The sequence below is a fragment of the Ambystoma mexicanum genome, chromosome 12 (assembly GCF_040938575.1).
Source record: "Ambystoma mexicanum isolate Mex_15411 chromosome 12, UKY_AmexF1_1, whole genome shotgun sequence".
NCBI lineage: Eukaryota > Metazoa > Chordata > Amphibia > Caudata > Ambystomatidae > Ambystoma > Ambystoma mexicanum.
The window spans coordinates 338,981,878-339,053,966 of record NC_090936.1 but is presented as its reverse complement, the minus strand read 5'-3'; positions in this window follow the sequence as shown (position 1 = coordinate 339,053,966).

The following is a 72,089-nucleotide window of genomic DNA, read 5'->3' as shown; positions in this document are numbered from 1 at the left end:
CGGAAGGGTCTCAGGATTGGAATGGGAAGGAGTTGGATATCCCATCTGAGTTGGATATCCCATCTCATGTTATAGGAAGGGTCTCAGGTTTGGTATTAGAAGCATTGAGATATCACATCTCATGCTATAGGAAGGGTCTCAGGATTGGAATGGGGAGGACTTGGATGTCACATCTCATGCTATAGGGAGGGTCTCAAGTTTGATATTAGAAGCATTGAGATAACAAATCTTATGATATCGGAAGGGTCTCAGGATTGGAATGGGAAGGAGTTGGATATCACATCTCATGATAAAGGAAGGGTCTAAGGTTTGGAAGGGGAAGGATTTGGATATCACATCTCATGTTATAGGACGGGTCTCAGGTTTGGTATTAGAAGCATTGAGATATCAAGTCTCATGGTATAGGAAGGGTCTCAGAATTGGAATGGGAAGAAATTGGATATCACATCTCAAGCTATAGGAAGGGTCTCAGGATTGGAATGGGAAGGAGTTTGATATCACATCTCATGCCATAGTATGGGTCTCAGATTTGGTCGAAGCATTGGGATATCACATCTCATGCTATCGGAATGGTATAAGTATTGGATTTGGAAGGAGTTGGATATCCCATCTCATGCTATAGGAAAGGTCTCAGGTTGGAATGGGATGGAGTTGGATATCACATTTCATGTTATAGGAAGGGTCTCATGTTTGGAATGGGAAGGAGTTGGATATCACATTTCATGTTAGAGGAAGGATCTCAGGTTTGTTATTAGAGGCCTTGAGATATCACATTTCATGTTATAGGAAGGGTCTCAGGTTTGGAATGGGAAGGAATTGGATATCACATCTCATGTTATAGGAAGGATCTCAGGTTTGGTATTAGAACCATTGAGATATCACATCTCATGCTATAGGAAGGGTCTCAGGATTGGAATGCGAAGGATTTGGATATCACATCTCATGCTAAAGGAAGGGTCTCAGGTTTGGTAGAAGCGTTGAGATATCACATCTCTGCTATCGGAAGGGTCTCAGGATTGGATTGGGAAGGAGTTGGATATCCCTTCCCATGCTATAAAAGGGTCTCAGGATTTGAATGGCAAGGAGTTGGATATCACATATCATGCCATAGGAAGGGTCTCAGGTTTGGTATAAGCATTGAGATATCACATCTCTGCTATCGGAAGGGTCTCCGGATTGGATTGGGAAGGAGTTGGATATCCCTTCTCATGCTATGGGAAGTGTCTCAGGTTGGAATGGGAAGGAGTTGGATATCACATCTCATGTTATAGGAAGGGTCTCAGGATTGGAATGGGAAGGATTTGGATATCACATCTCTTGCTATAGGAAGGGTCTCAGGATTGGAATGGGTAGGAGTTGGATATTACATTCTTGCTATAGGAAGGGTCTCATGTTTGGAATGGAAGGAGTTGGATATCACATATGCTATAGGAAGTGTCTCAGGTTTGGAACGGGAAGGAGTTGGATATCACATCTCATGTTAGAGGAAGGATCTCAGGTTTGGTATTAGAGGCCTTGAGATATCACATCTCATGCTATAGGAAGGGTCTCAGGTTTGGTATAAGCATTGAGATATCACATCTCATGCTATAGGAAGGGTCCCAGGATTGGAATGGGAAGGAGTTGTATATGACATCTCATGCCATAAGAAGGGTCTCAGGTTTGGTATAAGCATTGAGATATCACATCACATGCTATAGGAAGGGTCTCAGGATTGGAATGGGAAGGACTTGGATATCACAGCTCATGCTATAGGCAGGGTCTCAGGTTTGGAAAGGGAAGGAGATGGATATCACATTTCATGTTAGAGGTAGGATCTCAGGTTTGGTATTAGAGGCATTGAGATATCACATCTCATGCTATCAGAAGGGTCTCAGGATTGGAATGGGAAGGAGTTGTATATCACATCTCATGCTAAAGGGAGGGTCTCAGGTTTGGAAGGGGAAGGATTTGAATATCACATCACATGTTATAGGAAGGATCTCAGGTTTGGTATTAGAGGCATTGAGATATCACATCTCATGCTATCGGAAGGGTCTCAGGATTAGAATAGGAAGGAGTTGGATATCACATCTCATGCTATAGGAAGGGTCTCAGGTTTGGAACGGGAAGGAGTTGGATATCACATCTCGTGTTATAGGAAGAGTCTCAGGTTTGGTATAAGCATTGAGATATCACATCTCTGCAATTGGAAGTGTCTCAGGATTGGGATGGGAAGGATTTGGATATCACATCTCATGCTATAGGAAGGGTCTCAGGTTTGGAACGGGAAGGAGTTGGATATCACATCTCATGTTATAGGAAGAGTCTCAGGTTTGGTATAAGCATTGAGATATCAAATCTCTGCAATCGGAAGTGTCTCAGGATTGGAACGGGAAGGAGTTGGATATCCCATCTCATGTTATAGGACTGGTCTCAGGTTTGGTATTAGAAGCATTGAGATATCACATCGCATGCTGTAGGAAGGGTGTCAGGTTTGGAATGGGAAGGAATTGGATATCAAATCTCATGTCATACGAAGGATCTCAGGTTTGGTATTAGAAGCATTGAGATATCACATCTCATGCTATAGGAATGGTCTCAGGATTGGAATGGGAAGGAGTTGGATATTACATTCTTGCTATGGGAAGGGTCTCATGTTTGGAATTGGAAGGAGTTGGATATCACATATGCTATAGGAAGGGTCTCAGGTTTGGAATGGGAAGGAGTTGGATATCACATCTCATGTTATAGGAAGGGTCTCAGGTTGGTATACGCATTGAGATATCACATCTCTGCTATCGGAAGGGTCTCAGGGTTGGAATGGGAAGGAGTTGGATATCCCATCTCATGTTATAGGAAGGGTCTCAGGTTTGGTATTAGAAGCATTGAGATATCACATCTCATGCTATAGGAAGGGTCTCAGGATTGGAATGGGTAGGACTTGGATGTCACATCTCATGCTATAGGGAGGGTCTCAAGTTTGATATTAGAAGCATTGAGATAACAAATCTCATGATATCGGAAGGGTCTCAGGATTGGAACGGGAAGGAGTTGGATATCACATCTCATGATAAAGGAAGGGTCTAAGGTTTGGAAGGGGAAGGATTTGGATATCACATCTCATGTTATAGGACGGGTCTCAGGTTTGGTATTAGAAGCATTGAGATATCAAGTCTCATGGTATAGGAAGGGTTTCAGAATTGGAATGGGAAGGAGTTGGATATCACATCTCAAGCTATAGGAAGGGTCTCAGGATTGGAATGGGAAGGCGTTTGATATCACATCTTATGCCATAGTATGGGTCTCAGGTTTGGTAGAAGCATTGGGATATCACTTCTCATGCTATGGGAAGGGTATCAGTATTGGATTTGGAAGGAGTTGGATATCCCATCTCATGCTATAGGAAGGGTCTCAGGTTGGAATGGGAAGGAGTTGGATATCACATTTCATGTTATAGGAAGGGTCTCAGGATTGGAATGGGAAGGACTTGGATATCATATCTCATGCTATAGGAAGGCTCTCAGGTTTGGAAGGGGAAGGAGTTGGATATCACATTTCATGTTAGAGGAAGGATCTCAGGTTTGGTATTAGAGGCCTTGAGATATCACATCTCATGCTATAGGAAGGGTCTCAGGTTTGGAACGGGAAGGAGTTAGATATCACATCTCATGTTATAGGAAGAGTCTCAGGTTTGGTATAAGCATTGAGATATCACATCTCATGCTATAGGAAGGGTCTCAGGATTGGAATGGGAAGGAGTTGGATATCACATCTCATATTATAGGAAAGATCTCAGGTTTGGTATTAGAAGCATTGAGACATCACATCTCATGTTATAGGAAGGGTCTTAGGATTGGAATGGGAAGAAGTTGGATATCACATCTCATGCTATAGGAAGGGTCTCAGGTTTGGTATAAGCATTGAGATATCACATCACATGCTATAGGAAGGGTCTCAGGATTGGAATGGGAAGGAGTTGTATATGACATCTCATGCCATAGGAAGGGTCTCAGGTTTGGTATAAGCATTGAGATATCACATCACATGCTATAGGAAGGGTCTCAGGATTGGAATGGGAAGCACTTGGATATCACATCTCATGCTATAGGCAGGGTCTCAGGTTTGGAAAGGGAAGGAGTTGGATATCACATTTCATGTTAGAGGTAGGATATCAGGTTTGGTATTAGAGGCATTGAGATATCACATCTCATGCTATCAGAAGGGTCTCAGGATTGGAATGGGAAGGAGTTGGATATCACATCTCATGCTAAAGGGAGGGTCTCAGGTTTGGAAGGGGAAGGATTTGGATATCACATCTCATGTTATAGGAAGGATCTCAGGTTTGGTATAAGAGGCATTGAGATATCACATTTCATGCTATCATAAGGGTCTCAGGATTGGAATGGGAAGGAGTTGGATATCACATCTCATGCTAAAGGGAGGGTCTCAGGTTTGGAAGGGGAAGAATTTGGATATCACATTGCATGTTATAGGAAGGATCTCAGGTTTGGTATTAGAAGCATTGAGATATCACATCTCATGCTATCGGAAGGGTCTCAGGATTGGAATGGGAAGGAGTTGGATATCACATCTCATTCTATAGGAAGGGTCTCAGGTTTGGAACTGGAAGGAGTTGGATATCACATCTCATGTTATAGGAAGAGTCTCAGGTTTGGTATAAGCATTGAGATATCACATCTCTGCAATCGGAAATGTCTCAGGATTGGGATGGGAAGGAGTTGGATATCACATCTCATGCTATAGGAAGGGTCTCAGGTTTGGAACGGGAAGGAGTTGGATATTGTTAAGACGGATTTCTGAACTCTGTTCTGGTGGCGCAGAAGTTCAGATGGCCAACCTAATTTCTTGGAACAGGGTAACCTCTGGACAAGCCAGACCAATCAAGGTAGCGATCGCGGCGGTCAAGACTAGGTCTCAAGAGAGGTGAGGGTGACTGAAAGCCCGCAATGAGCACACAAAGCAAGGACACTTACAAACTACTCCAAACAGGTGCTATATTAAAAATATATACACATTTATTCCAAGGCCTTTAAAACAATGACCGTAGCGAGAAATCACAATACAACTCTAGTAAACCAACACATACCATACCAATACAATATATATACAAATACAAACAAGTCTCAAGCGTTAGATGCACGAAATGTGTAGTCCACCTAAAAGGGAAGGAAAACAGGCAGTGCGAAATAATGCTTAGACCCAGTCCGCCTTCAGAGGCACCTAACTAAAAGGAAGTCCGAGCCCTACGAAGAGTGGAGCCTTGTGCTCAAAAGTACCTGCACACGCTGGTGTCAACAGGCAAAAGGGGAGTCTCTTCGAGGGAGATCAGGCAGTTCAGTTTAGTGCACAAACGAAGAAGAACAGTGTTCCGCGACTCAAGCGCAGCCTCCACTGTGGGCAGAAGCAGAGCGCGAGTACGGAAAGGCGTGCTGTTTTGACACAGCGGGGAAAAGCTATGGGCTCCTGCAGGAGGGCGACCAGTTCCTAGCTATGCTACTCACCGGTCCACGATGCAAGCAGACCCAGGCTTCTCCGCGTCAGTTTCAGTCGCTGGCAGGTTCAGAAGAGCAGGGGACGTCTCGTCGTCGTGTTTAGTCTGCAGCAGCAGAGTTGAGTAAAAGACGTCCCAAACGAAGGAACCCGCACAGTTTGTTACCACAGCAGGGCAACGGAGCGGCGGTGTGTATCTGAGCCAAATGTACACTACTCACTTCAGACCTGGGAACGCCAAGTGTACGAATCATGTGAGAGTGACAAGGACTCCATATACTACACAACCTGGCGGCGGTTACAGAGCAAGACTCCTGTGTAGGCTGGTCAGTCTGCTGGATGGCCCAGAGACGCTTCCGAAGGCTTATTAGCAGGAGATGGTGAAGATGCCGAGAATAGCTGTCCCCGCTATTCCAAGGGTCGAAGTACCAGTACAGGCCTTCTGGTTCGATCAAAGGTGAAAAGGGTTTTCACAAGGCGACAGCAGTGCAGAGGAGCAGTCCTTCAGCGGGTCACCAGCGATTCCTCGGTTCAGCCTCTTGGTTGCAGGATACTTGGCTCCTGTATTCCTTCGTTCGTGAGAACTCAGGAGATCGACATGGTAGTGGTGTTTCCAGCCCCCTCTTATCCACGGTTCCCTTCGCGCCAAAACGGAGGGGACCCAATGGGAGATCCGCTCATCAACACTCACACCATTCGTGGACCTATCACGGACCACGGTGGTCCCAGGCATTCACACCACCCTAGACTCTCTGGCACCCAGGATGTGTATTGGGACCAGACATCCCAGCCCACATCCTGGAGGCACACAAAGACATGTAGAAGCCTGCGAAAGCATCTGTGTTTCGCGGGAAAGCACATGCCCAAATAAGGAAGGCCCCAGGTCGGCTCGACCTGGGGAAGGTGAAGGGAGCAAGACGGTCAGCGGACAGGACAAAGGAGCCTCGTGGTCTGGCCATTTTGGGATCTAGGCCACCATTTTGGGTTAAGCGCGAGAAACGCGCTTAGAACGCCAAAAGGAGCTCAAAACACAAGAAACGATCGCTGCCACCATTCCCGTCCGTGAATCACTTGCACCGATCAGTTACAATCCTGAAAGAGTATCTAGGGCATGTAGAAGGCTAGAGACCCAAGAGAGCAGTAACTTAGCTTACAGTGCCCTCTTGTGTCATGTTGCACGAAAGCCGCAACATGATACAAGAAACTACGGAAACCAGCGTTTCCTGGTACTGACTGTCTTAAGGGCATGACAGTTTCCCCGTAAGAAAGGAGCGAAAGCCCAGAGGAGTGCGGCAGAAGGCTGCACTTCTCGGGCAAAGTCGAGAACAAGGTGAAAAACAACAGCAAAAAGTTTAGGGGTTGCCACATGGAAGGAAAATTACCTACAATTACGAAATCTTTCCTAACACTCGCCCCTCCCAGACTATGGACAGGGGGAACTAATCCACCCCTGGATGAGTCTCTTGTTCAGGTCGGTTAAACATTCTGCACAACCCATCAGCATTGCTATGTTGGACACCTGGCCTATGCTCAATAGTGAAGTTGAAGCCTTGTAGACTTATGGACCACCTAAGCAACTTTGGATTCTCCCCCTTCATGTTTATTATCCACTTTAAGGGCTTATGGTCAGTTTGCACAGTGAAGTGAGTCCCATAGAGGTAGGGCCTCAGCTTCCTTAGGGCCCACACAACAGAGAAACATTCTTTCTCTACCGTGGACCATCTGAGCTCTCTGTCCTTAAACTGGCGACTAATAAAACCAATAGTGTGTTCCTTACCCTTCTCATCTACTTGCGATAGTACAGCTCCTATCCCAGTGTCAGAGGCGTCCGTCTGCACGATAAAAGGTCTTTGATAATCAGGGGCCCTGAGGACAGGGGCCTGGCACAAGGAGTCTTTTAAGCCATTGAAGGCCTTCTCACACTCGTCGGTCCAAGTTACCTTCTTGGGTTTCTTCAGAGTTGTGAGGGCAGTCAGAGGGGCAGCTATGGTGCCATAGTCTGCCACAAAATTGCGGTAATACCCCGTGAGTCCTAAGAAGGCTCTCACTTGGGTTTGTGTAGTGGGGGTAGGCCAGTCTTGTACTGCTTGTACTTTACTGGGTAGAGGCTGTATCCTCCCTCCACCTACTTCATGTCCAAGGTAAAACACTGAGCCTTGTCCAATCTGGCGTTTACTAGCCTTTATGGTCAAGTGTGCTTTCTGAAGAGCCTGGAGCACAATCCCGAGGTGTTTCACATGGTCTTCCCAGGTGGCACTGAAAACTGCTATATCGTCCAGATATGCAAGACAGAATTCGTCCAACCCATTCAAAACATGATGCACAAGCCTCTGGAAAGTGGCAGGTGCATTCTTCAACCCGAACGGCATTACCCGGAATTGGTAAAGGCCGTCTGGAGTAGAAAACGCTGTCTTCTCCTTGGCATGTTCTGCTAAAGCTATTTGCCAATAGCCAGCAGTGAGGTCAAACGTGCTGAGGTACTTGGATGCACCCAAAGTATCCACCAGCTCATCTGTTCGAGGCAAGGGGTGTGCATCTGTCTTGGTGACAGCATTCAGAGCCCTGTAATCCACGCAGAACCTCAATTCAGAAGTGCCTGCCTTTGGAACGAAAACCACAGGGCTGGACCAAGGACTACTAGAGGGTTCAATCACCCCAAGGTCTAACATCTTGTTGACCTCGGTCTTAATATAAGACCGTACTTTGTCTGACATCCTGTATCCCCTACTTTTGGTAGGTACACTGTCTCCTGTGTCTATGTTATGTTTGCACCAAGGTGTCAAACCAGGCGACTGTGAAAACAGGGGGGAAAACTGCCTAAGCAAACTTTTCACCTCAGCCTGCTGATCAGAAGTCAGGTGAGGGGCCACTCGGACACCCTCAAAGGAGCTATCTGAAGGACCGCTTTGGACCAGGTCGGGGAGAGGTTCAGACTCCTCTTCCTCAACATCTGAAGCCAGTAACAGTGCTGCGATTTCGACTCTTGGGACGAAAGCCTTCAGCCTATTCACGTGAAACACTTTTGGAGCCTGTCCAGGCCTTCCAAGGTCCACTAAATAGTTAACCTCACCCAGGGGCTCCACCACTGTGTAAGGGCCTGACCATTTGTCCTGTAAAGCTCAAGGCCTTATGGGATTCATGATCAGGACTTGCTGACCAGGTGTAAAGTTGATGAGGGAAGCTTTCTGGTCGTACCAATGTTTCACCAGCGCTTGTACTGCCTTCAATTTATCACTAGCCAAGCCCATCAGAAGTACCATCCGTTTTCTGAGCCCTAGCACATAATCAACTACGTTGGTAGTAACAGGGGGAGTGGGCATCTCCCATCCCTCTTTGACTATGGCTAAGGGTCCCCGTACAGGATGACCAAACAGAAGTTTGAAGGGGCTGAAGCCAACACCCTCCTGTGGTACCTCTCGGTAGGCAAACAGTAAGCACGGTAAAAGAAGATCCCATTGTCTTCTCTGAAGCTTCTCCAGCAGAGCCCCAATCATGCTTTTTAACATTCTGTTGAAACGTTCCACCAGACCATTGGTCTGGGGGTGGTATGCAGAAGAGAACTTGTAGGTGACCCCACATTCTTTCCACATAGCCTGCATATACTTCGACATAAAGTTGCTGCCACGATCTGACACAACTTCTTTAGGGAAGCCAACCCTAGTAAATATGCCAAGTAAAGCTTTTGCAACTGACTTGGCAGTTACAGTTTTCAATGGGATGGCCTCAGGATATCTGGTTGCATGGTCGACCAGCACCAGGATAAACCTATTGCCCGAGGATGTTTGCGGGTCAAGGGGACCAACAATGTCGATCCCTACCCTTTCAAATGGTACCCCCACAACTGGGAGCGGTACCAAAGGAGCTTGGATTGTCGAGCCAACCTTACCAGATAACTGGCAGGAGGCACAACTCCTGCAGTGACTTTCTACTTGCACCCCCATCTTGGGCCAGTAGAAGTGCATGGATAACCTTTGCTTGGTCCTCTTAATACCAAGGTGACCAGCAAGGAGCACTTCATGCGCCAACTGCAGGAGGAAGGGCCTAACAGCAAGGGGAACCACCAACCTCCTATGGTCTCCTTCTGTAGACTCTGTGGGCTCACTATACAGGAGTCCACCTTCCCAATAAATCCTATGCGTCCCAGGAGGTTCACCCTCAAGCTGGGAGCAGGCCTGTCTCCTTAGGCCTTCCATAGATGTGCACTCACGTTGGCCTTTACTGAATTCGTCCCTATCAGGACCTCCTTCAACTAACAAGTCTTTTAGTTCAGGATGGTCGTTGGGGTCAAATACTTCAGGCATCGCCACCTCCTCGTCAGGCCCGGGCGATTGACCAACTTCCTCCACCGCAGTGGTAGGCGAGCTCGGGGGAATATTCTCTTTCCCTCGTCTTGACTTGTTGACTCCTTTCGCCTTGGGTTTCCCCTTCGGCTGGGGCGGCGTATTGGTCTTGGCCAATGCTGCCCGTGCTTGAGACCGTGTGTAGGGTCTTTCGGCAGTGTCTCCTACGAGCCCTAAAGCTCTGAGATCATTACCTAACAAGACCTTTCCCGGGACGTTTCTCTGAATGCTCACTGGAATCCTGACTGCTGTACCATTTAAAGTAAGATTTACAGGTATTACTGGGAACATACGGAGTGGGCCGTCAGCCAACTTAGTGGGCATCAGAGTAGCTCTGGCAACTTCCTCTGAGTCTACCAAGGTAGAATCCACTACAGTTCGACTGCACCCACTATCCCTAAGAGCTAGAGTATCTACTCCATTGATCAGCACACTGTCTTTAAAGTAGTGCTTGGTATTATCTGGAATCCTAGCATAAGCCTCTGCGACTTTAGGCTCCCAGGAACCCAGGGAAACTAAAACTACCTCAGCCTCTATCCCGCTGGGAAATGAGTCTGAGGAGAAGGATGCTCCTGTAATCTCTTCTTCCTCGTAGGAGGAGAAGGCCAGATTAGCGGAGTGGACCCCCAAAGGTCTAACCTTACACCGGGGATCCCCCTTCACGTGGTCAGTTGCTCCACAAGCAAAACAAGATCCATTGGGTCTGTTTACATAGGGAGGCTTATTGTAACCAGAGTTCTGTTTCGGAGGCTGACCTCCACTACCCTGTGAGTTCTCTTGTGTCTTACCCTTATTTTTCTTTTTGTGGCCCTTTTGAGAAGAAGATTTATCAGATTCTCCACCCTCCTTATCTTTGGACTTTTTCCCTTCCTCCTGCTTACCAGGATGAGTTTTGTCCTTATGGGACACTCGATGTGACACCCATAAGTCTGCTGCAATGGCCAGCTTCTTAGGATCTATCTCCTTCGAATCGGCCAAATGCTGCTTAAGCTCCGGGGAAGAAGATGCAAAAATGTGTTCCAGCATGACAAGATTTATCATGCCTTCGAAGGTAGAAACCTTATAACCTTCGACCCAGCCAGTTAAGTTTTTCAAGGATTCAGTGACATAAGATACCCAAGTACCACCTTCCTTTTTCTTATACTCTATGAATCGTTTCAAATATTGGGCCGGAGTCTTCCCAAACTTTAAAATGAGAGTTTGCTTTAACATTGCAAAATCAGCTCGCTCAGCCTTCGACATTTCCATAATGGCACTACAGCCAGAATGGGGCAGTCTGCTGAGTAACCAGGCAATCTTATCAGCATTGTCAACTTGTTGAACTTCGCATGCATACTCAAACGCATTCAGCCAGTCCATAATGTCATTCCTTTTCTCATACACACTGACCAGATCTTTCGGAAACCGTGGATGAGAGGAGGCCCCAGACCCATGTCCAGGACCCTTGGACCCATTTGCAACCTGAAGCTTGGCCAGTTCCAACTGGTGATCCCTGTCTTTCTGTTTTTCTGACTGTTCGATTTTTAGTTTGGCTATGCTGAATTCAAGCTCCTTCTGCCTAAACCGCAGCTCTTGCTTCTTGAATTCAAGCATAGCCTCCCCATCAACACTGGCAGAGGAAACATTATACATCTCATCCTCCCTGTCCTCGTGGTCGCGGTGGATCAGTGCAGCGGCAGAACCGTCGGTTCTACCAGTGAGAGCAGCCCCACCTCCTTCCGCACTGTCCTCAGAAGTTATAGCGTCAAGCTGCGCTTCTTGCCACGCCACGATTCTTTGGCTCATATCCAATTTCGTGCCTTGAGAGGAAACACCTCTCTCCGCACACATCTTTTTCAATGTTTCTGATTTGGAAGCATTTAAAGTTAACAAGGTATTTGTTTCCATACTGTTAGATAGGACTATGGCCTTTTTAAAGTTATACTACAACAATTCACTACGTGTCCTGGTAGGAATAACTTGAAATGCCTTAGTTCGTGCGCAACACTGGATACCTTCAGTGGTATCCCACCGCTGTACACCAATTTGTTAAGACGGATTTCTGAACTCTGTCCTGGTGGCGCAGAAGTTCAGAAGGCCAACCTAATTACTTGGAACAGGGTAACCTCTGGACAAGCCAGACCAATCAAGGTAGCGATCGCGGCGGTCAAGACTAGGTCTCAAGAGGGGTGAGGGTGACTGAAAGCCTGCAATGAGCACACAAAGCAAGGACACTTACAAACTACTCCAAACAGGTGCTATATTAAAAATATATACACATTTATTCCAAGGCCTTTAAAACAATGACCGTAGCGAGAAATAACAATACAACTCTAGTAAACCAACACATACCATACCAATACAATATATATACAAATACAAACAAGTCTCAAGCGTTAGATGCACGAAATGTGTAGTCCACCTAAAAGGGAAGGAAAACAGGCAGTGCGAAATAATGCTTAGACCCAGTCCGTCTTCAGAGGCACCTAACTAAAAGGAAGTCCGAGCCCTACGAAGAGTGGAGCCTTGTGCTCAAAAGTACCTGCACACGCTGGTGCCAACGGGCAAAAGGGGAGTCTCTTCGAGGGAGATCAGGCAGTTCAGTTTAGTGCACAAACGAAGAAGAACAGTGTTCCGCGACTCAAGCGCAGCCTCCACTGTGGGCAGAAGCAGAGCGCGAGTACGGAAAGGCGTGCTGTTTTGACACAGCGGGGAAAAGCTATGGGCTCCTGCAGGAGGGCGACCAGTTCCTAGCTATGCTACTCACCGGTCCCCGATGCAAGCAGACTCAGGCTTCTCCGCGTCAGTTTCAGTCGCTGGCAGGTTCAGAAGAGCAGGGGACATCTCGTCGTCGTGTTGAGTCTGCAGCAGCAGAGTTGAGTAAAAGACGTCCCAAACGAAGGAACCCGCACAGTTTGTTACCACAGCAGGGCAACGGAGCGGCCGTGTGTATCTGAGCCAAATGTACACTACTCACTTCAGTCCTGGGAACGCCAAGTGTACGAATCGTGTGAGAGTGACAAGGACTCGATATACTACACAACCTGGTGGCAGTTACAGAGCAAGACTCCTGTGTAGGCTGGTCAGTCTGCTGAATGGCCCAGAGACGCTTCCGAATGCTTACTAGCAGGAGCTGGTGAAGATGCCGAGAATAGCTGTCCCCGCTATTCCAAGGGACGAAGTACCAGTACAGGCCTTCTGGTTCGATCAAAGGCGAAAAGGGTTTCAAAAGGCGACAGCAGTGCAGAGGAGCAGTCCTTCAGCGGGTCACCAGCGATTCCTCGGTTCAGCCTCTTGGTTGCAGGATACTTGGCTCCTGTATTCCTTCGTTCGTGAGAACTCAGGAGATCGACATGGTAGTGGTGTTTTCAGCCCCCTCTTATCCACGGTTCCCTTCGCGCCAAAACGGTGGGGACCCAATGGGAGATCCGCTCATCAACAGTCACACCATTCGTGGACCTATCACGGACCACGGTGGTCCCAGGCATTCACACGGGACCAGACATCCCAGCCCACATCCTAGAGGCACACACAAGACATGTAGAAGCCCGCGAAAGCATCCGTGTTTCGCTGGAAAGTACATGCCCAAATAAGGAAGGCCCCGGGTCGGCTCGACCTGGGGAAGGTGAAGGGAGCAAGACGGTCAGCGGACAGGACAAAGGAGCCTCGTGGTCTGGCCATTTTGGGAGCCAGGCCACCATTTTGGGTTAAGTGCGAGAAACGCGCTTAGAACGCCAAAAGGAGCTCAAAACACAAGAAACGATCGCTGCCACCATTCCTGTCCGTGAATCACTTGCACCGATCAGTTACAATCCTGAAAGAGTATCTAGGGCCTGTAGAAGGCTAGAATCCCAAGAGAGCAGTAACTTAGCTTACAGTGCCCTCTTGTGTCATGTTGCACGAAAGCCGCAACATGATAAAAGAAACTACGGAAAACAGCGTTTCCTGGTACTGACTGTCTTAAGGCCATGTCAGTTTCCCCGTAGGAAAGGAGCGAAAGCCCAGAGGAGTGCGGCAGAAGGCTGCACTTCTCTGGCAAAGTCGAGAACAAGGTGAAAAACAACAGCAAAAAGTTTAGGGGTTGCCACATGGAAGGAAAATTACCTACAATTACGAAATCTTTCCTAACAGATATCACATCTCATGTTATAGGAAGAGTCTCAGGTTTGGTATAAGCATTGAGATATCACATCTCTGCAATCGGAAGTGTCTCAGGATTGGGATGGGAAGGAGTTGGATATCCCATCTCATGTTATAGGACGGGTCTCAGGATTGTTATTAGAATCATTGAGATATCATATATATTGCATGCTGTAGGAAGGGTCTAAGGATTGGAATGGGAAGGACTTGGATATCACATTTCATGCTATGGATAGGCTCTCAGGTTTGGAAAGGGAAGGAGTTGGATATCACATTTCATGTTAGAGGAAGGATCTCAGGTTTGGTATTAGAGGCATTGAGATATCACATCTCATGCTATAGGAAGGGTCTCAGGATTGGAATGGGAAGGAGTTGGATATCACATCTCATGCTATAGGAAGGGTCTCGGGTTTGGTATAAGCATTGAGATATCACATCTCATGCTATAGGAAGGGTCTCAGGATTGGAATGGAAGGAGTTGGATATCACATCTCATGTTAAACGAAGGATCTCAGGTTTGGTATTAGAAGCATTGAGACATCACATCTCATGCTACAGGAAGGGTCTCAGGATTGGAATGGGAAGGAGTTGGATATCACATCTCATGCTATAGGAAGGGTCTCAGGTTTGGTATAAGCATTGAGATATCACATCTCATGCTATCGGAAGGGTCTCAGGATTGGAATGGGAAGGAGTTGTATATGACATCTCAAGCCATGGGAAGGGTCTCAGGTTTGGTATAAGCTTTGAGATATCACATCTCTGCTATCGGAAGGGTCTCAGGATTGGAATGGGAAGGAGTTGGATATCCCATCTCATGTTATAGGAAGAGTCTCAGGTTTGGTATTAGAAGCATTGAGATATCACATCTCATGCTATAGGAAGTGTCTCAGGATTGGAATGGGAAGGACTTGGATATCACATCTCATTCTATAGGGAGGGTCTCAAGTTTGATATTAGAAGCATTGAGATATCACATCTTATGCTATAGGAAGGGTCTCAGGATTGGAATGGGAAGGAGTAGGATATCACATCTCATGCTATAGGAAGGATCTGAGGTTTGGTATAAGCATTGAGATATCACATCTCTTCTATCGGAAGGGTCTCAGGATTGGAATGGGAAGGAGTTGGATATTCCCATCTCATGTTATAGGAAGGGTCTCAGGTTTGGTATTAGAAGCATTGAGATATCACATCTCATGCTATAGGAAGTGTCTCAGGATTGGAATGGGAAGGACTTGGATATCACATCTCATGCTATAGGGAGGGTCTCAAGTTTGATATTAGAAGCATTGAGATATCACATCTTATGCTATAGGAAGGGTCTCAGGATTGGAATGGGAAGGAGTAGGATATCACATCTCATGCTATAGGAAGGATCTGAGGTTTGGTATAAGCATTGAGATATCACATCTCTTCTATCGGAAGGGTCTCAGGATTGGAATGGGAAGGAGTTGGATATTCCCATCTCATGTTATAGGAAGGGTCTCAGGTTTGGTATTAGAAGCATTGAGATATCACATCTCATGCTATAGGAAGGGTCTCAGGATTGGAATGGGAAGGACTTGGATATCACATCTCATGCTATAGGGAGGGTCTCAAGTTTGATATTAGAAGCATTGAGATATCACATCTCACGATATCGGAAGGGTCTCAGGATTGGAATGGGAAGGATTTGGATATCACATCTCATGTTATAGGACGGGTCTCAGGTTTGGTATTAGAAGCACTGAGATATCAAGTCTCATGGTATAGGAAGGGTCTCAGAATTGGAATGAGAAGGAGTTGGATATCACATCTCAAGCTATAGGAAGGGTCTCAGGATTGGAATGGGAAGGAGTTTGATATCACATCTCATGCAATAGTATGGGTCTCAGGTTTGGTATAAGCATTGGGATATCACATCTCATGCTATCGGAAGGGTATCAGGATTGGATTTGGAAGGAGCTGGATATCCCATCTCATGCTATAGGAAGGGTCTCAGGTTTGAATGGGAAGGAGTTGGATATCACATCTCATGTTATAGGAAGGGTCTCAGGATTGGAATGGGAAGGACTTGGATATCACATCTCATGCTATAGGAAGGCTCTCAGGTTTGGAAGGGGAAAGAGTTGGATATCACATTTCATGTTAGAGGTAGGATCTCAGGTTTGGTATTAGAGGCATTGAGATATCACATCTCATGCTATCAGAAGGGTCTCAGGATTGGAATGGGAAGGAGTTGGATATCACATCTCATGCTAAAGGGAGGGTCTCAGGTTTGGAAGGGGAAGGATTTGGATATCACATCTCATGTTATAGGAAGGATCTCAGGTTTGGTATTAGAAGCATTGAGATATCACATCTCATGCTATCGGAAGGATCTCAGGTTTGGTATTAGAAGCATTGAGATATCACATCTCATGCTATCAGAATGGTCTCAGGATTGGAATCGGAAGGAGTTGGATATCACATCTCATGCTAAAGGGAGGGTCTCAGGTTTGGAAGGGGAAGGATTTGGATATCACATCTCATGTTATCAGAAGGATCTCAGGTTTGGTATTAGAAGTATTGAGATATCACATCTCATGCTATAGGAAGGGTCTCAGGATTGGAATGGGAAGGAGTTGGATATCACATCTCAAGCTATAGGAAGGGTCTCAGGTTTGGTATAAGCATTGAGATATCACATCTCATGATATAGGAAGGGCTCAGGATTGGAATGGGAAGGAGTTGTATATGACATCTCATGCCATAGGAAGGGTCTCAGGTTTGGTATAAGCATTGAGATATCACATCACATGCTATAGGAAGGGTCTCAGGATTGGAATGGGAAGGACTTGGATATCACATCTCATGCTAAAGGGAGGGTCTCAGGTTTGGAAGGGGAAGGATTTGGATATCACATCTCATGTTATAGGAAGGATCTCAGGTTTGGTATAAGAAGCATTGAGATATCACATCTCATGCTATCGGAAGAATCTCAGATTTGGTATTAGAGGCATTGAGATATCACATCTCATGCTATCATAAGGGTCTCAGGATTGGAATGGGAAGGAGTTGGATATCACATCTCATGCTATAGGAAGGATCTCAGGTTTGGAACGGGAAGGAGCTGGATATCACATCTCATGTTATAGGAAGAGTCTCAGATTTGGTATAAGCATTGAGATATCACATCTCTGCAATCGGAAGTGTCTCAGGATTGGGATGGGAAGGAGTTGGATATCACATCTCATGCTATAGGAAGGGTCTCAGGTTTGGAACGGGAAGGAGTTGGATATCCCATCTCATGTTATAGGACTGGTCTCATGTTTGGTATTAGAAGCATTGAGATATCACATCACATGCTGTCGGAAGGGTCTCAGGTTTGGAATGGGAAGGAATTGGATATCACATCTCATGTTATAGGAAGGGTCTCAGGTTTGGTATAAGCATTGAGATATCACATCTCTGCTATCGGACGTGTCTCAGGATTGGAATGGGAAGGAGTTGGATATCACATCTCATGTTATAGGACGGGTCTCAGGTTTGTTATTAGAATCATTGAGATATCATATTGCATGCTGTAGGTAGGGTCTAAGGATTGGAATGGGAAGGACTTGGATATCACATCTCATGCTATAGGTAGGCTCTCAGGTTTGGAAAGGGAAGGAGTTGGATATCACATTTCATGTTAGAGGAAGGATCTCAGGTTTGGTATTAGAGCCATTGGATATCACATCTCATGCTATAGGAAGGGTCTCAGGATTGGAATGGGAAGGAGTTGGATATCACATCTCATGCTATAGGAAGGGTTTTAGGTTTGGTATAAGCATTGAGATATCACATCTCATGCTATAGGAAGGGTCTCAGGATTGGAATGGGAAGGATCTGTATATGACATCTCATGCCATAGGAAGGGTCTCAGGTTTGGTATAAGCATTGAGATATCACATCTCTGCTTTCGGAAGGGTCTCAGGATTGGAATGGGAAGGAGTTGGATATCCCATCTCATGTTATAGGAAGAGTCTCAGGTTTGATATTAGAAGCATTGAGATATCACATCTCATGCTATAGGAAGTGTCTCAGGATTGGAATGGGAAGGACTTGGATATCACATCTCATGCTATAGGGAGGGTCTCAAGTTTGATATTAGAAGCATTGAGATATCACATCTCATGGTATAGGAAGGGTCTCAGTATTGGAATGGGAAGGCGTTGGGTATCACATCTCATGCTATAGGAAAGGTCTCAGGTTTGGTATAAGCATTGAGATATCACATCTCTGCTATCGGAAGGGTCTCAGGATTGGAATGGGAAGGAGTTGGATATTCCCATCTCATGTTATAGGAAGGGTCTATCAGGTCTTAGCATGAGACTCTTCCTATAACATGAGATGTGATATCCAACTCCTTCCCATTCCAATCCTGAGACCCTTCCGATAGCTTGAGATGTGATATCTCAATGCTTCTAATATCAATACTGAGACCCTCCCTATAGCATGAGATGTGATATCTAAGTCCTTCCCATTCCAATCCTGAGACCCTTCCGATAGCAGAGATGTGATATCTCAATGCTTATACCAAACCTGAGACCCTTCCTATAGCATGAGATGTGATATCCAACTCCTTCCCATTCCAATCCTGAGACCCTTCCTATAGCATGATATGTGAAATCTCAATGCTTCTACCAAAACTGAGACCCTTCCTTTAGCATGAGATGTGATATCCAACTCCTTCCCATTCCAATCCTGAGACCAGTCCTATAGCATGAGATGTGATATCTCAATGCTTCTAATACCAAACCTGAGATCCTTCCTATAACATGAGATGTGATATCCAACTCCTTCCCATTCCAATCCTGAGACCCTTCCTATAGCATGAGATGTGATATCTCAATGCTTCTAATACCAAACCTGAGATCCTTCCGATAGCATGAGATGTGATATCTCAATGCTTCTAATACCAAACCTGAGATCCTTCCTATAACATGAGATGTGATATCCAAATCCTTCCCCTTCCGAACCTGAGACCCTCCCTTTAGCATGAGATGTGATATCCAACTCCTTCCCATTCCAATCCTGATACCCTTCTGATAGCATGAGATGTGATATCTCAATGCCTCTAATACCAAACCTGAGATCCTACCCTTACATGAAATGTGATATCCAACTCCTTCCCTTTCCAAACCTGAGAGCCTTCCTACAGCATGAGATGTGATATCCAAGTCCTTCCCATTCCAATCCTGAGACCCTTCCTATAACATGATATGTCATATCCAACTCCTTCCCATTCCAACCTGAGACCCTTCCTATAGCATGAGATGGGATATCCAACTCCTTCCAAATCCAATCCTGATACCCTTCCGATAGCATGAGATGTGATATCCCAATGCTTCTACAAAACCTGAGACCCATACCATGGCATGAGATGTGATATCAAACTCCCGTCCTATACCATGAGACTTGATATCTCAATGCTTCTAATACCAAACCTGAGACCGGTCCAATAACATGAGATGTGATATCTAAATCCTTCCCATTCCATTCCTGAGACCCTTCCTATAGCATGAGATGTGATATCTCAATGCTTCTAATACCAAACCTGAGACCCTTCCTATAACATGAGATGTGATATCCAAGTCCTTCCCATTTCAATCCTGAGACCCTTCCTATAGCATGAGATGTGATATCTCAATGCTTCTAATACCAAACCTGAGACCCTTCCTATAACATGAGATGTGATATCCAAGTCCTTCCCATTTCAATCCTGAGACCCTTCCTATAGCATGAGATGTGATATCTCAATGCTTCTAATACCAAACCTGAGACCCTTCCTATAACATGAATTCTGATATCCAAGTCCTTCCCATTCCAATCCTGAGACCCTTCCAATAGCAGAGATGTGATATCTCAATGCTTCTAATATCAAACCTGAGACCTGTCCTATAACATGAGATGGGATATCCAACTCCTTCCCGTTCCAAACCTGATACCCTTCCTATAGCATGAGATGTGATATCCAATTCCTTCCCATCCCAATCCTGAGACACCTCCGATAGCAGAGATGTGATATCTCAATGCTTATACCAAACCTGAGATTCTTCCTATAACATGAGATGTGATATCTAACTCCTTCCCGTTCCAAACCTGAGACCCTTCCTATAGCATGAGATGTGATATCCAACTCCTTCCCATTCCAATCCTGAGACCCTTCCTATAGCATGAGATGTGATATCTCAATGCTTATACCAAATCTGAGACCCTTCCTATAGCATAAGATGTGATATCCAACTCCTTCCCATTCCAATCCTGAGACCCTTCCTATAGCATGAGATGTGATATCTCAATGCTTCTAATACCAAACCTGAAATCCTTCCTATAACATGAGATGTGATATCCAACTCCTTCCCATTCCAATCCTGAGACCCTTATGATAGCATGAGATGTGATATCTCAATGCCTCTAATACCAAACCTGAGATACTTCCGATAGCATGAGATGTGATATCTCAATGCTTTTAATACCAAACCTGAGATCCTTCCTATAACATGAGATGTGATTTCCAAATCCTTCCCCTTCCAAACCTGAGACCCTCCCTTTAGCATGAGATGTGATATACAACTCCTTCCCATTCCAATCCTGAGACCCTTCTGATAGCATGAGATGTGATATCTCAATGCCTCTAATACCAAACCTGAGATCCTACCTCTAACATGAAATGTGATATCCATCTCCTTCCCTTTCCAAACCTGAGACCCTGCCTATAGCATGAGATGTGATATTCAAGTCCTTCCCATTCCAATCCTGAGACCCTTCCTATAGCATGTGATGTGATATCTCAATGCGTATACCAAACCTGAGACCCTTCCTATGGCATGAGATTTGATATCCAACTTCTTCCCATTCCAATCCTAAGACCCTTCCTATAGCATGTGATGTGATATCTCAATGCGTATACCAAACCTGAGACCCTTCCTATGGCATGAGATTTGATATACAACTCCTTCCCATTCCAATCCTGAGACCCTTCCTATAGCATGAGATGTGATATCTCAATGCTTATACCAAACCTGAGACCCTTCCTATAGCATGAGATTTGATATCCAACTTCTTCCCATTCCAATCCTAAGACCCTTCCTATAACATGAGATGTGATGTCTCAATGCTTCTAATACCAAACCTGAGATCTTTCCTATAACATGAGATGTGATATCCAACTCCTTCCCATTCCAATCCTGAGACCCTTCCTATAGCATGAGATGGGATATCCAACTCCTTCTTATGCCAAACCTGAGACCCTTCCTATGGCATGATATGTGATATCCAGCTCCTTGCCATTCAAATCCTGAGACCCTTCCTATAGCATGAGATGGGATATCCAACTCCTTCCAAATCCAATCCTGATACCCTTCCGATAGCATGAGATGTGATATCCCAATGCTTCTACAAAACCTGAGACCCATACCATGGCATGAGATGTGATATCAAACTCCCGTCCTATACCATGAGACTTGATATCTCAATGCTTCTAATACCAAACCTGAGACCGGTCCAATAACATGAGATGTGATATCTAAATCCTTCCCATTCCATTCCTGAGACCCTTCCTATAGCATGAGATGTGATATCTCAATGCTTCTAATACCAAACCTGAGACCCTTCCTATAACATGAGATGTGATATCCAAGTCCTTCCCATTTCAATCCTGAGACCCTTCCTATAGCATGAGATGTGATATCTCAATGCTTCTAATACCAAACCTGAGACCCTTCCTATAACATGAGATGTGATATCCAAGTCCTTCCCATTTCAATCCTGAGACCCTTCCTATAGCATGAGATGTGATATCTCAATGCTTCTAATACCAAACCTGAGACCCTTCCTATAACATGAATTCTGATATCCAAGTCCTTCCCATTCCAATCCTGAGACCCTTCCAATAGCAGAGATGTGATATCTCAATGCTTCTAATATCAAACCTGAGACCTGTCCTATAACATGAGATGGGATATCCAACTCCTTCCCGTTCCAAACCTGATACCCTTCTATAGCATGAGATGTGATATCCAATTCCTTCCCATCCCAATCCTGAGACACCTCCGATAGCAGAGATGTGATATCTCAATGCTTATACCAAACCTGAGACTCTTCCTATAACATGAGATGTGATATCTAACTCCTTCCCGTTCCAAACCTGAGACCCTTCCTATAGCATGAGATGTGATATCCAACTCCTTCCCATTCCAATCCTGAGACCCTTCCTATAGCATGAGATGTGATATCTCAATGCTTATACCAAATCTGAGACCCTTCCTATAGCATAAGATGTGATATCCAACTCCTTCCCATTCCAATCCTGAGACCCTTCCTATAGCATGAGATGTGATATCTCAATGCTTCTAATACCAAACCTGAAATCCTTCCTATAACATGAGATGTGATATCCAACTCCTTCCCATTCCAATCCTGAGACCCTTATGATAGCATGAGATGTGATATCTCAATGCCTCTAATACCAAACCTGAGATACTTCCGATAGCATGAGATGTGATATCTCAATGCTTTTAATACCAAACCTGAGATCCTTCCTATAACATGAGATGTGATTTCCAAATCCTTCCCCTTCCAAACCTGAGACCCTCCCTTTAGCATGAGATGTGATATACAACTCCTTCCCATTCCAATCCTGAGACCCTTCTGATAGCATGAGATGTGATATCTCAATGTCTCTAATACCAAACCTGAGATCCTACCTCTAACATGAAATGTGATATCCATCTCCTTCCCTTTCCAAACCTGAGACCCTGCCTATAGCATGAGATGTGATATTCAAGTCCTTCCCATTCCAATCCTGAGACCCTTCCTATAGCATGTGATGTGATATCTCAATGCGTATACCAAACCTGAGACCCTTCCTATGGCATGAGATTTGATATCCAACTTCTTCCCATTCCAATCCTAAGACCCTTCCTATAGCATGTGATGTGATATCTCAATGCGTATACCAAACCTGAGACCCTTCCTATGGCATGAGATTTGATATACAACTCCTTCCCATTCCAATCCTGAGACCCTTCCTATAGCATGAGATGTGATATCTCAATGCTTATACCAAACCTGAGACCCTTCCTATAGCATGAGATTTGATATCCAACTTCTTCCCATTCCAATCCTAAGACCCTTCCTATAACATGAGATGTGATGTCTCAATGCTTCTAATACCAAACCTGAGATCTTTCCTATAACATGAGATGTGATATCCAACTCCTTCCCATTCCAATCCTGAGACCCTTCCTATAGCATGAGATGGGATATCCAACTCCTTCTTATGCCAAACCTGAGACCCTTCCTATGGCATGATATGTGATATCCAGCTCCTTGCCATTCAAATCCTGAGACCCTTCCTATAGCAGGAGAAGGGATATCCAACTCCTTCCCAATCCAATCCTGAGACCCTTCCGATAGCAGAGATGTGATATTTCAACGCTTCTACCAAACCTGAGACCCTTCCTATGACATGAGATGTGATATCCAATTCCTTCCCATTCCAAACCTGAGACCCTTCCTATTGGATGAGATGTGATATCCAACTCCTTCCCATTCCAACCCTGAGACCCTTCCTATACCATGAGATGTGATATCTCAATGCTTCTAATACCAAACCTGAGACCCTTCCTTTAGCATGAGATATGATATCCAAATCCTTCCCCTTCCAAACCTGAGACCCTTCCTTTAGCATGAGATGTGATATCCAAATACTTCCCATTCCAATCCTAAAACCCTTCCTATAACATGAGATGCGATATCCAAATCCTTCCCATTCCAATCCTGAGACCCTTCCTATAACATGAGATGTGATATCCAACTCCTTCCCATTCCAACCTGAGACCCTTCCTATAGCATGAGAAGGGATATCCAACTCCTTCCCAATCCAATCCTGAGACCCTTCCGATAGCAGAGATGTGATATCTCAATGCTTATACCAAACCTGAGACCCTTCCTATGGCATGAGATGTGATATCCAACTCCTTGCCATTCAAATCCTGAGACCCTCCCTATAACAAGAGATGTCATATCCAACTCCTTCCCATTCCAAACCTCAGACCCTTCCTTTAGCATGAGATGTAATATCCAAATCCTTCACATTCCAATCCGGAGACCCTTCCTATAGCATGAGATGTGATATCTCAATGCTTCTAATACCAAACATGAGATCCTTCCTATAACATGAGATGTGATATCCAACTCCTTCCCATTCCAAACCTGAGACCCTTCCGATAGCATGAGATGTGATATCTCAATGCTTCAAAAACCAAACATGAGAACCATCCTATAACATGAGATGTGAAATCCAAATCCTTCCCTTCCCAAACCTGAGACTCTTCCTATAGCATGAGATGTGATATCTCAATGCTTCTACCAAACCTGAAACCCTTCCTATAGCATGAGATGTGATATCCAACTCCTTCCCATTCCAATCCTGAGACACTTCCTATAGCATGAGATGTGATATCACAATGCTTCTAATACCAAACCTGAGACCCGTCCTATAACATGAGATGTGATATCCAAATCCTTCCCCTCCCAAACCTTAGACCCTTCCTTTATCATGAGATGTGATATCCAAGTCCTTCCCATTCCATTCCTGAGACCCTTCCTATAGCATGAGATGTGATATCTCAATGCTTCTAATACCAAACCTGAGACCCTTCCTATAACATGAGATGTGCTATCCAAGTCCTTCCCATTCCAATCCTGAGACCCTTCCTATAGCATGAAATGTGATATCCTAGTCCTTCCCATTCCAATCCTGAGACCCTTCCGATAGCAGAGATGTGATACCTCAATGCTTATACCAAACCTGAGACCCTTAATATGGCATGAGATGTCATATACAACTCCTTCCCATTCCAATCCTGAGACCCTTCCTATAGCATGAGATGTGATATCTCAATGCTTATACCAAACCTGAGACCCTTCCTATAGCATGAGATGTGATATCCAACTCCTTCCCATTCCAATCCTGATACCCTTCCTATAACATGAGATGTGATGTCTCAATGCTTCTAATACCAAACATGAGATCCTTCCTATGGCATGAGATGTCATTTAAAACTCCTTCCCATTCCATTCCTGAGACCCTTCCTATAGCATGAGATATGATATCCAACTCCTTCCCATTCCAATCCTGAGACCCTTCCTATAGCATGAGATGTGATATCTCAATGCTTCTAATAACAAACCTGAGATCCTTCCTATAACATGAGATGTGATATCCAAATCCTTCCCCTTCCAAACCAGAGACCCTCCCTTTAGCATGAGAGGTGATATCCAACTCCTTCCCATTCCAATCCTGAGACCGTTCTGATAGCATGAGATGTGATATCTCAATGCTTCTAATACCAAACCTGAGATCCTTCAGATAGCATGAGATGTGATATTTGAATTCTTCTAATACCAAACCTGAGATCCTTCCTATAACACGAGATGTGATATTCAAATCCTTCCCCTTCCAAACCTGATACCCTCCCTTTAGCATGAGATGTGATATCCAACTCCTTCCCATTCCAATCCTGAGACCCTTCTGATAGCATGAGATGTTATATCTCAATGCCTCTAATACCAAACCTGAGATTCTACCTCTAACATGAAATGTGATATCCAACTCCTTCCCCTTCCAAACCTGGGAGCCTTCCTATAACATGAGATGTGATATCGAAGTCCTTCCCATTCCAATCCTGAGACCCTTCCTATAACATGAGATGTGATATCCAACTCCTTCCCATTCCAATCCTGAGACCCTTCCTATAGCATGAGATGTGATGTCTCAATGCTTCTAATACCAAATCTGAGATCCTTCCTATAACATGAGATGTGATATCCAACTCCTTCCATTCCAATCCTGAGACCCTTCCTATAGCATGGGATGTGATATTTCAATGCTTATACCAAACCTCAGACCCTTCCTATAGCATGAGATGTGATATCCAAATCCTTCCCATTCCAATCGTGAGACCCTTCCTATAGCATGAGATGTGATATCTCAATGCCTCTAATACCAAACCTGAGATCCTTCCTCTAACATGAAATGTGATATCCAAATCCTTCCCTTTCCAAACCTGAGAGCCTACCTATAGCATGAGATGTGATATCCAACTCCTTCCCATTCCAATCCTGAGACCCTTCCTATAGCATGAGATGTGATATCTCAATGCTTATACCAAACCTGAGACCCTTCCTATAGCATGAGATGTGATATCCAAATCCTTCCCATTCCAATCCTGAGACCCTTCCTATAGCATGAGATGTGATATCTCAATGCCTCTAATACCAAACCTGAGATCCTTCCTTGAACATGAAATGTGATATCCCACTCCTTCCCTTTCCAAACCTGAGAGTCTACCGATAGCATGAGATGTGATATCCAAGTCCTTCCCATTCCAATCCTTAGACACTTCCTACAGCATGAGATGTGATATCTCAATGATTCTATTACCAAACCTGAGACCCGTCCTATAACATGAGATGGGATATCCAACTCCTTCCCATTTCAATCCTGAGAAACTTCCGATAGCAGAGATGTGATATCTCAATGCTTAGACCAAACCTGAGACCCTTCCTATAACATGAGATGTGATATCCAACTCCTTCCCGTTCCAAACCTGAGACCCTTTCTATAGCAAGAATCTAATATCCAACTGCTTCCCATTCCAATCCTGAGACCATTCCTATAGCATGAGATGTGATATCTCAATGCTTCTAATACCAAACCTGAGATCCTTCCTATGCTATGACATGAGATGTGATATCCAATTCCTTCCCATTCCAAACCTGAAACCCTTCCTATAGCATGAGATGTGATATCTCAATGCTTCTAATACCAAACCTGAGATCCTTCCTAAAACATGAGATGTGATATCCAAATCCTTCCCCTTCCAAACCAGAGACCCTCCCTTTAGCATGAGATGTGATATCCAACTCCTTCCCATTCCAATCCTGAGACATTTCTGATAGCATGAGATGTGATATCTCAATGCCTCTAATACCAAACCTGAGATCCTACCTCTAACATGAAATGTGATATCCAACTCCTTCCCCTTGCAAACCTGAGAGCCTTCATATAGCATGAGATGTGATATCGAAGTATTTCCCATTCCAATCCTGAGACCCTTCCTATAACATGAGATGTGATATCCAACTCCTTCCCATTCCAACCTGAGACCCTTCCTATAGCATGAGATGGGTTATCCAACTACTTCCAAATCCAATCCTGATACCCTTCCGATAGCATGAGATGTGATATCTCAATCCCTCTAATACCAAACCTGAGATCCTTCCTATAACATGAGATGTGATATCAAAATCCTTCCCCTTCCAAACCTGAGACCCTCCCTTTAGCATGAGATGTGATATCCAACTCCTTCCCATTCCAATCCTGAGACCCTTCTGATAGCATGAGATGTGATATTCAATGCCTCTAATACCAAACCTGAGATCCTACCTCTAACATGAAATGTGATATCCAACTCCTTCCCTTTCCAAACGTGAGAACCTCCCTATAGCATGAGATGGGATATTCAAGTCCTTCCCATACCAATCCTGAGACCCTTCCTATAGCATGAGATGTGATATCTCAATGCTTCTAATACCAAACCTGAGACCCTTCCTATAACATAAGATGGGATATCCAACTCCTTCCCATTCCAATCCTGAGACCCTTCCGATAGCAGAGATGTGATATCTCAATGCTGATACCAAACCTGAGACCCTTCCTATGGCATGAGATGTCATATACAACTCCTTCCCATTCCAATCCTGAGACCATTCCTATAGCATGAGATGTGATATCTCAATGCTTATACCAAACCTGAGACCCTTCCTATAGCATGAGATGTGATATCCAACTCCTTCCCATTCCAATCCTGAGACCCTTCCTATAACATGAGATGTGATGTCTCAATGCTTCTAATACCAAACCTGAGATCCTTCCTATGGCATGAGATGTCATATAAAACTCCTTCCCATTCCATTCCTGAGACCCTTCCTATAGCATGAGATGTGATATCCAACTCCTTCCCATTCCAATCCTGAGACCCTTCCTATAGCATGAGATGTGATATCCAAATCCTTCCCATTCCAATCGTGAGACCCTTCCTATAGCATGAGATGTGATATCCAAAACCTTCCCTTTCCAAAACTGAGAGCCTACCTATAGCATGAGATGTGATATCCAACTCCTTCCCATTCCAATCCTGAGACCCTTCCTATAGCATGAGATGTGATATCCAAATCCTTCCCCTTCCAAACCTGAGACCCTCCCTTTAGCATGAGATGTGATATCCAACTCCTTCCCATTCCAATCCTGAGACCCTTCTGATAGCATGAGATGTTATATCTCAATGCCTCTAATACCAAACCTGAGACCCTACCTCTAACATGAAATGTGATATCCAACTCCTTCCCCTTCTAAACCTGGGAGCCTTCCTATAAAATGAGATGTGATATCCAAGTCCTTCCCATTCCAATCCTGAGACCCTTCCTATAACATGAGATGTGATATCCAACTCCTTCCCATTCCAACCTGAGACCCTTCCTATAGCATGAGATGGGATATCTCAATGCTTAGACCAAACCTGAGACCCTTCCTATAACATGAGATGTGATATCCAACTCCTTCCCGTTCCAAACCTGAGACCCTTTCTATAGCAAGAATCTAATATCCAACTGCTTCCCATTCCAATCCTGAGACCATTCCTATAGCATGAGATGTGATATCTCAATGCTTCTAATACCAAACCTGAGATCCTTCCTATGACATGAGATGTGATATCCAATTCCTTCCCATTCCAAACCTGAGACCCTTCCTATAGCATGAGATGTGATATCTCAATGCTTCTAATACCAAACCTGAGATCCTTCCTAAAACATGAGATGTGATATCCAAATCCTTCCCCTTCCAAACCAGAGACCCTCCCTTTAGCATGAGATGTGATATCCAACTCCTTCCCATTCCAATCCTGAGACATTTCTGATAGCATGAGATGTGATATCTCAATGCCTCTAATACCAAACCTGAGATCCTACCTCTAACATGAAATGTGATATCCAACTCCTTCCCCTTGCAAACCTGAGAGCCTTCCTATAGCATGAGATGTGATATCGAAGTATTTCCCATTCCAATCCTGAGACCCTTCCTATAACATGAGATGTGATATCCAACTCCTTCCCATTCCAACCTGAGACCCTTCCTATAGCATGAGATGGGATATCCAACTACTTCCAAATCCAATCCTGATACCCTTCCGATAGCATGAGATGTGATATCTCAATCCCTCTAATACCAAACCTGAGATCCTTACTATAACATGAGATGTGATATCAAAATCCTTCCCCTTCCAAACCTGAGACCCTCCCTTTAGCATGAGATGTGATATCCAACTCCTTCCCATTCCAATCCTGAGACCCTTCTGATAGCATGAGATGTGATATTCAATGCCTCTAATACCAAACCTGAGATCCTACCTCTAACATGAAATGTGATATCCAACTCCTTCCCTTTCCAAACGTGAGAGCCTCCCTATAGCATGAGATGGTATATTCAAGTCCTTCCCATTCCAATCCTGAGACCCTTCCTATAGCATGAGATGTGATATCTCAATGCTTCTAATACCAAACCTGAGACCCTTCCTATAACATAAGATGGGATATCCAACTCCTTCCCATTCCAATCCTGAGACCCTTCCGATAGCAGAGATGTGATATCTCAATGCTGATACCAAACCTGAGACCCTTCCTATGGCATGAGATGTCATATACAACTCCTTCCCATTCCAATCCTGAGACCATTCCTATAGCATGAGATGTGATATCTCAATGCTTATACCAAACCTGAGACCCTTCCTATAGCATGAGATGTGATATCCAACTCCTTCCCATTCCAATCCTGAGACCCTTCCTATAACATGAGATGTGATGTCTCAATGCTTCTAATACCAAACCTGAGATCCTTCCTATGGCATGAGATGTCATATAAAACTCCTTCCCATTCCATTCCTGAGACCCTTCCTATAGCATGAGATGTGATATCCAACTCCTTCCCATTCCAATCCTGAGACCCTTCCTATAGTATGAGATGTGATATCCAAATCCTTCCCATTCCAATCGTGAGAACCTTCCTATAGCATGAGATGTGATATCCAAAACCTTCCCTTTCCAAAACTGAGAGCCTACCTATAGCATGAGATGTGATATCCAACTCCTTCCCATTCCAATCCTGAGACCCTTCCTATAGCATGAGATGTGATATCCAAATCCTTCCCCTTCCAAACCTGAGACCCTCCCTTTAGCATGAGATGTGATATCCAACTCCTTCCCATTCCAATCCTGAGACCCTTCTGATAGCATGAGATGTTATATCTCAATGCCTCTAATACCAAACCTGAGATCCTACCTCTAACATGAAATGTGATATCCAACTCCTTCCCCTTCTAAACCTGGGAGCCTTCCTATAACATGAGATGTGATATCGAAGTGCTTCCCATTCCAATCCTGAGACCCTTCCTATAACATGAGATGTGATATCCAACTCCTTCCCATTCCAATCCTGAGACCCTTCCTATAGCATGAGATGTGATGTCTCAATGCTTCTAATACCAAATCTGAGATCCTTCCTATAACATGAGATATGATATCCAACTCCTTCCCATTGCAATCTTGAGACCGTTTCTATAGCATGAGATGTGATATTTCAATGCTTATACCAAACCTGAGACCCTTCCTATAGCATGAGATGTGATATCCAAATCCTTCCCATTCCAATCGTGAGACCCTTCCTATAGCATGAGATGTGATATCTCAATGCCTCTAATACCAAACCTGAGATCCTACCTCTATAATGAAATTTGATATGCAACTCCTTCCCCTTCCAAACCTGATAGCCTTCCTATAGCATGAGATGTGATATCCAAGTCCTTCCCATTCCAATCCTGATACCCTTCCTATAACATGAGATGTGATATCCAACTCCTTCCCATTCCAACCTGAGACCCTTCCTATAGCATGAGATGGGATATCCAACTCCTTCCAAATCCAATCCTGATACCCTTCCGATAGCATGAGATGTGATATCCCAATGCTTCTACAAAACCTGAGAACCATACCATGGCATGAGATGTGATATCAAACTCCTTCCCATTCCAATCCTGACACCCTTCCTATAGCTTGAGATGTGATATCCAACTCCTTCCCATTCCAATTCTGAGACCCGTCCTATACCATGGGACTTGATATCTCAATGCTTCTAATACCAAACCTGAGACCGGTCCTATAACATGAGATGTGATATCCAAATCCTCCCCCTTCCAAACCTTAGACCCTTCCTTTATCATGAGATGTGATATCCAAGTCGTTCCCATTCCAATCCTGAGACACTTCCTATAGCATGAGATGTGATATCTCAATGCTTCTAATACCAAACCTGAGACCCTTGCTATAACATGAGATGTGATATTCAAGTCCTTCCCATTCCAATCCTGAGACCCTTCCTATAGCATGAGATGTGATATCTCAATGCTTCTAATACCAAACCTGAGACCCTTCCTATCATGAGATGGGATATCCAACTCCTTCCCATTCCAATCCTGAGACCCTTCCGATAGCAGAGATGTGATATCTCAATGCTTATACCAAACCTGAGACCCTTCCTATGGCATGAGATGTCAAATACAACTCCTTCCGATTACAATCCTGAGACCCTTCCTATAGCATGAGATGTGATATCTCAATGCTTCTAATAATAAACCTGAGATCCTTCCTATAACATGAGATGTGATATCCAACTCCTTCCCATTCCAAACCTGAGACCCTTCCGATTGCATGAGATGTGATATCAAACTCCTTCCCATTCCAATCCTGAGACCCTTCCTATACCATGAGATGTGATATCTCAATGCTTCTAATACCAAACCTGACACCCGTCCTAAAACATGAGATGTGATGTCCAAATCCTTCCCCTTCCAAACCTGAGATCTTTCCTTTAGCATGAGATGTGATATCCAACTCCTTCCCATTCCAATCCTGAGACCCTTCCTATACCATGAGATGTGATCTCTCAATGCTTCTAATACCAAACCTGACACCGTCCTAAAACATGAGATGTGATGTCCAAATCCTTCCCCTTCCAAACCTGAGATCTTTCCTTTAGCATGAGATGTGATATCCAACTCCTTCCCATTCCAATCCTGAGACCCTTCCTATACCATGAGATGTGATATCTCAATGCTTCTAATACCAAACCTGACACCAGTCCTAAAACATGAGATGTGATGTCCAAATCCTTCCCCTTCCAAACCTGAGATCTTTCCTTTAGCATGAGATTTGATATCCAACTCCTTCCCATTCCAATCCTGAGACCCTTCCTATAGCATGATATGTGATATCACAATTTTTCTAATACCAAACCTGAGATCCTTCCTATAACATGAGATGTGTATCCAAATCCTTCCCTTTCCAAACCTGAGACCCTTCCGATAGCATTAGATGTGATATCTCAATGCTTCTAAAACCAAACATGAGAACCATCCTATAACATGAGATGTGAAATCCAAATCCTTCCCTTTCCAAACCTGAGACCCTCCCTATAGCATGAGATGTGATGTCTAAGTCCTTCCCATTCCTATCCTGAGACCCTTCCGATAGCAGAGATGTGATATCTCAATGCTTGGACCAAACCTGAGACCCTTCCTATGGCATGAGATGTGATATCCAACTCCTTCCCATTTCAATCTTGAGACCCTTCCTATAGCATGAGATGTGATATCTCAATGCTTCTATCAAACCTGAGTCCCTTCCTTTAGCATGAGATGTGATATCCAACTCCTTCCCATTCCAATCCTGAGACCCTTCCTATAGCATGAGATGTGATATTTTAAAGCTTCTAATACCAAACCTGCGACCCGTCCTATAACATGAGATATGATATCCAAATCCTTCCCCTTCCAAACCTGAGACCCTTCCTTTAGCATGAGATGTGATATCTCAATGTTTCTAATAAAAAACCTGAGACTCTTCCTATAGCAAGAGATGTGATATCCAAATCCTTCCCATTCCAATCCTGAGACCCTTCCTATAACATGAGATGTGATATCTCAATGCCTCTAATACCAAACCTGAGATTCTTCCTATAACATGAGATGTGATATCTCAATGCTTCTAATACCAAACCTGAGACCCTCCCTTTAGCATGAGATGTGATATCCGACTCCTTCCCATTCCAATCCTGAGACCCTTCTGATAGCATGAGATGTGATATCTCAATGCCTCTAATACCAAACCAGAGATTCTTCCTGTAACATGAGATGTGATATCTCAATGCTTCTAATACCAAACCTGAGACCCTCCCTTTAGCATGAGATGTGATATCCGACTCCTTCCCATTCCAATCCTGAGACCCTTCTGATAGCATGAGATGTGATATCTCAATGCTTCTAATACCATACCTGAGACCCTTCCTATAACATAAGATGGGATATCCAGCTCCTTCCCATTCCAATCCTGAGACCCTTCCGATAGCAGAGATGTGATATCTCAATGCTTATACCAAACCTGAGACCCTTCCTGTGGCATGAGATGTCATATCCAACTCCTTCCCATTCCAATCCTGAGACCCTTCCTATAGCATGATATGTGATATCACAATTTTTCTAATACCAAACCTGAGACCCTTCCTATAACATGAGATGTGTATCCAACTCCTTCCCATTCCAAAACCTGAGACCCTTCCGATAGCATTAGATGTGATATCTCAATGCTTCTAAAACCAAACATGAGAACCATCCTATAACATGAGATGTGAAATCCAAATCCTTCCCTTTCCAAACCTCAGACCCTTCCTATAGCTTGAGATGTGATATCAAACTCCTTCCCATTCCAATCCTGTGATAGCTGGAGATGTGATATCCAACTCCTTCCCATTCCAATCCTGAGACCCTTCCTATACCATGAGATGTGATATTTCAATGCTTCTAATACCAAACCTGAGACCCGTCCTAAAACATGAGATCTGAGATCCAAATCCTTCCCCCTCCAAACCTGAGAACCTTCCTATAGCTTGAGATGTGATATCAAACTCCTTCCCATTCCAATCCTGAGATAGCTTGAGATGTGATATCCAACTCCTTCCCATTCCTATCCTGAGACCCTTCCGATAGCAGAGATGTGATATCTCAATGCTTGTACCAAACCTGAGACCCTTCCTATGGCATGAGATGTGATATCCAACTCCTTCCCATTCCAATCCTGAGACCCTTCCTATAGCATGAGATGTGATATCTCAATGCTTATACCAAACCTGAGACCCTTCCTATAGCATGAGATGTGATATCCAAATCCTTCCCATTCCAATCCTGAGACCCTTCCTATAGCATGAGATGTGATATCTCAATGCCTCTAATACCAAACCTGAGATCCTATTACCAAACATGAGACCCGTCCTATAACATGAGATGGGATATCCAACTCCTTCCCATTTCAATCCTGAGAAACTTCTGATAGCAGAGATGTGATATCTCAATACTTAGACCAAACCTGAGACCCTTCCTATAACATGAGATGTGATATCCAACTCCTTCCCGTTCTAAACCTGAGACCCTTTCTATAGCAAGAATCTAATATCCAACTCCTTCCAATTCCAATCCTGAGACCATTCCTATAGCATGAGATGTGATATCTCAATGCTTCTAATACCAAACCTGATATCCTTCCTATGACATGAGATGTGATATCCAATTCCTTCCCATTCCAAACCTGAGACCCTTCCTATAGCATGAGATGTGATATCTCAATGCTTCTAATACCAAACCTGAGATCCTTCCTATAACATGAGATGTGATATCCAAATCCTTCCCCTTCCAAACCAGAGACCCTCCCTTTAGCATGAGATGTGATATCCAACTCCTTCCCATTCCAATCCTGAGACATTTCTGATAGCATGAGATGTGATATCTCAATGCCTCTAATACCAAACCTGAGATCCTACCTCTACATGAAATGTGATATCCAACTCCTTCCCCTTGCAAACCTGAGAGCCTTCCTATAGCATGAGATGTGATATCGAAGTATTTCCCATTCCAATCCTGAGACCCTTCCTATAACATGAGATGTGATATCCAACTCCTTCCCATTCCAACCTGAGACCCTTCCTATAGCATGAGATGGGATATCCAACTACTTCCAAATCCAATCCTGATACCCTTCCGATAGCATGAGATGTGATATCTCAATCCCTCTAATACCAAACCTGAGATCCTTCCTATAACATGAGATGTGATATCAAAATCCTTCCCCTTCCAAACCTGAGACCCTCCCTTTAGCATGAGATGTGATATCCAACTCCTTCCCATTCCAATCCTGAGACCCTTCTGATAGCATGAGATGTGATATTCAATGCCTCTAATACCAAACCTGAGATCCTACCTCTAACATGAAATGTGATATCCAACTCCTTCCCTTTCCAAACGTGAGAGCCTCCCTATAGCATGAGATGGGATATTCAAGTCCTTCCTATTCCAATCCTGAGACCCTTCCTATAGCATGAGATGTGATATCTCAATGCTTCAAATACCAAACCTGAGACCCTTCCTATAACATAAGATGGGATATCCAACTCCTTCCCATTCGAATCCTGAGACCCTTCCGATAGCAGAGATGTGATATCTCAATGCTGATACCAAACCTGAGACCCTTCCTATGGCATGAGATGTCATATACAACTCCTTCCCATTCCAATCCTGAGACCCTTCCTATAGCATGAGATGTGATATCTCAATGCTTATACCAAACCTGAGACCCTTCCTATAGCATGAGATGTGATATCCAACTCCTTCCCATTCCAATCCTGAGACCCTTCCTATAACATGAGATGTGATGTCTCAATGCTTCTAATACCAAACCTGAGATCCTTCCTATGGCATGAGATGTCATATAAAACTCCTTCCCATTCCATTCCTGAGACCCTTCCTATAGCATGAGATGTGATATCCAACTCCTTCCCATTCCAATCCTGAGACCCTTCCTATAGCATGAGATGTGATATCTCAATGCTTCTAATACCAAACCTGAGACCCTTCCTATGGCATGAGATGTCATATACAACTCCTTCCCATTCCAATCCTGAGACCCTTCCTATAGCATGAGATGTGATATCTCAAAGCTTATACCAAACCTGAGACCCTTCCTATAGCATGAGATGTGATATCCAACTCCTTCCCATTCCAATAATGAGACCCTTCCTATAACATGAGATGTGATGTCTCAATGCTTCTAATACCAAACCTGAGATCCTTCCTATGGCATGAGATGTCATATAAAACTCCTTCCCATTCCATTCCTGAGACCCTTCCTATAGCATGAGATGTGATATCCAACTCCTTCCCATTCCAATCCTGAGACCCTTCCTATAGCATGAGATGTGATATCCAAATCCTTCCCATTCCAATTGTGAGACCCTTCCTATAGCATGAGATGTGATATCCAAAACCTTCCCTTTCCAAAACTGAGAGCCTACCTATAGCATGAAATTTGATATCCAACTCCTTCCCATTCCAATCCTGAGACCCTTCCTATAGCATGAGATGTGATATCTCAATGCTTATACCAAACCTGAGACCCTTCCTATAGCATGGGATGTGATATCCAAATCCTTCCCATTCCAATCCTGAGACCCTTCCTATAGCATGAGATGTGATATCCAAATCCTTCCCCTTCCAAACCTGAGACCCTCCCTTTAGCATGAGATGTGATATCCAACTCCTTCCCATTCCAATCCTGAGACCCTTCTGATAGCATGAGATGTTATATCTCAATGCCTCTAATACCAAACCTGAGATCCTACCTCTAACATGAAATGTGATATCCAACTCCTTCCCCTTCTAAACCTGGGAGCCTTCCTATAACATGAGATGTGATATCGAAGTGCTTCCCATTCCAATCCTGAGACCCTTCCTATAACATGAGATGTGATATCCAACTCCTTCCCATTCCAATCCTGAGACCCTTCCTATAGCATGAGATGTGATGTCTCAATGCTTCTAATACCAAATCTGAGATCCTTCCTATAACATGAGATGTGATATCCAACTCCTTCCCATTGCAATCTTGAGACCGTTTCTATAGCATGAGATGTGATATCTCAATGCTTATACCAAACCTGAGACCCTTCCTATAGCATGAGATGTGATATCCAAATCCTTCCCATTCCAATCGTGAGACCCTTCCTATAGCATGAGATGTGATATCTCAATGCCTCTAATACCAAACCTGAGATCCTACCTCTAAAATGAAATTTGATATGCAACTCCTTCCCCTTCCAAACCTGATAGCCTTCCTATAGCATGAGATGTGATATCCAAGTCCTTCCCATTCCAATCCTGATACCCTTCCTATAACATGAGATGTGATATCCAATTCCTTCCCATTCCAACCTGAGACCCTTCCTATAGCATGAGATGGGATATCCAACTCCTTCCAAATCCAATCCTGATACCCTTCCGATAGCATGAGATATGATATCCCAATGCTTCTACAAAACCTGAGACCCATACCATGGCATGAGATGTGATATCAAACTCCTTCCCATTCCAATCCTGACACCCTTCCTATAGCTTGAGATGTGATATCCAACTCCTTCCCATTCCAATTCTGAGACCCGTCCTATACCATGGGACTTGATATCTCAATGCTTCTAATACCAAACCTGAGACCGGTCCCATAACATGAGATGTGATATCCAAATCCTTCCCCTTCCAAAATCTAGACCCTTCCTTTATCATGAGATGTGATATCCAAGTCGTTCCCATTCCAATCCTGAGACCCTTCCTATAGCATGAGATGTGATATCTCAATGCTTCTAATACCAAACCTGAGACCCTTGCTATAACATGGGATGTGATATTCAAGTCCTTCCCATTCCAATCCTGAGACCCTTCCGATAGCAGAGATGTGATATCTCAATGCTTATACCAAACCTGAGACCCTTCCTATGGCATGAGATGTCACATACAACTCCTTCCGATTCCAATCCTGAGACCCTTCCTATAGCATGAGATGTGATATCTCAATGCTTCTAATAATAAACCTGAGATCCTTCCTATAACATGAGATGTGATATCCAACTCCTTCCCATTCCAAACCTGAGACCCTTCCGATTGCATGAGATGTGATATCAAACTCCTTCCCATTCCAATCCTGAGATAGCTTGAGATGTGATATCCAACTCCTTCCCATTCCAATCCTGAGACCCTTCCTATACCATGAGATGTGATATCTCAATGCTTCTAATACCAAACCTGACACCCGTCCTAAAACATGAGATGTGAGATCCAAATCCTTCCCCTTCCAAACCTGAGATCTTTCCTTTAGCATGAGATGTGATATCCAACTCCTTCCCATTCCAATCCTGAGACCCTTCCTATAGCATGATATGTGATATCACAATTTTTCTAATACCAAACCTGAGATCCTTCCTATAACATGAGATGTGTATCCAACTCCTTCCCATTCCAAACCTGAGACCCTTCCTATAGCCTGAGATGTGATATCTTAATGCTTCTAAAACCAAACCTGAGAACCATCCAATAACATATGTGAAATCCAAATCCTTCCCTTTCCAAACCTGAGACACTTCCGATAGCATTACATGTGATATCTCAATGCTTCTAAAACCAAACATGAGAACCATCCTATAACATGAGATGTGAAATCCAAATCCTTCCCTTTCCAAACCTGAGACCCTCCCTATAGCATGGAATGTGATATCTAAGTCCTTCCCATTCCTATCCTGAGACCCTTCCGATAGCAGAGATGTGATATCTCAATGCTTGGACCAAACCTGAGACCCTTCCTATGACATGAGATGTGATATCCAACTCCTTCCCATTCCAATCCTGAGACCCTTCCTATAGCATGAGATGTGATATCTCAATGCTTCTATCAAACCTGAGTCCCTTCCTTTAGCATGAGATGTGATATCCAACTCCTTCCCATTCCAATCCTGAGACCCTTCCTATAGCATGAGATGTGATATTTCAAAGCTTCTAATACCAAACCTGGGACCCGTCCTATAACATGAGATATGATATCCAAATCCTTCCCCTTCCAAACCTGAGACCCTTCCTTTAGCATAAGATGTGATATCCAAATCCTTCCCATTCCAATCCTGAAACCCTTCCTATAGCATGAGATGTGATATCTCAATGTTTCTAATAAAAAACTTGAGACTCTTCCTATAGCAAGAGATATGATATCCAAATCCTTCCCATTCCAATCCTGAGACCCTTCCTATAACATGAGATGTGATATCTCAATGCCTCTAATACCAAACCTGAGATTCTTCCTATAACATGAGATGTGATATCTCAATGCTTCTAATACCAAACCTGAGACCCTCCCTTTAGCATGAGATGTGATATCCGACTCCTTCCCATTCCAATCCTGAGACCCTTCTTATAGCATGAGATGTGATATCTCAATGCCTCTAATACCAAACCAGAGATTCTTCCTATAACATGAGATGTGATATCTCAATGCTTTTAATACCAAACCTGAGACCCTCCCTTTAGCATGAGATGTGATATCCGACTCCTTCCCATTCCAATCCTGAGACCCTTCTGATAGCATGAGATGTGATATCTCAATGCTTCTAACACCAAACCTGAGACCCTTCCTATAACATAAGATGGGATATCCAACTCCTTCCCATTCCAATCCTGAGACCCTTCCGATAGCAGAGATGTGATATCTCAATGCTTATACCAAACCTGAGACCCTTCCTGTGGCATGAGATGTCATATCCAACTCCTTCCCATTCCAATCCTGAGACCCTTCCTATAGCATGATATGTGATATCACAATTTTTCTAATACCAAACCTGAGATCCTTCCTATAACATGAGATGTGTATCCAACTCCTTCCCATTCCAAAACCTGAGACCCTTCCTATAGCATGAGATGTGATATCTTAATGCTTCTAAAACCAAATCTGAGAACCATCCAATAACATATGTGAAATCCAAATCCTTCCCTTTCCAAACCTGAGACCCTTCCGATAGCATTAGATGTGATATCTCAATGCTTCTAAAACCAAACATGAGAACCATCCTATAACATGAGATGTGAAATCCAAATCCTTCCCTTTCCAAACCTGAGACCCTTCCTATAGCTTGAGATGTGATATCAAACTCCTTCCCGATCCAATCCTGTGATAGCTTGAGATGTGATATCCAACTCCTTCCCATTCCAATCCTGAGACCCTTCGTATACCATGAGATGTGATATCTCAATGCTTCTAATACCAAACCTGAGACCCGTCCTAAAACATGAGATGTGAGATCCAAATCCTTCCCCTTCCAAACCTGAGAACCTTCCTATAGCTTGAGATGTGATATCAAACTCCTTCCCCTTCCAATCCTGAGATAGCTTGAGATGTGATATCCAACTCCTTCCCATTCCTATCCTGAGACCCTTCCGATAGCAGAGATGTGATATCTCATTGCTTGTACCAAACCTGAGACCCTTCCTATGGCATGAGATGTGATATCCAACTCCTTCCCATTCCAATCCTGAGACCCTTCCTATAGCATGAGATGTGATATCTCAATGCTTCTATCAAACCTGAGTCCCTTCCTTTAGCATGAGATGTGATATCCAACTCCTTCCCATTCCAATCCTGAGACCCTTCCTATAGCATGAGATGTGATATCTCAAAGCTTCTAATACCAAACCTGGGACCCGTCCTATAACATGAGATATGATATCCAAATCCTTCCCCTTCCAAACCTGAGACCCTTCCTTTAGCATGAGTTGTGATATCCAAATCCTTCCCATTCCAATCCTGAAACCCTTCCTATACCATGAGATGTGATATCTCAATGTTTCTAATAAAAAACCTGAGACCCTTCCTATAGCAAGAGATGTGATATCCAAATCCTTCCCATTCCAATCCTGAGACCCTTCTTATAACATGAGATGTGATATCCAACTCCTTCCCATTCCAACCTGAGAACCTTCCTATAGCATGAGTTGTGATATCCAAATCCTTCCCATTCCAATCCTGAAACCCTTCCTATAGCATGAGATGTGATATCTCAATGCTTCTATCAAACCTGAGTCCCTTCCTTTAGCATGAGATGTGATATCCAACTCCTTCCCATTCCAATCCTGAGACCCTTCCTATAGCATGAGATGTGATATCTCAAAGCTTCTAATACCAAACCTGCGACCCGTCCTATAACATGAGATATGATATCCAAATCCTTCCCCTTCCAAACCTGAGACCCTTCCTTTAGCATGAGATGTGATATACAAATCCTTCCCATTCCAATCCTGAAACCCTTCCTATAGCATGAGATGTGATATCTCAATGTTTCTAATAAAAAAACTGAGACCCTTCCTATAGCAAGAGATGTGACATCCAAATCCTTCCCATTCCAATCCTGAGATCCTTCCTATTGGATGAGATGTGATATCCAACTCCTTCCCATTCCAATACTGAGACCCTTCCTATACCATGAGATGTGATATCTCAATGCTTCTACCAAAACTGAGACCCTTCCTTTAGCATGAGATGTGATATCCAACTCCTTCCCATTCCAATCCTGAGACCCTTCCTATAGCATGAGATGTGATATCTCAATGCCTCTAATACCAAACCTGAGATTCTTCCTATAACATCAGATGTGATATCTCAATGCTTCTAATACCAAACCTGAGACCCTCCCTTTAGCATGAGATGTGATATCCGACTCCTTCCCATACCAATCCTGAGACCCTTCTGATAGCATGAGATGTGATATCTCAATGCCTCTAATACCAAACCTGAGATTCTTCCTATAACATGAGATGTGATATCTCAAAGCTTCTAATACCAAACCTGCGACCCGTCCTATAACATGAGATATGATATCCAAATCCTTCCCCTTCCAAACCTGAGACCCTTCCTTTAGCATGAGATGTGATATACAAATCCTTCCCATTCCAATCCTGAAACCCTTCCTATAGCATGAGATGTGATATCTCAATGTTTCTAATAAAAAAACTGAGACCCTTCCTATAGCAAGAGATGTGACATCCAAATCCTTCCCATTCCAATCCTGAGATCCTTCCTATTGGATGAGATGTCATATCCAACTCCTTCCCATTCCAATACTGAGACCCTTCCTATACCATGAGATGTGATATCTCAATGCTTCTACCAAAATTGAGACCCTTCCTTTAGCATGAGATGTGATATCCAACTCCTTCCCATTCCAATCCTGAGACCCTTCCTATAGCATGAGATGTGATATCTCAATGCCTCTAATACCAAACCTGAGATTCTTCCTATAACATGAGATGTGATATCTCAATGCTTCTAATACCAAACCTGAGACCCTCCCTTTAGCATGAGATGTGATATCTGACTCCTTCCCATACCAATCCTGAGACCCTTCTGATAGCATGAGATGTGATATCTCAATGCCTCTAATACCAAACCTGAGATTCTTCCTATAACATGAGATGTGATATCTCAATGCTTCTAATACCAAACCTGAGACCCTCCCTTTAGCATGAGATGTGATATCCAACTCCTTCCCATTCCAATCCTGAGACCCTTCCTATACCATGAGATGTGATATCTCAATGCTTCTAATACCAAACCTGACACCCGTCCTAAAACATGAGATGTGAGATCCAAATCCTTCCCCTTCCAAACCTGAGATCTTTCCTTTAGCATGAGATGTGATATCCAACTCCTTCCCATTCCAATCCTGAGACCCTTCCTATAGCATGATATGTGATATCACAATTTTTCTAATACCAAACCTGAGATCCTTCCTATAACATGAGATGTGTATCCAACTCCTTCCCATTCCAAACCTGAGACCCTTCCTATAGCCTGAGATGTGATATCTTAATGCTTCTAAAACCAAACCTGAGAACCATCCAATAACATATGTGAAATCCAAATCCTTCCCTTTCCAAACCTGAGACACTTCCGTTAGCATTACATGTGATATCTCAATGCTTCTAAAACCAAACATGAGAACCATCCTATAACATGAGATGTGAAATCCAAATCCTTCCCTTTCCAAACCTGAGACCCTCCCTATAGCATGGAATGTGATATCTAAGTCCTTCCCATTCCTATCCTGAGACCCTTCCGATAGCAGAGATGTGATATCTCAATGCTTGGACCAAACCTGAGACCCTTCCTATGACATGAGATATGATATCCAACTCCTTCCCATTCCAATCCTGAGACCCTTCCTATAGCATGGGATGTGATATCTCAATGCTTCTATCAAACCTGAGTCCCTTCCTTTAGCATGAGATGTGATATCCAACTCCTTCCCATTCCAATCCTGAGACCCTTCCTATAGCATGAGATGTGATATTTCAAAGCTTCTAATACCAAACCTGGGACCCGTCCTATAACATGAGATATGATATCCAAATCCTTCCCCTTCCAAACCTGAGACCCTTCCTTTAGCATGAGATGTGATATCCAAATCCTTCCCATTCCAATCCTGAAACCCTTCCTATAGCATGAGATGTGATATCTCAATGTTTCTAATAAAAAACTTGAGACTCTTCCTATAGCAAGAGATGTGATATCCAAATCCTTCCCATTCCAATCCTGAGACCCTTCCTATAACATGAGATGTGATATCTCAATGCCTCTAATACCAAACCTGAGATTCTTCCTTTAGCATGAGATGTGATATCCGACTCCTTCCCATTCCAATCCTGAGACCCTTCTGATAGCATGAGATGTGATATCTCAATGCTTCTAACACCAAACCTGAGACCCTTCCTATAACATAAGATGGGATATCCAACTCCTTCCCATTCCAATCCTGAGACCCTTCCGATAGCAGAGATGTGATATCTCAATGCTTATACCAAACCTGAGACCCTTCCTGTGGCATGAGATGTCATATCCAACTCCTTCCCATTCCAATCCTGAGACCCTTCCTATAGCATGAGATGTGATATCTCAAAGCTTCTAATACCAAACCTGCGACCCGTCCAATAACATGAGATATGATATCCAAATCCTTCCCCTTCCAAACCTGAGACCCTTCCTTTAGCATGAGATGTGATATACAAATCCTTCCCATTCCAATCCTGAAACCCTTCCTATAGCATGAGATGTGATATCTCAATGTTTCTAATAAAAAAACTGAGACCCTTCCTATAGCAAGAGATGTGACATCCAAATCCTTCCCATTCCAATCCTGAGATCCTTCCTATTGGATGAGATGTGATATCCAACTCCTTCCCATTCCAATACTGAGACCCTTCCTATACCATGAGATGTGATATCTCAATGCTTCTACCAAAACTGAGACCCTTCCTTTAGCATGAGATGTGATATCCAACTCCTTCCCATTCCAATCCTGAGACCCTTCCTATAGCATGAGATGTGATATCTCAATGCCTCTAATACCAAACCTGAGATTCTTCCTATAACATGAGATGTGATATCTCAATGCTTCTAATACCAAACCTGAGACCCTCCCTTTAGCATGAGATGTGATATCCGACTCCTTCCCATACCAATCCTGAGACCCTTCTGATAGCATGAGATGTGATATCTCAATGCCTCTAATACCAAACCTGAGATTCTTCCTATAACATGAGATGTGATATCTCAAAGCTTCTAATACCAAACCTGCGACCCGTCCTATAACATGAGATATGATATCCAAATCCTTCCCCTTCCAAACCTGAGACCCTTCCTTTAGCATGAGATGTGATATACAAATCCTTCCCATTCCAATCCTGAAACCCTTCCTATAGCATGAGATGTGATATCTCAATGTTTCTAATAAAAAAACTGAGACCCTTCCTATAGCAAGAGATGTGACATCCAAATCCTTCCCATTCCTATCCTGAGATCCTTCCTATTGGATGAGATGTCATATCCAGCTCCTTCCCATTCCAATACTGAGACCCTTCCTATACCATGAGATGTGATATCTCAATGCTTCTACCAAAATTGAGACCCTTCCTTTAGCATGAGATGTGATATCCAACTCCTTCCCATTCCAATCCTGAGACCCTTCCTATAGCATGAGATGTGATATCTCAATGCCTCTAATACCAAACCTGAGATTCTTCCTATAACATGAGATGTGATATCTCAATGCTTCTAATACCAAACCTGAGACCCTCCCTTTAGCATGAGATGTGATATCCGACTCCTTCCCATACCAATCCTGAGACCCTTCTGATAGCATGAGATGTGATATCTCAATGCCTCTAATACCAAACCTGAGATTCTTCCTATAACATGAGATGTGATATCTCAATGCTTCTAATACCAAACCTGAGACCCTCCCTTTAGCATGAGATGTGATATCCAACTCCTTCCCATTCCAATCCTGAGACCCTTCCTATACCATGAGATGTGATATCTCAATGCTTCTAATACCAAACCTGACACCCGTCCTAAAACATGAGATGTGAGATCCAAATCCTTCCCCTTCCAAACCTGAGATCTTTCCTTTAGCATGAGATGTGATATCCAACTCCTTCCCATTCCAATCCTGAGACCCTTCCTATAGCATGATATGTGATATCACAATTTTTCTAATACCAAACCTGAGATCCTTCCTATAACATGAGATGTGTATCCAACTCCTTCCCATTCCAAACCTGAGACCCTTCCTATAGCCTGAGATGTGATATCTTAATGCTTCTAAAACCAAACCTGAGAACCATCCAATAACATATGTGAAATCCAAATCCTTCCCTTTCCAAACCTGAGACACTTCCGTTAGCATTACATGTGATATCTCAATGCTTCTAAAACCAAACATGAGAACCATCCTATAACATGAGATGTGAAATCCAAATCCTTCCCTTTCCAAACCTGAGACCCTCCCTATAGCATGGAATGTGATATCTAAGTCCTTCCCATTCCTATCCTGAGACCCTTCCGATAGCAGAGATGTGATATCTCAATGCTTGGACCAAACCTGAGACCCTTCCTATGACATGAGATATGATATCCAACTCCTTCCCATTCCAATCCTGAGACCCTTCCTATAGCATGAGATGTGATATCTCAATGCTTCTATCAAACCTGAGTCCCTTCCTTTAGCATGAGATGTGATATCCAACTCCTTCCCATTCCAATCCTGAGACCCTTCCTATAGCATGAGATGTGATATTTCAAAGCTTCTAATACCAAACCTGGGACCCGTCCTATAACATGAGATATGATATCCAAATCCTTCCCCTTCCAAACCTGAGACCCTTCCTTTAGCATGAGATGTGATATCCAAATCCTTCCCATTCCAATCCTGAAACCCTTCCTATAGCATGAGATGTGATATCTCAATGTTTCTAATAAAAAACTTGAGACTCTTCCTATAGCAAGAGATGTGATATCCAAATCCTTCCCATTCCAATCCTGAGACCCTTCCTATAACATGAGATGTGATATCTCAATGCCTCTAATACCAAACCTGAGATTCTTCCTATAACATGAGATGTGATATCTCAATGCTTCTAATACCAAACCTGAGACCCTCCCTTTAGCATGAGATGTGATATCCGACTCCTTCCCATTCCAATCCTGAGACCCTTCTGATAGCATGAGATGTGATATCTCAATGCCTCTAATACCAAACCAGAGATTCTTCCTATAACATGAGATGTGATATCTCAATGCTTCTAATACCAAACCTGAGACCCTCCCTTTAGCATGAGATGTGATATCCGACTCCTTCCCATTCCAATCCTGAGACCCTTCTGATAGCATGAGATGTGATATCTCAATGCTTCTAACACCAAACCTGAGACCCTTCCTATAACATAAGATGGGATATCCAACTCCTTCCCATTCCAATCCTGAGACCCTTCCGATAGCAGAGATGTGATATCTCAATGCTTATACCAAACCTGAGACCCTTCCTGTGGCATGAGATGTCATATCCAACTCCTTCCCATTCCAATCCTGAGACCCTTCCTATAGCATGATATGTGATATCACAATTTTTCTAATACCAAACCTGAGATCCTTCCTATAACATGAGATGTGTATCCAACTCCTTCCCATTCCAAAACCTGAGACCCTTCCTATAGCATGAGATGTGATATCTTAATGCTTCTAAAACCAAACCTGAGAACCATCCAATAACATATGTGAAATCCAAATCCTTCCCTTTCCAAACCTGAGACCCTTCCGATAGCATTAGATGTGATATCTCAATGCTTCTAAAACCAAACATGAGATCCATCCTATAACATGAGATGTGAAATCCAAATCCTTCCCTTTCCAAACCTGAGACCCTTCCTATAGCTTGAGATGTGATATCAAACTCCTTCCCATTCCAATCCTGTGATAGCTTGAGATGTGATATCCAACTCCTTCCCATTCCAATCCTGAGACCCTTCCTATACCATGAGATGTGATATCTCAATGCTTCTAATACCAAACCTGAGACCCGTCCTAAAACATGAGATGTGAGATTCAAATCCTTCCCCTTCCAAACCTGAGAACCTTCCTATAGCTTGAGATGTGATATCAAACTCCTTCCCATTCCAATCCTGAGATAGCTTGAGATGTGATATCCAACTCCTTCCCATTCCTATCCTGAGACCCTTCCGATAGCAGAGATGTGATATCTCAATGCTTGTACCAAACCTGAGACCCTTCCTATGGCATGAGATGTGATATCCAACTCCTTCCCATTCCAATCCTGAGACCCTTCCTATAGCATGAGATGTGATATCTCAAAGCTTCTAATACCAAACCTGGGACCCGTCCTATAACATGAGATATGATATCCAAATCCTTCCCCTTCCAAACCTGAGACCCTTCCTTTAGCATGAGTTGTGATATCCAAATCCTTCCCATTCCAATCCTGAAACCCTTCCTATAGCATGAGATGTGATATCTCAATGTTTCTAATAAAAAACCTGAGACCCTTCCTATAGCAAGAGATGTGATATCCAAATCCTTCCCATTCCAATCCTGAGACCCTTCCTATAACATGAGATGTGATATCCAACTCCTTCCCATTCCAACCTGAGAACCTTCCTATAGCATGAGAAGGGATATCCAACTCCTTCCCATTCCAATCCTGAGACCTTCCTATAGCATGAGATGTGATATCTCAAAGCTTCTAATACCAAACCTGCGACCCGTCCTATAACATGAGATATGATATCCAAATCCTTCCCCTTCCAAACCTGAGACCCTTCCTTTAGCATGAGATGTGATATACAAATCCTTCCCATTCCAATCCTGAAACCCTTCCTATAGCATGAGATGTGATATCTCAATGTTTCTAATAAAAAAAATGAGACCCTTCCTATAGCAAGAGATGTGACATCCAAATCCTTCCCATTCCAATCCTGAGATCCTTCCTATTGGATGAGATGTGATATCCAACTCCTTCCCATTCCAATACTGAGACCCTTCCTATACCATGAGATGTGATATCTCAATGCTTCTACCAAAACTGAGACCCTTCCTTTAGCATGAGATGTGATATCCAACTCCTTCCCATTCCAATCCTGAGACCCTTCCTATAGCATGAGATGTGATATCTCAATGCCTCTAATACCAAACCTGAGATTCTTCCTATAACATGAGATGTGATATCTCACTGCTTCTAATACCAAACCTGAGACCCTCCCTTTAGCATGAGATGTGATATCCGACTCCTTCCCATACCAATCCTGAGACCCTTCTGATAGCATGAGATGTGATATCTCAATGCCTCTAATACCAAACCTGAGATTCTTCCTATAACATGAGATGTGATATCTCAATGCTTCTAATACCAAACCTGAGACCCTCCCTTTAGCATGAGATGTGATATCCAACTCCTTCCCATTCCAATCCTGAGACCCTTCCTATACCATGAGATGTGATATCTCAATGCTTCCAATACCAAACCTGACACCCGTCCTAAAACATGAGATGTGAGATCCAAATCCTTCCCCTTCCAAACCTGAGATCTTTCCTTTAGCATGAGATGTGATATCCAACTCCTTCCCATTCCAATCCTGAGACCCTTCCTATAGCATGATATGTGAAATCACAATTTTTCTAATACCAAACCTGAGATCCTTCCTATAACATGAGATGTGTATCCAACTCCTTCCCATTCCAAACCTGAGACCCTTCCTATAGCCTGAGATGTGATATCTTAATGCTTCTAAAACCAAACCTGAGAACCATCCAATAACATATGTGAAATCCAAATCCTTCCCTTTCCAAACCTGAGACACTTCCGATAGCATTACATGTGATATCTCAATGCTTCTAAAACCAAACATGAGAACCATCCTATAACATGAGATGTGAAATCCAAATCCTTCCCTTTCCAAACCTGAGACCCTCCCTATAGCATGGAATGTGATATCTAAGTCCTTCCCATTCCTATCCTGAGACCCTTCCGATAGCAGAGATGTGATATCTCAATGCTTGGACCAAACCTGAGACCCTTCCTATGACATGAGATATGATATCCAACTCCTTCCCATTCCAATCCTGAGACCCTTCCTATAGCATGAGATGTGATATCTCAATGCTTCTATCAAACCTGAGTCCCTTCCTTTAGCATGAGATGTGATATCCAACTCCTTCCCATTCCAATCCTGAGACCCTTCCTATAGCATGAGATGTGATATTTCAAAGCTTCTAATACCAAACCTGGGACCCGTCCTATAACATGAGATATGATATCCAAATCCTTCCCCTTCCAAACCTGAGACCCTTCCTTTAGCATGAGATGTGATATCCAAATCCTTCCCATTCCAATCCTGAAACCCTTCCTATAGCATGAGATGTGATATCTCAATGTTTCTAATAAAAAACTTGAGACTCTTCCTATAGCAAGAGATGTGATATCCAAATCCTTCCCATTCCAATCCTGAGACCCTTCCTATAACATGAGATGTGATATCTCAATGCCTCTAATACCAAACCTGAGATTCTTCCTATAACATGAGATGTGATATCTCAATGCTTCTAATACCAAACCTGAGACCCTCCCTTTAGCATGAGATGTGACATCCGACTCCTTCCCATTCCAATCCTGAGACCCTTCTGATAGCATGAGATGTGATATCTCAATGCCTCTAATACCAAACCAGAGATTCTTCCTATAACATGAGATGTGATATCTCAATGCTTCTAATACCAAACCTGAGACCCTCCCTTTAGCATGAGATGTGATATCCGACTCCTTCCCATTCCAATCCTGAGACCCTTCTGATAGCATGAGATGTGATATCTCAATGCTTCTAACACCAAACCTGAGACCCTTCCTATATCATAAGATGGGATATCCAACTCCTTCCCATTCCAATCCTGAGACCCTTCCGATAGCAGAGATGTGATATCTCAATGCTTATACCAAACCTGAGACCCTTCCTGTGGCATGAGATGTCATATCCAACTCCTTCCCATTCCAATCCTGAGACCCTTCCTATAGCATGATATGTGATATCACAATTTTTCTAATACCAAACCTGAGATCCTTCCTATAACATGAGATGTGTATCCAACTCCTTCCCATTCCAAAACCTGAGACCCTTCCTATAGCATGAGATGTGATATCTTAATGCTTCTAAAACCAAACCTGAGAACCATCCAATAACATATGTGAAATCCAAATCCTTCCCTTTCCAAACCTGAGACCCTTCCGATAGCATTAGATGTGATATCTCAATGCTTCTAAAACCAAACATGAGATCCATCCTATAACATGAGATGTGAAATCCAAATCCTTCCCTTTCCAAACCTGAGACCCTTCCTATAGCTTGAGATGTGATATCAAACTCCTTCCCATTCCAATCCTGTGATAGCTTGAGATGTGATATCCAACTCCTTCCCATTCCAATCCTGAGACCCTTCCTATACCATGAGATGTGATATCTCAATGCTTCTAATACCAAACCTGAGACCCGTCCTAAAACATGAGATGTGAGATTCAAATCCTTCCCCTTCCAAACCTGAGAACCTTCCTATAGCTTGAGATGTGATATCAAACTCCTTCCCATTCCAATCCTGAGATAGCTTGAGATGTGATATCCAACTCCTTCCCATTCCTATCCTGAGACCCTTCCGATAGCAGAGATGTGATATCTCAATGCTTGTACCAAACCTGAGACCCTTCCTATGGCATGAGATGTGATATCCAACTCCTTCCCATTCCAATCCTGAGACCCTTCCTATAGCATGAGATGTGATATCTCAATGCTTCTATCAAACCTGAGTCCCTTCCTTTAGCATGAGATGTGATATCCAACTCCTTCCCATTCCAATCCTGAGACCCTTCCTATAGCATGAGATGTGATATCTCAAAGCTTCTAATACCAAACCTGGGACCCGTCCTATAACATGAGATATGATATCCAAATCCTTCCCCTTCCAAACCTGAGACCCTTCCTTTAGCATGAGTTGTGATATCCAAATCCTTCCCATTCCAATCCTGAAACCCTTCCTATAGCATGAGATGTGATATCTCAATGTTTCTAATAAAAAACCTGAGACCCTTCCTATAGCAAGAGATGTGATATCCAAATCCTTCCCATTCCAATCCTGAGACCCTTCCTATAACATGAGATGTGATATCCAACTCCTTCCCATTCCAACCTGAGAACCTTCCTATAGCATGAGAAGGGATATCCAACTCCTTCCCATTCCAATCCTGAGACCTTCCTATAGCATGAGATGTGATATCTCAAAGCTTCTAATACCAAACCTGCGACCCGTCCTATAACATGAGATATGATATCCAAATCCTTCCCCTTCCAAACCTGAGACCCTTCCTTTAGCATGAGATGTGATATACAAATCCTTCCCATTCCAATCCTGAAACCCTTCCTATAGCATGAGATGTGATATCTCAATGTTTCTAATAAAAAAACTGAGACCCTTCCTATAGCAAGAGATGTGACATCCAAATCCTTCCCATTCCAATCCTGAGATCCTTCCTATTGGATGAGATGTGATATCCAACTCCTTCCCATTCCAATACTGAGACCCTTCATATACCATGAGATGTGATATCTCAATGCTTCTACCAAAACTGAGACCCTTCCTTTAGCATGAGATGTGATATCCAACTCCTTCCCATTCCAATCCTGAGACCCTTCCTATAGCATGAGATGTGATATCTCAATGCCTCTAATACCAAACCTGAGATTCTTCTATAACATGAGATGTGATATCTCAATGCTTCTAATACCAAACCTGAGACCCTCCCTTTAGCATGAGATGTGATATCCGACTCCTTCCCATACCAATCCTGAGACCCTTCTGATAGCATGAGATGTGATATCTCAATGCCTCTAATACCAAACCTGAGATTCTTCCTATAACATGAGATGTGATATCTCAATGCTTCTAATACCAAACCTGAGACCCTCCCTTTAGCATGAGATGTGATATCCGACTCCTTCCCATTCCAATCCTGAGACCCTTCTGATAGCATGAGATGTGATATCTCAATGCTTCTAATACCAAACCTGAGACCCTTCCTATAACATAAGATGGGATATCCAATTCCTTCCCATTCCAATCCTGAGACCCTTCCGATAGCAGAGATGTGATATCTCAATGCTTATACCAAACCTGAGACCCTTCCTGTGGCATGAGATGTCATATACAACTCCTTCCCATTCCAATCCTGAGACCCTTCCTATAGCATGAGATGTAATATCCAACTCCTTCCCATTCCAATCCTGAGACCCTTCCTATAGCATGAGATTTGATATCTCAATGCTTCTAACACCAAACCTGAGATCCTTCCGATAGCATGAGATGTGATATCTCAATGCTTCTAATAGCAAACCTGAGATCATTCCTATAACACGAGATGTAATATCCAAATCCTTCCCCTTCCAAACCTGAGACCCTCCCTTTAGCATGAGATGTGATATCCAACTCCTTCCCATTCCAATCCTGAGATCCTTCTGATAGCATGAGATGTGATATCTCAATGCCTCTAATACCAAGCCTGAGATCCTACCTCTAACATAAAATGTGATATCCAACTCCTTCCCCTTCCAAACCTGAGAGCCTTCCTATAGCATGAGGTGTGATATCCAAGTCCTTCCCATTCCAATCCTGAGACCCTTCCTATAGCTTGAGATGTGATATCCAACTCCTCCCCATTCCAATTCTGAGACCCTTCCTATAGCATGAGATGTGATATCTCAATGCTTCTAATACCAAACCTGGGACCCTTCCTATAACATGAGATGGGATATCCAAGTCCTTCCCATTCCAATCCTGAGACCCTTCCTATAGCATGAGATGTGATATCTCAATGCTTCTAATACCAAACCTGAGACCCTTCCTATAACAAGAGATGTGATATCCATGTCCTTCCCATTCCAATCCTGAGACCCGTCCTATACAATGAGATGTGATATCTCAATGCTTCTAATACCAAACCTGGGACCCTTCCTATAACATGAGATGGGATATCCAACTCCTTCCCATTCCAATCCTGAGACCCTTCCAATAGCAGAGATGTGATATCTCAATGCTTATACCAAACCTGAGACCCTTCCTATGGCATGAAATGTCATATACAACTCCTTCCGATTCCAGACCTGAGACCCTTCCTATAGCATGAGATGTGATATCCAACTCCTTCTCATTCCAATCCTGAGACCCTTCCTATAGCTTGAGATGTGATATCCAACTCCTTCCCATTCCAATCCTGAGACCCTTCCTATAGAATGAGATGTGATATCTCAATGCTTCTAATACCAAACCTGAGATTCTTCCTATAACATGAGATGTGATATCTCAATGCTTCTAATACCAAACCTGAGACCCTCCCTTTAGCATGAGATGTGATATCCGACTCATTCCCATACCAATCCTGAGACCCTTCTGATAGCATGAGATGTGATATCTCAATGCTTCTACCAAAACCGAGACCCTTCCTTTAGCATGAGATGTGATATCCAACTCCTTCCCATTCCAATCCTGAGACCCTTCCTATAGCATGAGATGTGATATCTCAATGCCTCTAATACCAAACCTGAGATTCTTCCTATAACATGAGATGTGATATCTCAATGCTTCTAATACCAAACCTGAGACCCTCCCTTTAGCATGAGATGTGATATCCGACTCCTTCCCATACCAATCCTGAGACCCTTCTGATAGCATGAGATGTGATATCTCAATGCCTCTAATACCAAACCTGAGATTCTTCCTATACCATGAGATGTGATATCTCAATGCTTCTAATACCAAACCTGAGACCCTCCCTTTAGCATGAGATGTGATATCAGACTCCTTCCCATTCCAATCCTGAGACCCTTCTGATAGCATGAGATGTGATATCTCAAAGCTTCTAATACCAAACCTGAGACCATTCCTATAACATAAGATGGGATATCCAACTCCTTCCCATTCCAATCCTGAGACCCTTCCGATAGCAGAGATGTGATATCTCAATGCTTATACCAAACCTGAGACCCTTCCTGTGGCATGAGATGTCATATACAACTCCTTCCCATTCCAATCCTGAGACCCTTCCTATAGCATGAGATGTGATATCCAACTCCTTCCCATTCCAATCCTGAGACCCTTCCTATAGCATGAGATTTGATATCTCAATGCTTCTAACACCAAACCTGAGATCCTTCCGATAGCATGAGATGTGATATCTCAATGCTTCTAATACCAAACCTGAGATCATTCCTATAACACGAGATGTAATATCCAAATCCTTCCCCTTCCAAACCTGAGACCCTCCCTTTAGCATGAGATGTGATATCCAACTCCTTCCCATTCCAATCCTGAGATCCTTCTGATAGCATGAGATGTGATATCTCAATGCCTCTAATACCAAACCTGAGATCCTACCTCTAACATGAAATGTGATATCCAACTCCTTCCCCTTCCAAACCTGAGAGCCTTCCTATAGCATGAGATGTGATATCCAAGTCCTTCCCATTCCAATCCTGAGACCCTTCCTATAGCTTGAGATGTGATATCCAACTCCTCCCCATTCCAATTCTGAGACCCTTCCTATAGCATGAGATGTGATATCTCAATGCTTCTAATACCAAACCTGGGACCCTTCGTCCTATAACATGAGATGGGATATCCAAGTCCTTCCCATTCCAATCCTGAGACCCTTCCTATAGCATGAGATGTGATATCGCAATGCTTCTAATACCAAACCTGAGACCCTTCCTATAACAAGAGATGTGATATCCATGTCCTTCCCATTCCAATCCTGAGACCCGTCCTATACCATGAGATGTGATATCTCAATGCTTCTAATACCAAACCTGAGACCCTTCCTATAATGAGATGGGATATCCAACTCCTTCCCATTCCAATCCTGAGACCCTTCCAATAGCAGAGATGTGATATCTCAATGCTTATACCAAACCTGAGACCCTTCCTATGGTATGAAATGTCATATACAACTCCTTCCGATTCCAGACCTGAGACACTTCCTATAGCATGAGATGTGATATCCAACTCCTTCTCATTCCAATCCTGAGACCCTTCCTATAGCTTGAGATGTGATATCCAACTCCTTCCCATTCCAATCCTGAGACCCTTCTGATAGCATGAGATGTGATATCTCAATGCCTATAATACCAAACCTGAGATCCTTCCGATAGCATGAGATGTGATATCTCAATGCTTCTAATACCAAACCTGAGATCCTTCCTATAACATGAAATGTGATATCCAAATCCTTCCAAATCCAATCCTGATACCCTTCCGATAGCATGAGATGTGATATCCCAATGCTTCTACAAAACCTGAGACCCATACATGGCATGAGATGTGATATCAAACTCCTTCCCATTCCAATCCTGAGACACTTCCTATAGCATGAGATGTGATATCTCAATGCTTCTAATACCAAACCTGAGACTCTTCCTATAACATGAGATGGGATATCCAACTCCTTCCCATTCCAATCCTGAGACCCTTCCGATAGCAGAGATGTGATATCTCAATGCTTATACCAAACCTGAGACCCTTCCTATGGCATGAGATGTCATATACAACTCCTTCCCATTCCAATCCTGAGACCCTTCCTATAGCATGAGATGTGATATCCAACTCCTTCCCATTCCAATCCTGAGACCCTTCCTATAGCATGAGATTTGATATCTCAATGCTTCTAACACCAAACCTGAGATCCTTCCGATAGCATGAGATGTGATATCTCAATGCTTCTAATACCAAACCTGAGATCATTCCTATAACACGAGATGTAATATCCAAATCCTTCCCCTTCCAAACCTGAGACCCTCCCTTTAGCATGAGATGTGATATCCAACTCCTTCCCATTCCAATCCTGAGATCCATCTGATAGCATGAGATGTGATATCTCAATGCCTCTAATACCAAACCTGAGATCCTACCTCTAACATGAAATGTGATATCCAACTCCTTCCCCTTCCAAACCTGAGAGCCTTCCTATAGCATGAGATGTGATATCCAACTCCTTCTCATTCCAATCCTGAGACCCTTCCTATAGCTTGAAATGTGATATCCAACTCCTTCCCATTCCAATCCTGAGACCCTTCTGATAGCATGAGATGTGATATCTCAATGCCTATAATACCAAACCTGAGATCCTTCCGATAGCATGAGATGTGATATCTCAATGCTTCTAATACCAAACCTGAGATCCTTCCTATAACATGAAATGTGATATCCAAATCCTTCCAAATCCAATCCTGATACCCTTCCGATAGCATGAGATGTGATATCCCAATGCTTCTACAAAACCTGAGACCCATACATGGCATGAGATGTGATATCAAACTCCTTCCCATTCCAATCCTGAGACCCTTCTGATAGCATGAGATGTGATATCTCAAAGCTTCTAATACCAAACCTGAGACCATTCCTATAACATAAGATGGGATATCCAACTCCTTCCCATTCCAATCCTGAGACCCTTCCGATAGCAGAGATGTGATATCTCAATGCTTATACCAAACCTGAGACCCTTCCTGTGGCATGAGATGTCATATACAACTCCTTCCCATTCCAATCCTGAGACCCTTCCTATAGCATGAGATGTGATATCCAACTCCTTCCCATTCCAATCCTGAGACCCTTCCTATAGCATGAGATTTGATATCTCAATGCTTCTAACACCAAACCTGAGATCCTCCGATAGCATGAGATGTGATATCTCAATGCTTCTAATACCAAACCTGAGATCATTCCTATAACACGAGATGTAATATCCAAATCCTTCCCCTTCCAAACCTGAGACCCTCCCTTTAGCATGAGATGTGATATCCAACTCCTTCCCATTCCAATCCTGAGATCCTTCTGATAGCATGAGATGTGATATCTCAATGCCTCTAATATCAAACCTGAGATCCTACCTCTAACATGAAATGTGATATCCAACTCCTTCCCCTTCCAAACCTGAGAGCCTTCCTATAGCATGAGATGTGATATCCAAGTCCTTCCCATTCCAATCCTGAGACCCTTCCTATAGCTTGAGATGTGATATCCAACTCCTCCCCATTCCAATTCTGAGACCCTTCCTATAGCATGAGATGTGATATCTCAATGCTTCTAATACCAAACCTGGGACCCTTCGTCCTATAACATGAGATGGGATATCCAAGTCCTTCCCATTCCAATCCTGAGACCCTTCCTATAGCATGAGATGTGATATCGCAATGCTTCTAATACCAAACCTGAGACCCTTCCTATAACAAGAGATGTGATATCCATGTCCTTCCCATTCCAATCCTGAGACCCGTCCTATACCATGAGATGTGATATCTCAATGCTTCTAATACCAAACCTGAGACCCTTCCTATAATGAGATGGGATATCCAACTCCTTCCCATTCCAATCCTGAGACCCTTCCAATAGCAGGGATGTGATATCTCAATGCTTATACCAAACCTGAGACCCTTCCTATGGTATGAAATGTCATATACAACTCCTTCCGATTCCAGACCTGAGACCCTTCCTATAGCATGAGATGTGATATCCAACTCCTTCTCATTCCAATCCTGAGACCCTTCCTATAGCTTGAGATGTGATATCCAACTCCTTCCCATTCCAATCCTGAGACCCTTCTGATAGCATGAGATGTGATATCTCAATGCCTATTATACCAAACCTGAGATCCTTCCGATAGCATGAGATGTGATATCTCAATGCTTCTAATACCAAACCTGAGATCCTTCCTATAACATGAAATGTGATATCCAAATCCTTCCAAATCCAATCCTGATACCCTTCCGATAGCATGAGATGTGATATCCCAATGCTTCTACAAAACCTGAGACCCATACATGGCATGAGATGTGATATCAAACTCCTTCCCATTCCAATCCTGAGACACTTCCTATAGCATGAGATGTGATATCTCAATGCTTCTAATACCAAACCTGAGACTCTTCCTATAACATGAGATGGGATATCCAACTCCTTCCCATTCCAATCCTGAGACCCTTCCGATAGCAGAGATGTGATATCTCAATGCTTATACCAAACCTGAGACCCTTCCTATGGCATGAGATGTCATATACAACTCCGTCCCATTCCAATCCTGAGACCCTTCCTATAGCATGAGATGTGATATCTCAATGCTTATACCAAACCTGAGACCCATACATGGCATGAGATGTGATATCAAACTCCTTCCCATTCCAATCCTGAGACCATTCCTATAGCATGAGATGTGATATCTCAATGCTTCTAATACCAAACCTGAGACTCTTCCTATTACATGAGATGGGATATCCAACTCCTTCCCATTCCAATCCTGAGACCCTTCCGATAGCAGAGATGTGATATCTCAATGCTTATACCAAACCTGAGACCCTTCCTATGGCATGAGATGTGATATCTCAATGTTTATACCAAACCTGAGACCCTTCCTATAGCATGAGATGTGATATCCAACTCCTTCCCATTCCAATCCTGAGACCCTTCCTATAGCATGAGATGTGATATCTCAATGCCTCTAATACCAAATCTGAGATCCTTCCTCTAACATGAAATGTGATATCCAACTCCTTCCCTTTCCAAACCTGAGAGCCTACCTATAGCATGGGATGTGATATCCAAGACCTTCCCATTCCAATCCTTAGACCCTTCCTACAGCATACAATATGATATCTCAATGATTCTAATAACAAACCTGAGACCCGTCCTATAACATGAGATGTGATATCCAACTCCTTCCCATTCCAATCCTGAGACACTTCCGATAGCAGAGATGTGATATCTCAATGCTTATTCCAAACCTGAGACCCTTCCTTTAGCATGAGATGTGATATCCAACTCCTTCCCGTTCCAAACCTGAGACCCTTCCTATAGCATATGTGATATCCAACTCCTTCCCATTCCAAACATGAGACCCTTCCTATAGCATGAGATGTGATATCCAACTCCTTCCCATTCCAATCCTGAGACCCTTCCTATAGCATGAGATGTGATATCTCAATGCCTCTAATACCAAACCTGAGATCCTTCCTCTAACATGAAATGTGATATCCAACTCCTTCCCTTTCCAAACCTGAGAGCCTACCGATAGCATGAGATGTGATATCCAAGACCTTCCCATTCCAATCCTTAGACCCTTCCTACAGCATACAATATGATATCTCAATGATTCTAATAACAAACCTGAGACCCTTCCTTTAGCATGAGATGTGATATCCAACTCCTTCCCGTTCCAAACCTGAGACCCTTCCTATAGCATATGTGATATCCAACTCCTTCCCATTCCAAACATGAGACCCTTCCTATAGCATGAGATGTGATATCCAACTCCTTCCCATTCCAATCCTGAGACTCTTCCTATAGCATGAGATGTGATATCTCAATGCCTCTAATACCAAACCTGAGATCCTTCCTCTAACATGAAATGTGATATCCAACTCCTTCCCTTTCCAAACCTGAGAGCCTACCGATAGCATGAGATGTGATATCCAAGACCTTCCCATTCCAATCCTTAGACCCTTCCTACAGCATACAATATGATATCTCAATGATTCTAATAACAAACCTGAGACCCGTCCTATAACATGAGATGTGATATCCAACTCCTTCCCATTCCAATCCTGAGACACTTCCGATAGCAGAGATGTGATATCTCAATGCTTATTCCAAACCTGAGACCCTTCGTATAGCATGAGATGTGATATCCAACTCCTTTCCGTTCCAAACCTGAGACCCTTCCTATAGCATATGTGATATCCAACTCCTTCCCATTCCAAACATGAGACCCTTCCTATAGCAAGAATGTAATATCCAACTCCTTCCCATCCCAATCCTGAGACACTTCCGATTGCAGAGATGTGATATCCCAATGCTTCTACCAAACCTGAGACCCATACTATGGCATGAGATGTGATATCAAACTCCTTCCCCTTCCAAACCATAGACCCTTCGTTTATCATGAGATGTGATATCCAACTCCTTCCCATTCCATCCCTGAGACCCTTCCGATATCATGAGATGTGATATCTCAATGCTTCTAATATCAAACTTGAGACCCTCCCTATAGCATGAGATGTGATATCCAACTCCTTCCCATTCCAACCTGAGACCCTTCCTATAGCATGAGATGGGATATCTCAATGCTTCTAATACCAAACCTGAGACTCTTCCTATAACATGAGATGGGATATCCAACTCCTTCCCATTCCAATCCTGAGACCCTTCCGATAGCAGAGATGTGATATCTCAATGCTTATACCAAACCTGAGACCCTTCCTATGGCCTGAGATGTGATATCCAACTGCTTCCCATTCCAATCCTGAGACCCTTCCTATAGCATGAGATGTGATATCTCAATGCTTATACCAAATCTGAGACCCTTCCTATAGCATGAGATGTGATATCCAACTCCTTCCCATTCCAATCCTGAGACCCTTCCTATAGCATGAGATGTGATGTCTCAATGCTTCTAATACCAAACCTGAGATCCTTCCTATAACATGAGATGTGATATCCAACTCCTTCCGATTCCAATCCTGAGACCCTTATGATAGCATGAGATGTGATATCTCAATGCTTCTAATACCAAACCTGAGATCCTTCCTATAACATGAGATGTGATTTCCAAATCCTTCCCCTTCCAAACCTGAGACCCTCCCTTTAGCATGAGATGTGATATCCAACTCCTTCCCATTCCAATCCTGAGACCCTTCTGATAGCATGAGATGTGATATCTCAATGCCTCTAATACCAAACCTGAGATCCTACCTCTAACATGAAATGTGATATCCATCTCCTTCCATTTCCAACCCTGAGACCCTGTCTATAGCATGAGATGTCATATACAATTCCTTCCCATTCCAATCCTGAGACCCTTCCTATAGCATGAGATGTGATATCCAACTCCTTCCCATTCCAATCCTGAGACCCTTCCTATAGCATGAGATGTGATATCCAACTCCTTCCCATTCCAATCCTGAGACCCTTCCTATAGAGTGAGATGTGATATCTCAATGCCTCTAATACCAAACCTGAGATCCTTCCTCTAACATGAAATGTGATATCCAACTCCTTCCCTTTCCAAACCTGAGAGCCTATCTATAGCATGAGATGTGATATCCAAGTCCTTCCCATTCCAATCCTGAGACACTTCCGATAGCAGAGATGTGATATCTCAATGCTTATACCAAACCTGAGACCCTTCCTATAACATGAGATGTGATATCCAACTCCTTCCCGTTCCAAACGTGAGACCCTTCCTTTAGCATGAGATGTGATATCCAGCTCCTTCCCATTCCAATCCTGAGACACTTCCGATAGCATGAGATGTGATATCTCAATGCTTCTAATATCAAAACTGAGACCCTCCCTATAGCATGATATGTGATATCTAAGTCCTTCCCATTCCAATCCTGAGACCCTTTCCATAGCATGAGATGTGATATCTCAATGCTTCTACCAAACCTGAGACCCTTCCTTTAGCATGAGATGTGATAACCAACTCCTTCCCATTCCAATCCTGAGACCCTTCCTATAGCATGAGATGTGATATCTCAATACTTCTAATACCAAACCTGAGATCCTTCCGATAACATGAGATGTGATATCCAAATCCTTCCCCTTCCAAACCTGAGACCCTCCCTTTAGCATGAGATGTGATATCCAACTCCTTCCCATTCCAATCCTGAGACCCTTCTGATAGCATGAGATGTGATATCTCAATGCTTCTATACCAAACCTGAGATCCTTCCGATAGCATGAGATGTGATATCTCAATGCTTCTAATACCAAACCTGAGATCCTTCCTATAACATGAGATGTGATATCCAAATCCTTCCCTTTCCAAACCTGAGAGCCTTCCTATAGCATGAGATGTGATATCCAAGTCCTTCCCATTCCAATCCTGAGACCCTTCCTATAACATGAGATGTGATATCCAACTCCTTCCCATTCCAACCTGAGACCCTTCTGATAGCATGAGATGTGATATCTCAATGCCTCTAATACCAAACCTGAGATCCTACCTCTAACATGAAATGTGATATCCAACTCTTTCCCCTTCCAAACCTGAGAGCCTTCCTATAGCATGAGATGTGATATCCAAGTCCTTCCCATTCCAATCCTGAGACCCTTCCTATAACATGAGATGTGATATCCAACTCCTTCCCATTCCAATCCTGAGACACTTCCGATAGCAGAGATGTGATATCTCAATGCTTATTCCAAACCTGAGACCCTTCCTTTAGCATGAGATGTGATATCCAACTCCTTCCCGTTCCAAACCTGAGACCCTTCCTATAGCATATGTGATATCCAACTCCTTCCCATTCCAAACATGAGACCCTTCCTATAGCATGAGATGTGATATCCAACTCCTTCCCATTCCAATCCTGAGACCCTTCCTATAGCATGAGATGTGATATCTCAATGCCTCTAATACCAAACTTGAGATCCTTCCTCTAACATGAAATGTGATATCCAACTCCTTCCCTTTCCAAACCTGAGAGCCTACCGATAGCATGAGATGTGATATCCAAGACCTTCCCATTCCAATCCTTAGACCCTTCCTACAGCATACAATATGATATCTCAATGATTCTAATAACAAACCTGAGACCCTTCCTTTAGCATGAGATGTGATATCCAACTCCTTCCCGTTCCAAACCTGAGACCCTTCCTATTGCATATGTGATATCCAACTCCTTCCCATTCCAAACATGAGACCCTTCCTATAGCATGGATGTGATATCCAACTCCTTCCCATTCCAATCCTGAGACCCTTCCTATAGCATGAGATGTGATATCTCAATGCCTCTAATACCAAACCTGAGATCCTTCCTCTAACATGAAATGTGATATCCAACTCCTTCCCTTTCCAAACCTGAGAGCCTACCGATAGCATGAGATGTGATATCCAAGACCTTCCCATTCCAATCCTTAGACCCTTCCTACAGCATACAATATGATATCTCAATGATTCTAATAACAAACCTGAGACCCGTCCTATAACATGAGATGTGATATCCAACTCCTTCCCATTCCAATCCTGAGACACTTCCGATAGCAGAGATGTGATATCTCAATGCTTATTCCAAACCTGAGACCCTTCGTATAGCATGAGATGTGATATCCAACTCCTTTCCGTTCCAAACCTGAGACCCTTCCTATAGCATATGTGATATCCAACTCCTTCCCATTCCAAACATGAGACCCTTCCTATAGCAAGAATGTAATATCCAACTCCTTCCCATCCCAATCCTGAGACACTTCCGATTGCAGAGATGTGATATCCCAATGCTTCTACCAAACCTGAGACCCATACTATGGCATGAGATGTGATATCAAACTCCTTCCCCTTCCAAACCATAGACCCTTCGTTTATCATGAGATGTGATATCCAACTCCTTCCCATTCCATCCCTGAGACCCTTCCGATATCATGAGATGTGATATCTCAATGCTTCTAATATCAAACTTGAGACCCTCCCTATAGCATGAGATGTGATATCCAACTCCTTCCCATTCCAACCTGAGACCCTTCCTATAGCATGAGATGGGATATCTCAATGCTTCTAATACCAAACCTGAGACTCTTCCTATAACATGAGATGGGATATCCAACTCCTTCCCATTCCAATCCTGAGACCCTTCCGATAGCAGAGATGTGATATCTCAATGCTTATACCAAACCTGAGACCCTTCCTATGGCCTGAGATGTGATATCCAACTGCTTCCCATTCCAATCCTGAGACCCTTCCTATAGCATGAGATGTGATATCTCAATGCTTATACCAAATCTGAGACCCTTCCTATAGCATGAGATGTGATATCCAACTCCTTCCCATTCCAATCCTGAGACCCTTCCTATAGCATGAGATGTGATGTCTCAATGCTTCTAATACCAAACCTGAGATCCTTCCTATAACATGAGATGTGATATCCAACTCCTTCCGATTCCAATCCTGAGACCCTTATGATAGCATGAGATGTGATATCTCAATGCTTCTAATACCAAACCTGAGATCCTTCCTATAACATGAGATGTGATTTCCAAATCCTTCCCCTTCCAAACCTGAGACCCTCCCTTTAGCATGAGATGTGATATCCAACTCCTTCCCATTCCAATCCTGAGACCCTTCTGATAGCATGAGATGTGATATCTCAATGCCTCTAATACCAAACCTGAGATCCTACCTCTAACATGAAATGTGATATCCATCTCCTTCCATTTCCAACCCTGAGACCCTGTCTATAGCATGAGATGTCATATACAATTCCTTCCCATTCCAATCCTGAGACCCTTCCTATAGCATGAGATGTGATATCCAACTCCTTCCCATTCCAATCCTGAGACCCTTCCTATAGCATGAGATGTGATATCCAACTCCTTCCCATTCCAATCCTGAGACCCTTCCTATAGAGTGAGATGTGATATCTCAATGCCTCTAATACCAAACCTGAGATCCTTCCTCTAACATGAAATGTGATATCCAACTCCTTCCCTTTCCAAACCTGAGAGCCTATCTATAGCATGAGATGTGATATCCAAGTCCTTCCCATTCCAATCCTGAGACACTTCCGATAGCAGAGATGTGATATCTCAATGCTTATACCAAACCTGAGACCCTTCCTATAACATGAGATGTGATATCCAACTCCTTCCCGTTCCAAACGTGAGACCCTTCCTTTAGCATGAGATGTGATATCCAGCTCCTTCCCATTCCAATCCTGCGACACTTCCGATAGCATGAGATGTGATATCTCAATGCTTCTAATATCAAAACTGAGACCCTCCCTATAGCATGATATGTGATATCTAAGTCCTTCCCATTCCAATCCTGAGACCCTTTCCATAGCATGAGATGTGATATCTCAATGCTTCTACCAAACCTGAGACCCTTCCTTTAGCATGAGATGTGATAACCAACTCCTTCCCATTCCAATCCTGAGACCCTTCCTATAGCATGAGATGTGATATCTCAATACTTCTAATACCAAACCTGAGATCCTTCCGATAACATGAGATGTGATATCCAAATCCTTCCCCTTCCAAACCTGAGACCCTCCCTTTAGCATGAGATGTGATATCCAACTCCTTCCCATTCCAATCCTGAGACCCTTCTGATAGCATGAGATGTGATATCTCAATGCTTCTATACCAAACCTGAGATCCTTCCGATAGCATGAGATGTGATATCTCAATGCTTCTAATACCAAACCTGAGATCCTTCCTATAACATGAGATGTGATATCCAAATCCTTCCCCTTCCAAACCTGAGAGCCTTCCTATAGCATGAGATGTGATATCCAAGTCCTTCCCATTCCAATCCTGAGACCCTTCCTATAACATGAGATGTGATATCCAACTCCTTCCCATTCCAACCTGAGACCCTTCTGATAGCATGAGATGTGATATCTCAATGCCTCTAATACCAAACCTGAGATCCTACCTCTAACATGAAATGTGATATCCAACTCTTTCCCCTTCCAAACCTGAGAGCCTTCCTATAGCATGAGATGTGATATCCAAGTCCTTCCCATTCCAATCCTGAGACCCTTCCTATAACATGAGATGTGATATCCAACTCCTTCCCATTCCAACCTGAGACCCTTCCTATAGCATGAGATGGGATATCCAACTCCTTCCAAATCCAATCCTGATACCCTTCCGATAGCATGAGATGTGATATCCCAATGCTTCTACCAAACCTGAGACCCATACTATGGCATGAGATGTGATATCAAACTCCTTCCCCTTCCAAACCATAGACCCTTCGTTTATCATGAGATGTGATATCCAACTCCTTCCCATTCCATCCCTGAGACCCTTCCGATATCATGAGATGTGATATCTCAATGCTTCTAATATCAAACTTGAGACCCTCCCTATAGCATGAGATGTGATATCCAAGTCCTTCCCATTCCAATCCTGAGACTCTTCTGATAGCATGAGATGTGATATCTCAATGCCTCTAATACCAAACCTGAGATCCTACCTCTAACATGAAATGTGATATCCAACTCTTTCCCCTTCCAAACCTGAGAGCCTTCCTATAGCCTGAGATGTGATATCCAAGTCCTTCCCATTCCAATCCTGAGACCCTTCCTATAACATGAGATGTGATATCCAACTCCTTCCCATTCCAACCTGAGACCCTTCCTATAGCATGAGATGGGATATCCAACTCCTTCCAAATCCAATCCTGATACCCTTCCGATAGCATGAGATGTGATATCCCAATGCTTCTACCAAACCTGAGACCCATACTATGGCATGAGATGTGATATCAAACTCCTTCCCCTTCCAAACCTTAGACCCTTCCTTTATCATGAGATGTGATATCCAACTCCTTCCCATTCCAATCCTGAGACACTTCCGATAGCATGAGATGTGATATCTCAATGCTTCTAATATCAAAACTGAGACCCTCCCTATAGCATGATATGTGATATCTAAGTCCTTCCCATTCCAATCCTGAGACCCTTCCTATAGCATGAGATGTGATATCTCAATGCTTCTACCAAACCTGAGACCCTTCCTTTAGCATGAGATGTGATAACCAACTCCTTCCCATTCCAATCCTGAGACCCTTCCTATAGCATGAGATGTGATATCTCAATACTTCTAATACCAAACCTGAGATCCTTCCGATAACATGAGATGTGATATCCAAATCCTTCCCCTTCCAAACCTGAGACCCTCCCTTTAGCATGAGATGTGATATCCAACTCCTTCCCATTCCAATCCTGAGACCCTTCTGATAGCATGAGATGTGACATCTCAATGCTTCTATACCAAACCTGAGATCCTTCCGATAGCATGAGATGTGATATCTCAATGCTTCTAATACCAAACCTGAGATCCTTCCTATAACATGAGATGTGATATCCAAATCCTTCCCCTTCCAAACCTGAGACCCTCCCCTTTAGCATGAGATGTGATATCCAACTCCTTCCCATTCCAATCCTGAGACTCTTCTGATAGCATGAGATGTGATATCTCAATGCCTCTAATACCAAACCTGAGATCCTACCTCTAACATGAAATGTTATATCCAACTCTTTCCCCTTCCAAACCTGAGAGCCTTCCCATAGCATGAGATGTGATATCCAAGTCCTTCCCATTCCAATCCTGAGACTCTTCCTATAACATGAGATGTGATATCCAACTCCTTCCCATTCCAACCTGAGACCCTTCCTATAGCATGAGATGGGATATCCAACTCCTTCCAAATCCAATCCTGATACCCTTCCGATAGCATGAGATGTGATATCCCAATGCTTCTACCAAACCTGAGACCCATACTATGGCATGAGATGTGATATCAAACTCCTTCCCCTTCCAAACCTTAGACCCTTCCTTTATCATGAGATGTGATATCCAACTCCTTCCCATTCCATCCCTGAGACCCTTCCGATATCATGAGATGTGATATCTCAATGCTTCTAATATCAAACTTGAGACCCTCCCTATAGCATGAGATGTGATATCCAACTCCTTCCCATTCCAATCCTGAGACCCTTCCTATAGCATGAGATGTGATATCTCAATGCTTCTAATATCAAACTTGAGACCCTCCCTATAGCATGAGATGTGATATCCAAGTCTTTCCGATTCCAATCCTGAGACACTCCCAATAGCATGAGATGTGATATCCAAGTCCTTCCGATTCCAATCCTGAGACCCGTCCTATAACATGAGATGTGATATCCAAATCTTTCCCCTTCCAAACCTTAGACCCTTCCTTTATCATGAGATGGGATATCCAACTCCTTCCCATTCCAATCCTGAGACCCTTCCGATAGCAGAGATGTGATATCTAAATGCTTATACCAATCCTGAGACCCTTCCTATTGCCTGAGATGTCATATACAACTCCTTCCCAATCCAATCCTGAGACCCTTCCTATATCATGAGATGTGATATCTCAATGCTTATACCAAATATGAGACCCTTCCTATAGCATGAGATGTGATATCCAACTCCTTCCCATTCCAATCCTGAGACCCTTCCTATAGCATGAGATGTGATGTCTCAATGCTTCTAATACCAAACCTGAGATCCTTCCTATAACATGAGATGTGATATCCAACTCCTTCCCATTCCAATCCTGAGACCCTTCCTATAGCATGAGATGTGATGTCTCAATGCTTCTAATACCAAACCTGAGAACCTTCCTACAGCATGCGATGTGATATCTCAATGCTTCTAATACCAAACCTGAGACCAGTCCTATGACATGAGATTGGATATCCAACTCCTTCCCCTTCCAAACCTGAGACCCGTCCTATAGCATGAGATGTGATATCCAACTTCTTCCCATTCCAATCCTGAGACCCTTCCTATAACATGAGATGTGATGTCTCAATGCTTCTAATACCAAACCTGAGATCTTTCCTATAACATGAGATGTAATATCCAACTCCTTCCCATTCCAATCCTGAGACCCTTCCTATAGCATGAGATGTGCTATCGCAATGCTTATACCAAACCTGAGACCCTTTCTAAAGCTTGAGATGTGATATCCAACTCCTTCCCATTCCAATCCTGAGACCGTTCCTATAGCATGATATGTGATATCTCAATGCCTCTAATACCAAACCTGAGATCCTTCCTCTAACATGAAATGTGATATCAAACTCCTTCCCTTTCCAAACCTGAGAGCCTACCTATAGCATGAGATGTGATATCCAAGTCCTTCCCATTCCAATCCTTAGACCCTTCCTACAGCATGCAATATGATATCTCAATGATTCTAATAACAAACCTGAGACCCGTCCTATAACATGAGATGGGATATCCAACACCTTCCCATTCCAATCCTGAGACACTTCTGATAGCAGAGATGTGATATCTCAATGCTTATAACAAACCTGAGACCCTTCCTATAACATGAGATGTGATATCCAACTCCTTCCCGTTTCAAACCTGAGACCCTTCCTATAGCATATGTGATATCCAACTCCTTCCCATTCCAAACATGAGACCCTTCCTATAGCAAGAATGTAATATCCAACTCCTTCCCATTCCAATCCTGAGACCATTCCTATAGCATGAGATGTGATATCTCAATGCTTCTAATACCAAACCTGAGATCCTTTCTATGACATGAGATGTGATATCCAATTCCTCCCCATTCCAAACCTGAGAACCTTCCTACAGCATGCAATGTGATGTGATATCTCAATGCTTCTAATACCAAACCTGAGACCAGATCTATAACATGAGATTGGATATCCAACTCCTTCCCCTTCCAAACCTGAGACCCTTCCTATAGCATGAGATGTGATATCCAACTTCTTCCCATTCCAATCCTGAGACCCTTCCTATAACATGAGATGTGATGTCTCAATGCTTCTAATACCAAACCTGAGATCCTTCCTATAACATGAGATGTGATATCCAAATCCTTCCCCTTCCAAACCTGAGACCCTCCCCTTTAGCATGAGATGTGATATCCAACTCCTTCCCATTCCAATCCTGAGACTCTTCTGATAGCATGAGATGTGATATCTCAATGCCTCTAATACCAAACCTGAGATCCTACCTCTAACATGAAATGTTATATCCAACTCTTTCCCCTTCCAAACCTGAGAGCCTTCCCATAGCATGAGATGTGATATCCAAGTCCTTCCCATTCCAATCCTGAGACTCTTCCTATAACATGAGATGTGATATCCAACTCCTTCCCATTCCAACCTGAGACCCTTCCTATAGCATGAGATGGGATATCCAACTCCTTCCAAATCCAATCCTGATACCCTTCCGATAGCATGAGATGTGATATCCCAATGCTTCTACCAAACCTGAGACCCATACTATGGCATGAGATGTGATATCAAACTCCTTCCCCTTCCAAACCTTAGACCCTTCCTTTATCATGAGATGTGATATCCAACTCCTTCCCATTCCATCCCTGAGACCCTTCCGATATCATGAGATGTGATATCTCAATGCTTCTAATATCAAACTTGAGACCCTCCCTATAGCATGAGATGTGATATCCAAGTCCTTCCCATTCCAATCCTGAGACCCTTCCTATAGCATGAGATGTGATATCTCAATGCTTCTAATACCAAACCTGAGACCCTTCCTATAACATGAGATGGGAATATCCAACTCCTTCCCATTCCAATCCTGAGACCCTTCCGATAGCAGAGATGTGATATCTCAATGCTTATACCAAACCTGAGATCCTTCCTATAACATGAGATGTGATATCCAACTCCTTCCCATTCCAATCCTGAGACACTTCCTATACCATGAGATGTGATATCTCACTGCTTATACCAAACCTGAGACCCTTCCTATAGCATGAGATGTGATATCCAACTCCTTCCCATTCCAATCCTGAGACCCTTCCTATAGCATGAGATGTGATATCTCAATGCTTCTAATATCAAACTTGAGACCCTCCCTATAGCATGAGATGTGATATCCAAGTCTTTCCGATTCCAATCCTGAGACACTCCCTATAGCATGAGATGTGATATCCAAGTCCTTCCGATTCCAATCCTGAGACCCGTCCTATAACATGAGATGTGATATCCAAATCTTTCCCCTTCCAAACCTTAGACCCTTCCTTTATCATGAGATGGGATATCCAACTCCTTCCCATTCCAATCCTGAGACCCTTCCGATAGCAGAGATGTGATATCTCAATGCTTATACCAATCCTGAGACCCTTCCTATGGCCTGAGATGTCATATACAACTCCTTCCCAATCCAATCCTGAGACCCTTCCTATATCATGAGATGTGATATCTCAATGCTTATACCAAATATGAGACCCTTCCTATAGCATGAGATGTGATATCCAACTCCTTCCCATTCCAATCCTGAGACCCTTCCTATAGCATGAGATGTGATGTCTCAATGCTTCTAATACCAAACCTGAGATCCTTCCTATAACATGAGATGTGATATCCAACTCCTTCCCATTCCAATCCTGAGACCCTTCCTATAGCATGAGATGTGATGTCTCAATGCTTCTAATACCAAACCTGAGAACCTTCCTACAGCATGCGATGTGATATCTCAATGCTTCTAATACCAAACCTGAGACCAGTCCTATGACATGAGATTGGATATCCAACTCCTTCCCCTTCCAAACCTGAGACCCGTCCTATAGCATGAGATGTGATATCCAACTTCTTCCCATTCCAATCCTGAGACCCTTCCTATAACATGAGATGTGATGTCTCAATGCTTCTAATACCAAACCTGAGATCTTTCCTATAACATGAGATGTAATATCCAACTCCTTCCCATTCCAATCCTGAGACCCTTCCTATAGCATGAGATGTGCTATCGCAATGCTTATACCAAACCTGAGACCCTTCCTAAAGCTTGAGATGTGATATCCAACTCCTTCCCATTCCAATCCTAAGACCGTTCCTATAGCATGATATGTGATATCTCAATGCCTCTAATACCAAACCTGAGATCCTTCCTCTAACATGAAATGTGATATCGAACTCCTTCCCTTTCCAAACCTGAGAGCCTACCTATAGCATGAGATGTGATATCCAAGTCCTTCCCATTCCAATCCTTAGACCCTTCCTACAGCATGCAATATGATATCTCAATGATTCTAATAACAAACCTGAGACCCGTCCTATAACATGAGATGGGATATCCAACACCTTCCCATTCCAATCCTGAGACACTTCTGATAGCAGAGATGTGATA